Genomic DNA, 57045 nt, shown 5'->3' with positions numbered 1-57045 from the left:
GCTAAAGCCGGTTGCGCAGCCGCCACTGACGCCTTCGCCATAGCTCATAGGGTTAGATAGGGTAGGGGTGGAGTAGAGGAGAGCAGTTGGGCCGAACGAAGTGCTAAAAATAGGAGGGAAATGAAGTTTTTCGTACGAGGCCACGAATTTTTCGTAAGATGAGTCGTGCGTGCGCAGAGGAAGAAACACCATTCTGTTGGATGCGGGGTCGGAAGAAGTGTGGTTAGTGCCAGAGGTTCCGTCACCTCTCCTGCGCCTGCGACCCTCTCTGAACTCGGCGCTAGGCCTGAGGTCTGGCTTGGTGGGGGTGGAGCCTTCACCAGAGAAGGTATAGGATGAAGAAGAGGTCGCGGGGAACGAACCGGGAGGAGCGTCGATACTGAATGTAAACTGCATTCGCTTAATAGTACCGGGCCGGGCGTTTTGGGAAGCCTCTCGGGAACGTTCGCGTTCGACAGCTCGTTGACGATGAGGTCAGTTGAAGCGTTTCGTTTGAAGTCAGGTGCCTCGAGAGATTCAATAGCGCTACGAAAAGTGATGAGTGTAAAATGCTGCGGGGGAGTGAAAGGAAACATACCGGCCCTTCTCCTTGTCGAGTTTGTCACCCATGTTCTTTGACAACTTCTTGAATTCGCGTTTGGACTTTGCATTGTCGGTGTCGACCATTAAGTTCTGCAAGTGCCAAAGTCGCCAAGAAAGATTCTCGAGGCGTTGGCCCTGCTCGAGATATGATGCCACTTTGGTGCTACCTATGAAAGGGGTTAGTGTCAAGATTAATGAGATTAGATACGGTGAAGATAAGTACCTTCCAAGTTTTTGTGAGTGACTCGGTGTCGCTCAAGTTGCTAAAAGCAACAAAAGACTTGTTACCCTATACACAGGAATGAAGTTAATGTTAGCGCTTTGAGGAAACAAAAAATGAATAAGAGGGTGATGACCTTGAACTTGAGGTTGACTATGGACGGCATGGACTGATGAAGGTCCAGAGGAACAACGAGGCAAGTAAACGTTAAGTTTGAGTGTGCTTGATCAGAGTATAAGAAGACTTTGATTGGAACGGGGAACCCAGGCGTAAAAGTCTGATGGGCCGCTTTGCTTACGAGATCGTTTCGCTTACTTAGTAGCACGAGGCCCATCAAATATTTCATTTCGTAAAAAATTTATGATTGTTGTTATTTTTTTTTGACCCCCCTGCGATCGTACCGGGTATCCGTGCCTCAACAACGTGTCCCAAGTGAACGCAAATTTGCATTATAAACTGTTCGAAACATTGTAATTGCATACGACCGCCTTTACCCCGACCATCTCACACCGCGTTAAATTTCGACGAGCAGACTTCGTCTTCTTTCAAGTCAAAATGGATACCTAGTTTTAGCATACCTGCCTCATGTTTTTTCACGATGTATTTCATCTCCTCCTCCACAACAAACCCAATCTCAACGCCCTATACCCTGCAATCCCGGTCCCCGGACGACTTGATCCTTAATTAAACGAATACTGCACAGCATCAGGTATACGTTTCATTTTAGGTAATACCCCTGTCGTTCAACCAAACCGACCTAAAAAGGACACAAGTCGTTTTGCCTCGAGGCCATCCCGCGGTCATTTCGCTCAATGTCCCCAAAAAATCACCTTCACACATGAGCCCCACCGTGCCGCACAGCGCCCGGTCCTTCTCTTCTCCACTCCCACTCTTTGCCGCCGGCCGATTTTACCCGCGTCCACACTCACTCATTCATCCTCCGTTCTTCTTTCGGCCGTCAATTTCATCCATGATGTACCGAGTCCATCTATATGATGGTTGTTCAGTACTCTGTCACTGATCACCGTCGTCCCACTAGCATTTTATTCTCGCCCCGTGACCTTCTCACGTAGTTTCTGCATTTGCACTTTTCGCTAGAAGTCATCCCACCCTCCAAGTATGGAGATCGAACGACAGAGGGGAAGCTACGTCGTACCCTTCCGCTCTCACACGTTTGTCTTCCGCCACTCGTGAGCAATTGTCTATCTTCATCGCCACTCTGATATTTTTCGGACGGAACAAGCAGTCTCTGGAATGTTCAACCATTTCCACCGCACCAATGCCAGTGCACTTTCCCCTCATACGTACGACGATCTCGGCCCTCCTGTTTTTATGAACCGCGATCACAATACCTGTGGGGGAACGCCCATCCTCCTTTCATAAACAGTACTGCCACTGTCAGGGCATCCCAATATCTCATATGGGACTCCGATCCTACATAACGTCCATCACTCGCCACGGGACCTGAACCATGCGACCCTTCAAGCTCCACCATTCGTAACTCCTCCTACGCAAGAATCGTCACTTGGGAACCTCACTACCAAATCAGTCATCGACTGACACGTACATATGTGGAGTAGTACGACCAGCTGAGTTCATGTACCATCAATATACGGCATAGGCTCTTCGCTCGGCCGCTGGTAAGTTGCCATTCTTTTGAGTTTGCTTATCGTTGTTCCAAAGACGTACGTTCAGGTAGTCTTACGAGTTAACGCCAAGTCGCTTAATTACAGGCTTTAATCACTTAACTCGAAACTTGTTTGCTCTCCCTCTCATATTATTCACCTGGCATATCCCATATTTTTTTTCGTATGAAATATAATAAAACATGTAGATTCAAGTCTCAATTCCTTTTCATCTCGAACCGAAAGGGAATTGAAACTTGAATCTAATGCCGACACCAAAGTGAACAGTATAACGCGCTCACCATTACTGCCCGCCCAATTATGTATTCGATGTCACCACCACTGTACGCCCGGGCCGACTTGTCATTAAACTCCACTATCACGAGCTTACGACTATCAAGGTCCAGTCTAGTCCCAACGAGCTAGGCTTCCCCAACGCAAGCATTACGATCAAGTACTCCACAACTACAAAGTGAGTTACATCGATCTCTCATAAAGCCTCGATCGGGATCGATGTACTGCGGAATTTACACGCTTCATTAACGTACATACCTTATGTTCATCTCAGCGGTCATTAAATAGGGGGACACCATGAATATAAGTAGACGTTGTTGTATCTTTTTCTCGTAGATCATGAATGAGTGTTCGCCGCTGGTGCTTCCAAGGTCTAGAACCAAGAGCATCAACAACGTCGTCTATACTTGGTTAAATCGTCGCGCCACTGTACCTGCAGACGCGGATAAAGAACGCATATGCTAGACTAGTGAATGCCTCACCACTGTGTATATATGGGGCACAAGGAGACAGACTATCTGTGTCGTTCATTAACATAGACGCTCATTTTCGGGTACGCAATTGTTCCACCCGTCGTTGACGGTGCTTAGCTACTTCATGGTCTCGGATATGGGTTCAAGATCCTACCTCGAGCTAAGCCCTTGGAGCTCGAAGAATCACCAGCGCGTGGTTCAACGCCTAGAATTTCACCTTCATGCGTCTTGGAACGCCATTCATCACACGCGAGTCAACGCTCATAACCTCATGTCCGGATACGAAGAACCCAAGAAGTCAGTCAGTCAAGGACTCCGCATGTACAGCACAAATCATTCGAAGAACGGTGTTTTGTAAACAGTAGCTATTCTCACCAGAAGAATCAGGGATTAGAGTTAGAGCCATTGCGGTAACGTTGAAGTTGAACAAGTGCGCATAAACGCCAGCTGTTAAATGTAATATGCACGCCTGCGTACCTCCGCTATGACTCGGATGTTAGACGAATATCATAATGAAAAGACCCATCAGTAAATCTGTCAAGGATAACAGCCCTTAGCGTGCGTGTGATCTGTCCATTCGAAAGACGTTACTCGCGTACGATTGACTGTTCGTGCGAGTGAGCCACTTGCAGATGAAGAATCATAAGTACGAAAAACACGTGAAGGGATCATTCACATGATTCGTAGTTCCTCATACGGACACGTCTATTGGTCGTAAGTCATGAGCCGTAATCAGGGGCATGAGCAAACGAGAATTTGTGCGTACGTGATTGGACCCTGTGTCCGCAAATGAGGGACATCGTACGTTATGGCGGGCAGCTGCGTTGCCGACGGATTTTAGCACGGGTCACCGGTGAGGGGATGCAAGTAACCCCCCCACACGCCCAAATAGTAAAAAGGCCAGCAGCAGCACGCCAACGCTCGGACCCAAATACTGACAATGGAACACGCCTCAGCATGGCGCAATTTGAGTTCAGCCTATAATATGTAAGTACATAATCAAATCTTGACCGTTTGAAGGTTGTCGAAACAAGACTCCAACGAAGGTGTGAATGGCGGGATGAAAGGTAGTATGCTGTGTCCGTTGTAGTTACGCCATGGTTACACCGATATTATGATCATGAGAAGGTTTAACAAAAGGAATAGTGACGGAGTTAGGAGCCGAAGGTTGTACCATGTTGTGCTGTGCTGGTGCGGGCGGCGGGTAATATATTCTTTGCTCGGACATTGAACCTTGTAAGGACCTGTGGTGTAGTCCCATGTGAGACTGTACGTGGTCCTGGGTCCGGGGCACGTCTCCCGTGCTGGTCGGGCAATGTAACTTTCACAAGAATCGGAACTTGTCCCCTTATATATGCGTCAAGGGCCAAGGGACAGAACGTGGCATGACACGCTCTGCGTTCAGCGCTTTGCGGCATTTCGAACATTGCCGGATGGTCCGTCCGAGGATGAGCCGCTATAGCAGATACTGGAAAGGCAACCACGACGTAGTAGACACATAAATAGACACGTACTTTGAAGAACCGTGACGCCAAATGTACAATAATGTTAAGCTTAATCAAATGTATTGCTGTGAGTTGCAATTGGTTGTGAGCATGAACTGCAGCAACTGGACGACGAATCAAAAGACGAGCAGATCATTCTGGAAAGCAAGTTGGAGGTTTTCGGATTAGTCACGTGGTATTACATCATCCAACTTCAAGTTTGTTGAGCGCTTGTCCCGTACCCTCAGCTGTGAACTGAAATTCATTCTCGACATACTCGACCTCAATTATTTTTTTCGAGGGGAATGACAATCGGCGTGCATTTCCTATCCACATAAAGACTGACGGCGCTTCGACTCGGAAGAACCCTATCATGACCAAGAAGGCGGGGCCCTTTATGGATTGTTGAATAGAAGGATATTGACGCCGACACTGTCAACCTATGGAGAGTGAGTTATCCACCGTGACCTGGCACATTGATGCTGATATGAAATGAAAATTGAGCTGGCAAACCTGATGGTCAAGGTGCCAGTTCATTTCAAGCTCGATAAATCATCGACCCAACCGTCCCAGGTGTTCGAGGGTTAGAAATATTCATATTATAGTGTAAGGTTTTCTGTGAGGTGAGTATATCCGTTACCAGTAATAGCTAATATAGTTGTCATTTCTAGTATCTTCTCACCACCAGCCGCCCCTCCTAATATCGAACACATCGAAGTCAACCTCAACTGCTTGGTCTTCAGCAATGGCCCTAGCCATATTTTCTTGGTCGATTGCAATCATTGAGATCATCGATACACTCAGAAGATTGATCAAGGATGAGGTAAGGGCATGCACCTTTTTCTAAACAAAACGCTCACTACCCTTTGAAGACATAGCACTATTTGAGGCGTACTCCCAGCTTTCTATGCTAGTTCTTTCGTTAGTGGGTGAGAATGCGTACTCTGTTGATATAATGTCCGGCAAAGGCCGACACCGACATTTAGGATGTGAGAAACGTATGTAGGAGCAATTGGGGCCAGGCGAATTATGAGTTATTGGTTGCACCCTGCGTTGGCATTTTCGGTGCGTTTGATGACGAGCTCCCTCTTGGATTCTAAGTGATGCACACACTTTTGATGATCTAGATGACGGCAGTATGGTATTCTGGAATGCTTCCCTGGTTTGCGGCGAAACATCAATAATCTTGTCCTCCACAACTTGCGATGGTTGTTACTCGCGACTATTTTACTCAATGCTTTCTCTATCTTCACCAACAATGAGCACCTGCATATTTTTGTCTTACCGCGACTTACCAACATTGAATCGTCCGTCAATATAGCCCCTGTCTCCTCCATTCTGATCACTATCTTATTTGGTTTAGTCCTACTAGCGTCAAACATTCCGACTGCGAATCAACATCACGCGTACTTCAAGAATGTTACAAACACTCCGTCTTCTGGTAGAATGCCACCCACATTTTCTACGGAGTAGGGTGAGATTGAGCGCCTTTGCAGTTGTCCTTACCCTTTTCCGGTTACACTTCTCGAGCCTATCTTTGCTTATTTCCTGGATATTTGCCAGAAACATGGATCGACGAAGATAGCTGGCTTATTCGGGAGGTCTAGGATCATCATAAAGTGCTTAGCCATGCACCATTAAGGGCGTGTGACCGGTACGCATATTCATGGATGTGCTTGACTTCTATGGTTCGACCCTCTATCCTCGTCATTTGATGGTCGGAAAGTTCGTGACGGTGATAATGGCGGGGAGGAATGAGACGGGAGACCGCGGTGCCGATCCGTTTCTGGAGGCAATTTGCCATTACCTCGAATTTCTTGAACAGTCTTCATTATGAGACTGTGCAACTCCGATCTGTCGTTCCCTGTCTCCATATCATCGGATTCAGTAAGTCGATCTGGCATTCTCAGAATACTTCATTGACCAGAACAGGCGTCTACATTAGTATCACTGGCTCCGTTTTACTGGAAAGGTCCAGTTTGATGTTTGTCTCAGTCATCTCACTGTTGTGATATTCAACAGACCCTCCTATCCCAAGTCCCTCGCATTACCTCCAGCCTCTTGATGCACAAACAAATTGTACCTCAGCTCCTCTAACGACCAAGTCTACCCACGGCACCAACAGTCCACATAAGCCTCCGCACCCACGGGAGGGTACAAGCTCTCACTACATCACCCTCTCAGCATCCACCCGCAGGATTTTATCACGAGCGGCCCACACCAACGCCCACGTACGAACGGTTAGCATACATCCAGTTCGTACCGCTCAGCCAACACCCGTTGCCATCAGCTCGACAACAGGCCTCTTTGTGTTTTTCTTCTTGATTAGATGTGTCAGTACCCGTAGCTGGGAATATAGGCACGCCAGGCGGATTGGGAGGGTTATACTTACCTGCTGCTTCTGCTATCATAGCATGGTACATCGAAGGGACAACAGAGGAAGAAAATGTAGAGTGGGTTGGCAGTATTATTTCGGATGGTACTAACAGTTGGTATGTTTCCCTGCAATTCATCTTCTGCTATCTTGTAAGGTTGACTTGACTGTGCTTCCACGTGCGGCTTATGAAGGCAGTCACAGGATATTTCAGCGTGACGCGACTGCAAATTGATGCGCTGACTGCCGACAGCTCCTCAACCCCTTGTGCCCGCATGACTCAATGCCGTTTGAAAGATCGAGAATTTGTTCGTGTTTTAAATCGCACACCGTGATCTTAACACTTAGCGGTAAATGACACGGCAAGCTCTCACGTAGGATTCAGTCATTAGACTGATTAAAGAGGCAAGTATTTCTTACGGCCCTCTTTAGATGCTCTCGTTTGTTTACAAGACACGCTGAAATGGCAACGGCGATAAGGTCCAACTGAAGACCTCAACATAAGTGACATCAAGCGTCGCAAATTTCTGCTTGAACCTGATGCAGACATCTTGCAAGTCGACTTCTCCTTTGTTCCACGACAGCATCATCTCTCAGTCCCTTCATTTAGACTCCAGAGCATGATGTGGCGATCGATAAACTTATTGTTTATTGAAACTGTGAATAATAGCGTTCCAACTGTAGGCCCTGGGATGCACAGAGTGCATATCCTCAACGTATGAGAAAAAGGATATCTACCATTGTAAGGCTAAGTGTGAGTTCGGTAGGGAATTGCAATTAAAACGATTCTGAAGAGAGACGAGTTGGATAGTTTTGAGACGAGTTGGGAATTGGCCGTGACAGAGACTTTCTGAAGGATTTTTCGGTCGTTCTTGGAGCGGGAATCTGACTCTAAGATTCGCTGTAGGTAGGAGAATACTTGAGCAGTATATATACGTTTTCGAATACTTGACTAGGCCGGAACGAGAACATGAAGCGTAAGGCGAGGTGAAAATACTTTGGTGAGACAAGGAGATGGTGAGGTCTGAGCACAAGATAAGGTAACGAAAGAAAATGGACAAGGGAGATGAAGGAATGTATCCACGTAACTCGGATGCGAAGAGTTGCGCTCTTCGCATCAATGAGTCACGTGGACGATTGCGACCGCGTGGTTCGTTGGTGTTCATTTTAGAGCTTGGTCGGGGTGTAGAGAATATGGAATCCTTACACCATTGACTTAAAGCTGAGCTTCAGGAACACCAAATCGAAAGGACTCGGATCATGACGGCCATGGGCAGTTTCAACCTAGGGAGCATGGCAGCAGGAGTGAAGACATTTAACGTAAGACCTAGGAGAGAACGGCTTGCATGAATGGGATGAAAAGCAGAACATTAGATAAGTGCTCACAATCTTCACTTGTCGGAATAATTCCTCTCTTAGTTGATGACCCCTGTTGGGGGCAGGCCGGACCATAGGCAACTGCACTGTGTTCACTTTCATAAGGAGCCAATAGTTGAGGGGCCTGAAAGTGAAGGCTCCCGATGCTGCATGCATTCAGTCCATTGCTTAAGTGTTGATTGCGTGGTCATACTCACGGGGGTCGAGCAAACGGAATACCTAAGAACTGTGCTGTATCGTCAAAGAATATGCCAGTGAATATCACATCATCCAACTTCATGAATGGTGCAAGATGTTGGAAGAGCTGTTGCGTCCGAGACGTGCAATAGATTGGGCGGGACAGCACCAGAAAAGCCAAAAACGTAGCTGACACCAGAAGAAATCGTAAAGAGGGTCTTATGTATATGATGCAGCTCGGTTCCAATTTCGCGCATCAACAAAAGGGGTGCTTTCCAGGGATTCTTCCTCTCGCATCACTTGAATGGCACCATCAATATTCCAGGACCTGAAAAGGGTACAGTCTGGTCTGGTGATCTAGCTTCGTCTATCGTGGGTACCGTGAAGTCAGTCATCGGGAAACTTGCCATTTCCCTGATATAGATGAGAGATCCGAAGCGAATGATAAGATACCAACTTAATTTAATGGAGTACGAGGAAGGCGTACACAAGACTGTTCAGTTTGTGCCTTCGTCGCGGTCGGCGGCTGAGTACTGAGTACGAAGCAATGCAATATCACAATGAAGTTGTCCGTCGTACCCCTACTTTGCATCGCGCCTCGAGAGCCGTGAAGAAAGGTATGGTAGCTCATGGGTGTCTTTGTGGGGGATGAGATGGTGATCATATCTAAATGTGAATGCGAATCGAAGTGTTTCAATCAGTACATTTTGGGCTTCACAAACTGTGCATATGATGTCTAGCGCAAAACTTTCTTGTCAAGTGACGCTTCCACGTCAACAGCTTTACTCACTCGTGTAAACTCGACGAGCGGGTTCAAGTTTTAGAAACACCCAAAAAAGTTCTAGTAGTTTCATCCATTTGCTGAGTGATCAAACAGACGAAACTATCAGATTTGAATCTACAAAGCGGCTGAAATTTCTCCGAGGATATTGCTGAATCTTGTCGTTACTATTTTCCACTGGCAGATTTTGACTGGGAGTACTCAGCTCTTTGATGTCATGCTTCAGCCCAGCATTTTCCCGCCTCGCTCTTTGACCGCGGGCTTCAGCCCAGCGAGCTCTTCGACATTGTGCTTCAGCCCAGCAATTTCCCGCATCAGCTCAGCTATGTCACGCCCAATTTTTTCCTCCATCTACGAAGGACATCATTGTCAGCTGAGAGTATATTAGTCCGACAGTGATGAAGTTAAAGGCCACGAAAAACACACCTGGTTTGATATTACACTTGGCGCTCTCCTCTTTAATCAATGACATGGTATTTTGCTGAGCCCTGACGTTGCGTACTTCACGAATAGCAGATTGATGGGCATCGACAAAAGGTGAGGGTGTACAACGACTCCTGAAAGAGGTACCAAATGCCAAGAGTCATCTCGCTCTCCTCACAAAATGCCTAACAGATCCGAATCGCTCCAATGAACCAAGTACCGACAGGTCTTTAGCAGAACATCCGTTTGAGCAACATAACGCCTGTCTTCAAGTCCCACAGACAGAGCATCCTGTCGTACGAGCCGGTGACCATTCGTTGTCTTTCGGGGGACAAATTCCTCGCATGTATTTCGACGACGACCAGGCCCTAGATCCATTCACGCACAGCAAACTTCAATCCTTACACATAACTTGTACGTACATGATGCACGCGCGACACCGTAATAACCCTGTAGTTCGGTATATTTCAAAAGGAGGTGCAAGAACTTCTGCACAAAGTAGACGCGCCGGCAGGGTGTTACAGGTATAGGTTTTAAGTTGGAGGCGAAATACATGATGGAGTGGTCTCCCAGGGCAACCAGTAGTTTACAAAGTGAATGAGATGCACCATCGATTGAACCGGCTGGGTATCGGATAACAAGTGAGCAATCATATCGAGTGAATATGTGCAACCACCGAGGCTCACCACGATCTCCATAACCATCAAGCCAAATAAGAAGAGGCTCTGTCAACGTGCCTGTACCCGCACCTCCAGCCAACGAAGACCTCGTCATGATCTCCTGTAAAACATCAGAAGCCGCCGAGAAGGTGGACTCGTCAAATCCGGAGTCTGGTGAGGGCATCATTGTCGTGATCAACAGTGGAATAATGGTGTGATGTCCCTTGTGTAGCGCGTTAAGTTGAAACTTGAGCAGAGTGTATAAAAGAACGTTACTTGGCCAATAATGTGTATATCCATGCTTGAAGGCATTTGAGTGCGGACTGTAGTTCAGGCGATACGAGAGTCGGTCGAATGATAGATGTTATTACAGCTTGAACGACCATCGGAGAAGCGTCCAGAAGAAACTGATGCATTTGCATTCTGGAACGAAATTGGTGATGATGCAGAATGATTCAGATCGTTGCACCCACTTACTGGACCCTAGAAGGTCGGCCGTTTCGACCTCTTCAGCGACTATGGTAAGGAAGGCAAGGAGTTGTTCTGGAGGCACGCCAGAGGAAAAGAGAGTATTGACTGCCAACACCATGCAGTCCGGCCACCTTGAGAGTGAACCCGGCCCAATGCGCAATGCGGAGTGCAAGTGATGTGATCTGCAAACGATCACTAGACGGACTTCAATCTAGAACATGCACTTACTGCAACAAACAGTTTGCGGTGTACTACTTTGCCCTTTCCAGTCAATATCGAGTGCGAGGTGAGCTTGAGCAGCAAGTCTCGTAGGTGTTCGGCGTTTTCTTCAGGAAATGAATCCCTGCAGTAATAGCAGCTGGTCAGCACCATCGTAAGGAGGAAAAGATAGACCACTTACCAATCACGCATGATCTTAACCTGCGCGGTATGTGTGCCAAAGAATTGTACATTTGGGTCTGGATGTTCGATGAAAGGTACAATCAACCCCCATGCCTCAGGTCGTCTCTGAATCTCGACCAGCTCTTGCTGGATCCGCCGTTGGTCCACCTGGGCATGTGCGCTCGAATATGCTTGTTGTATCAACTGTGGAAGTGTTGTTATAAGAAAACTCCCTAAAGAAGTTCAAGCTTGAAGTACGTACTTGAGCTGCTTTTTGCACGTCAGGAGGAGACAAATCTGGGAGGAAGTTTCCGGACGACATCGCATATGAAACGTGTATATTTCGAGTGAAGAAGCTGGTAACAGCCTATATGGCTGCGTATGTGATAGACTTCACTAGCAGATACTCTAGATTAATGGAGGAGAAGGGTGGCGGCGCGTCTATTCTCTTAAGGACTCGATCGGGTGTCTGAGTCAATGTCACCGAGCCATGAGTGAGGCATCAGTAAACTGGTGAGACTCAGATATTCCCAGATTTTGTAGTATTTTGTAAGCCCAATGCTTCTTTCCTGTATATTACGATACAAAGTAATATATAGCAATCCAAAGCAATGTAATCACCCCAATTCATGCTCGATTCGGACCTATATATTGCTTTACATCACTTTAGATTGCTTTATATTGTTTTATAACGTCATGTAGAGGAAACAGGTACCATACCTGGGAATATCTGAGTTTCACCGGTTTACTGATGCGCCATTATGTTCTTATCAATCAAACGTTCAACTTCCATCGGGCGTCTCTCAGCTTCCCCGTCGCTATATTCTAGAAATCTAGGATGCAACTTAATCACGCTACGTCGCGGTTTAAACCATGGTCAGATTTGTATGGCATGAATCTAAACCACATGCAGTCCGTTAATTCTCATGAATAAAAAGAATTGATCCTTCGTTTCAGAATCGTTTGCAAAGCACAAGTTGGATAGAAGTTCTCCAGATTTCAGGCCACAAGTAGATCACACCCTTTGACTATTAAGAATTCGACGCGGCGCAAGTGGCCCATCCAGAATTCAGATTCCATGTCAACCTGAGATTGTAATTTCATGGCTGACGTTCGGAGTCAGGGTTTTCACTGGACGCTTGTTCGTGTCCGTGCTGTGTACTGCACTGCAGTGCTCCGTGCTCCATCGACACCCAATCGATGCATCGGGCTCTACTCGTTTGCGAAATCCTCCTAGAGATATTCAAGCATGTCAATGATATCGACTGGCAAGACCCAATCATGATTCATGATGGCGTATCACGAGGTGTCATTGGTGCGGACATTCCTTGCAAGGACGTGTAAAACATTCTACGAACCTGCAATGAATCAGCTTTGGGCTGAAATCGATGGATTAAATCCACTGCTAGGCTGTGTAACAAGGCTGCGTCCAATAATATACATAATCACTGTGGAGGGGTGAGTGCACAATATTAAACTCTGTTCATCCCCTTTCGTTCATTAGTAGCGTCTCACCGAGCACCTAAACACAGCGCACCTGGTATAACCCTCCTTACTTTGGTGACATCGAACCATTATCGGCAAATGAAGCTCGTCAATTCTTGCGTCACGCTACCCGTGTACGATCAATGCATATTGAACTAGCAACTGACCGGGATTTTCGCCTTCTCTTAGTCCTCCCAAAGAGACATGCATGTTCCCGGGACCGTAGACGTTATTCACGGCTTCACTTCCATGTCCGACTAGATACCTGCATCTCTCTGTCTCCTACGCTGCGTCTCTGTGCCCTATGGGTCATTGATCTGAATCTAAAATTGATTGTGACTCGGCTGCTCTCGAACATTTATCCGTGAGGCACACCAATGGCACCATAGCAGATAAGCTATCCATACTATCTGACAGTGTCCGTTTGTGCAAGCGGCTTGTAACTCTGTCTTGCCCACCCCTCGACCGGGCAGCATGGGAGCGCCTCTCCAATTTCCCTACCCTTCTCACAGTCACGATTCGTATGAATAACATAGTCCCTTCCCCATCGGACCTCAATAATATCACTTTTGGACCCTTCCTCGACCTCCCAACTCTTTATTTCCTAGCGGACACGGCTGCATACACCACGACACTCGTGCAACACTCAGGATTTCCTTCGCTGAAAGAATTCGATCTTTTTTCCATCGATTGCCTTGTGCAGACGCTGAGCGGCTTCTTCATGCCCTGTCCCAGTGTAAAGCATGCCAGACCCTTGAACGCCTTAGGATAAAGTCCTACAGTTCAGAAGTTCAGGATCCGTACAGCTCTTGGACAGCAATCACACAATTCCGTTGTTGTTCACAGCTCCGAACCTTAGAACTTGAATTTCCTGGTTGCTGCACCCGCCTTGACAACGACCATTTTTTGGAAGCCATGTCATGTTGGCCATACATCCGCTTTCTGGAGTTAGAAGACAAAAATTATCCTCAAGCCACTGTGTAGACTACTCGCAGCGCTCCGTCAATGTCCCCATTTGGATGAGCTCAGAATGTTGATAGACGCTGTGAATATTGACGTCGGCTTTACAGCGGAGTCACTCCAGCATACATCCCTACAACTTTTGGACGTGCGCTCCTCTGAGGTAGTGGATACAGAAGCTGTCGCTCATATCTCTATCTTCTTTACGTAAGATACCACAGCCCCATGGATTCAAACCATGCGAACACGTGACGCGAGGTCCGGAACCATCTCAAGCATTTCAGATCTTCCGCAGTCCTTGATTGCCAAGATGCAGCTGCAGAAACCTGAATTCGTATTCAGAACTTTTTCTGACAGGTTTGCTATCAATCTTTGAATATGGGAAGTGGAAACGAGCAAGGGAGATTTGCGATGAATGTCTTTACTGTAGGTGTCTCCAAAGTTGTCCTCTATCAGAAAAACATGTCGTATGCCGCACTTTAATATAATAGATAGATAGACATTCGAAATTATTACATTCATAAATGTCTCGGGATATGTATTGCATCTTTCCGTAGAACTTTTCTAACCCAGTCTCAGGTAACAACTACCATAGCGTGATGGTGCCTAAAATCACATGAGCTTCTCCTTCGACACTACCACATACAGTTAATTAGGTATCACAAACTTCTTCCTCTCACCATGCTCCTCCAGCTGCACCTTCACATCCTCGTTGTTGATAATTCCCTCCTCGCCAAAATCTTTAAGTGCGAGACTCTCAGCAGCGCATGCCATAATGAGATGAAGAGTGTTTGACACGTCGAAGTGGTGGGTCCTGTGGTGACCACCCCATCCATGTTGCTCTTTCAAAGCCTCCAGAATACTGTACAACGCGCAGGTTAAAGTGAGAATGGTGACAATGGTGAGCGGGAGTGTAGCGAGCAGATATGTCGGCGACTTCTTAGCCCAGCGAGTCCAGCCGATCGTTGATATGAACATAGTCCCAGTGACTTGGGAAGAGAGGTTGTTCGGGATGTCATTATTGGGGAAACTACCTGTGGCCATAAACCCGGAGCGAAGGAACTGTGAAATAATGCTAGGTCAATTTGGACTATATTGAACGGACCGGGAACCTCACTGTGGCGGAAAATTCAACAACACCACGCCAGTAATCCTCCTGAGAGAGTCATAAGAAGTGGATAAAGATTGTATGACATGAAACTGACGAGCTCAAGGTAAACCTGTGTGTCATTGAGATTGTTATTGATGGATCCGATAGTGGTCGAGGAATAGATGGAGTACAAGGTATCCCCAATTGTGCTGCTCGTAAGCCCCTGCGAGTTGATCGACTGAAACCTGGCAACTGAAGCGATAAATGACAGTAGCTCGGCATTCTCTGGCTGGAAAGGAGTGGATGAGGTGACCCCGGGTGAAATTTGTTCATCGGAATAATCGACGCGGACAGTGGTCAGTAGGGGAACCACTTCGCATACGCTTGCTTTGAGGAAATTATACTTGTAAAACCCTTGTGTAAAAATGGCTACAGGAATGGATTCGGTCAATAACTCCAAACGTGCATGTTTCAAAGACTCACTGAAATTTGTATAAGTTTGGTTCATATTCGTGGGTCCTTGGCACACAACAGATGGAAGAAAGCCACTTCCTGATGAGCTCGTATTTCCATTTGCATCTACCATGGTCACATATTCGTACGTTGTCAGCGTATCTAGAAGCTGTCAGTGAACTTGAGAAAAGATATCCAAGATCCAAATTTACCGGTACCACAGTTGGCACTGATATTCCACAAGCGAAGACCGGTGATGGAATTGTTCGAAGCAGCTGCGTTGGCATAGATGAGGTAAGAGTTGTTCGTGCCCCAAAGGTAGTGAGTTTGACTTGAGTCAATGGCCCGGCAGCTGACATTGGCTGTCAACCCTTGTTGCGACATGGAATAGTTCCTGTCGAAGCCTTGAGGAATAGGCACGCTGGGGTGCGATCCGGATACAACTCTTGTGTTGACTGTGACATTTCCACCGGAAAACCCAAGACGAGTACCATCAGCATTTGGAACTCCATCCGAGCCGGAAAATGCTTCAATGGTAGGCACGACCCCCTCTAGTTGCACAGTATCGTAAAATAGTTCAGAGTGAACTGAGGGGCTGGACGTACGAGTGGATACGTTGTATTTGGCACCATTGAAATTGAATGTCCCGGGAAGACCAAAGGTAAACCCTGCAGCAGTAACTCCACTGAGCATTCCACCGATGTCGAGAATTTCAAAAGAATTGTCCTGGACTTATTTATCCCATTTTATAACCTACTCGTCAAATTGAGTAGAGATACACACTGTCAGTGAGACCATTTGCTAGGAATTCTTCGCGGAGTAAGGTGGCAAACGCGCTTCCAGTTATGTCAAGTTCGGATCCATTTAATTGTACTGGCCACATGAAGTAGGCCGGTGTCAAGAGAGTTATCCACCTGACTCAAATGAGAGAATCTCGACAATGCTTCCAGAGAAGACGTACCCAGCCGTTAAGAGCCTCAGCATCCCAATGATGAACAGCGTCAAGACGGTCAATCTTATATATCGAAGATTCAGCATATGAGAGCCCTGTGCTAAAGCAACACCAGTGCTAAGGTGAATTAGAGAAATGGGCTTCCACATTCGATGTCTTAGTGCCTGTTTCACCGAAAGCGTGAAAAGACTGGCAGAAAAATCACTGAATGATCAGTTGGAGGGAGCAAAAGGCAGACAGACGTAGCAGTGGTGACTGATAGCACAGTTGCTATCAATGTGACAATCATTGTTAACTCTCCAGGATAACTCCTCATTAATTCGCAAACTGGATCGGGTGGAGCAAGGTACTCGAGGTAGGCAACTGCACCAAGGAATCCGTATCCAAATACTAGGATAACAATCTGGATACTGATGATGGCAATCTGAATACCGATGATAATTGTGAAGCGCTCAAAGTTGGCGGGAACCTGCAACATCGCAGGAGGGGTAGATGCAAAATCTATGCTGTCGCTCGGAGAGAAATATTATATATTTGACGGAACACGAACCTTGCAGCATGCACGCCACTGACGCAGCCTGGACCATAGAAGTGTTCGAGCAGAATCCGTGATCCGGATTGAATGCGCGAGACGTACGCAATGAAGGTGGTGAACAACGCAGCAACTCTCTATATTAACATGGGGAATAGATACAGGCACATCGCGCGTCGTTTAACCTCTTGATTCGCCCTGGACAAGTCCTCGGGAACTTGAAGGCGAGCTTAGCGTCAAGGACATACTAAAAATGTATGACATCCAACGTTTCCCTTGTGACTCTGTTCAAGGTTCAGGTTCATAGATGGTAGCAATGTATGTATACCAAATGTATACGATGACTTGCCTGCCCAATTTGCTTTTGCTAAGAAATTAAATTTCAGCGCTATAGATATTTCGAACTTCGAAGAAGCTCACTGTGGCACCGGGAGAAATACGCTTAATTTCCAGTACCTGCAATAAATCGCACCCTCAGCGCGCAGTGACCCTAGAATATCCTTCGAGCTTCAAGAGGAAGGAGAGGGTACGTGAGTTGCAACGTTGAAGGGCCGCCGCCATGCTCTGATGACTGCGGTTTGATGCAAGTTAGGCTACTTTCCCACAGTGTTATACGAAGCTTCAGTGCTTAAGCTTTGAGCGCTAAATGGCTTGCAAGATAAACTCAACATTACCATTCAGGTTGGAACAGGAAGGTCGCACCAACTGAACCGACTAGGGCCCGATAGAAACCACCTTACGTGACTACCAGATTATAGATCTAAGTATAAATGGTATAACAGCTCAATGAATTGGCGCAGACACTATTGTCTCCGGTCACGTTCCAGGTGCTTGGAATCCATTATGCATCCTTGCTATATGAAGTTGCTGTGCCATCGACGCTTGCGCTAGTATCTCCAAGGTATTTGGGTGCGGTTCCGGTACTGGCATCTGCATAGTTCCGGCACCATGGTAGGTTGCAGTTCAGGACCGTCAGGATACCACCTCTAGCCGTTTCTCAGAACTCCCTCTTTCACATACCAAATCTCAATCTCTTCATTACCCTTCAAGCCATCGTGGTGCTCAAGGCCAAACAACTGCCCTACTAGCCTACCACAGGAAGGAGATCATCTTGTCGAATACGCTGCCATGAGCTTTCGACAATACATGGAAAAAAATCTCACATGCTCACTCGTCGACTCGTGTACTATGAGACTCCATTATAATTAAAGATACTTACTGCTTGTGCGCACCCCCACTGAAGAATCTAATGTTCCATATTTGCTGTGTAAAACAAGAATGGTGAGATCAAAAATGACAACACAAATCGTACGCACTATACTGAGCCGAACTACTTGACAGAAGTGCGCTCAATACATCGTTAACTAAGGCACTACTGCTAATGTTCAGTTCAGTTCCTGATAGAATGACTGACCACTCAATCAGCGCTGGCAAGAGCAGTGTGCTCCAACTGCAGGGAAAGTCAAATGAGTATTCGAAAGACTATGGATACCTATATTTACCAGGAATTCAGAAAAGTAATCACCCCGAAGATGGTGCCTCTTATCTTTGCACATAACCCGAGTTGGCATTGTCAGCGCAATGGCAGGACAGAGCCCAAACAAGGAGATGCTCTTGGCTAGGCTGTGCCGCAGAGCCTCCTTCATCGAGAATGTGAGCAGGCTGGAAAACATGAAGTAAAAACATATCGGTGTGGTCTTGCGCAATATTCAACTGACCTTGTCGTGATCACGGACAATACGGTGGAGATTAGAGAAACCACTAAAGTCAAGGTCTCTGAGTACTCGAGAATTAATCCAACTGCCCAATCTGGGAGAGTCAGTGTACTAAAATACCAGAGGGCACCCATAAAGCGCGATTCAGAACAAAGAATAATAGTCTGTGACCACGGCTGCCACTAATGGAAAAGTATTAGGGGTGCCGGTGAAAAGCGCCTGTCGATATTCTTAACCAAACGGATATAACTTAAATTTGAATGGCAACGAGGCGATCGTTGACAACATTGCGAGTGAGCACGCTACTCGGCCACTGAGACTGCGCGATCAGAGAAGAAGCTATATGGTTGGCACATTTCGGGGCACCAGACACACCTATTTTTGTTTTTTTCTCGAACTACGCTTGACGCCCATGGCTGGATAGTATGTGTAGGTTGTTTGCATTTACGAGACGTTCTGCCGCATTTATTTTGCAAACTTGGATGATCAGCGATCCAGAGTCCCCTATTTCTTATCACGTAACCGCTCAGGACCCGAAAGTCACCGAAGAAGTGTCGAATAGTTGAAAAATATTCAAAACGATATTCCATTGGAATGAGGAGCCGTGTTGAACATGTGTGCCCTTAACATATGACATGAAAGTTGCTTAGTCAGTGCGGCGAAACGTATCTGCAATGCAGAGTGTATATGAGCTACATGATGGAACGGAACTGTGATCCCCAAAAATGAGCGCCGACTCTGTAAATGTGCGAGAGCACTTATTTGAATTGAAGACCCACCACCCGAATAGAACTGTCCGACAGTTTTACGATACTTACATCCCTTTTCCCAAGTTCTGACCTACAACTGTACGGCCGGACAGGTTGAAAAACTTCGAGATCTAAACACGGATCCGGGTTGACCAACTTCCGCCCCCGAGTCCCACTGACCTGAGTAACGAGGCATTGTCATTATGACACCATCTACATATGGTGAATCATCACATGCAAGAGGCCAAATAGCAAATATTGTAGCAAGTAGCTGTGCATGGGGCACTGTGGAAGGGCAATCGTCTATCAGAGCAAAGCGTTGGCTGTGTGGATTGAGCGTTTTGTGGTATTATCACCAGTGATGGCCCAGGGGTCTTTAAGTTGAGGCATAAATTAATAATACGCCCAGGATCCAATATGTGACACCAACCCGTCCGAGTCAGCCGAGCTACAGCGTGCAAATGGCCTCAGTGGAGCAGAATGGAACGTTGCTGTAATAGTGCATATACATCACCCCGGAGCCGGACCTGGCTTGGTAAGTCCAACGAGTATGGACCGAGGATCAATTTGGAACGTTGAATGCTGATTGCGGCTAGATGAATTCCTTCTATGGTATAGCTGTGTTCCATGGTTCTGACCTATGTATACGCGAGGTCAACGTCCGAGACCACTGTGGTGCATATAAAAATAAATGGAGAAGGGAATTAGAGAAGAGGACAGGCCAGCCGCACCGGCGCTACAGCAGAGCAGAACATCAATTGCAATTCATGCCGGCAGTGCAGTGGGCAACACCTCATTTCCTTTTCACCCGTCTAGACCAAACCAACTGACGTGTAAAAATGGCGAAGCTCAAAGTCAAAACGTGAATGTGTGACTGCCAAAACCAATGGTCGTTCAAGCAACAAATAAATACTGGAATCTTCCTCGTCAATATTAAGTCGTTTGTAAGTTTGGTTGATGATCCGCAGATTCAAACAACGAAACTTGCATATGTTGGATGGCCTGCGCAATTTGAGACAGTGATATAGAAAACATTCTGTACAAGCACAGGTACAGGCCACAGGCTTAGATGTAACCTCCCTTGCTCGTCCCACCTATGCATGACGAGATTTGATAGGGACTTCGGGATAATCACCGAAGCATCGGTATATAAATCTGAGCACAGGGGCTGCTGTGATCTGGCGACCAATAATCGCAGAAGATCGCGGCACTAGGCCGCCAGGAGGCATCTTCCAGTGGCATTGTCATGCTCTTAGGTAACTATGTGGGAACAGAGAAGCATGGAGAAAATGATGCGAGCGGCAGCTTTAGCGCCCAGCATGTGTAGGCAGTTATGTTGAAATGAATCGCTTTTGGGAGTGATATCGATACATAACCTTAGCATCCACTACCATTGGCAGGATATGCAGGTCAGAGCATAGACAGAGTGCGGTAAATGACCCTTGGAATATAATAGTGGGGGAGCAAGGCAGGCCGACAATTAGAACGCGTGGATATGCGTCCAACTTGAAAAGGCTTCCACGGGAAGGTCGTTGGAAAGGTAAGTGGGGAAAGGGGAATTGCATGATCGCCGCCCAGCTGCCTGAGAGTTCCTGATATCGCTTATGATTGGAGTCCCTGTTACACAACCCTAGCTCTAGGCAGTGGTCATACTAATATCCTGGCCAGTCAACTGAACCAAAAGCAAACCCGTGGTGCCACAATATAATGATCTTTTGAGTTCTCAGATTTTGAGCTGAGCAGCGAGTACTCCTGGATGGGCGAATTTTCATAAAATAGACACAAACAAGTCATAACAGCCAGCGTTTAGACATGTCGACGGCCATGATCCGCATCCGCGACTCCGCGTCAAGGTCCACTTATATACGCTGTATCAGTGCATGTCCGAGTCAACACTTCAAAACTTCAAGCAGTGCTAGTTTCAACGTTTCAACTGCCACACGAATATCATACCTACATCTCGTCCTAGTGCCGTGTCAAAACCCATCCTGCGCGTCAGCACTTCAGCTGTCAGTGTAACTTGTGTATATTTTCAATCTGTCATAATAATTCATTTTCTAACAGTGTCTCTTTTCGTCCTAACAGAATTAGACGTCGTACACAGCAGGTAGTAATAAAATCATTTACCAAGCATTTTACGAGCACTCCGAGTCTCCGAGAAATCATTTTTCCAGCCTGAAATCCTTTTATTTTGTCTCCTATAGCCTAGAGAAGAACCGGTATCGTGCTTTTGGAAATCCATATATACCATGACTTTTGTGAGTGCTTTGAGATATGGAGTGCACTCGTTTCAACCATCCTCTAGGAATTAATCAAACATGTATTCAACTTTTTCTATCCCAACGGGAGAGGGAGTCAAATCATCCAGATCAACCGCTGGGTGTTGGGGACTTAATCCCCTTCTATGGCCGCTCAGGTGCGCTGTTCGACTAATGCTCTTCGCGAACTCAAATTTGATAAGCAGAACAGGATTGTATAAAAGCTTATCTTCCGGCCTCTGTACAGACCATTCGGCCGTCACATGTTTCAAGCCTCCATGAGTCTTTGCTTGCCTCTGACACCAAAACATCGATCTGACATGGTCACAAGACAGGGCAAGTACAGACAACTTTCAGAGCCGTGCCCTCGCCCTGTTGTCGGTCTCGGATATGGGCACTTTCAAGCAAAAGAACACATTCATTTTACGAGACTATCTCAAGATAAAGCCGTGGCTCGAATGGTGGCTTTGTGATTCCCATGCTCAGACGTCGTTTCCACCATTTCGGCAGATGAAGACGGGTCTACTTCGTGCGATAAGAAAATATAACCTGCTCTGTTCAATACTAGGTCTCTAGCTTGCATGATTCGCAGTGTGGCCCCTTATTTAGCGATAACTCTAATACCACATCTGCAGGCGAGCTATCCCAAGTTGTAGCTCCTTTGTTGCCTGTTGACACGCCTCATCTGTTTCACGCAACTCTGATACCTGCGCCTCAGTCTTCATCGCTCCATTGTCATCGACAATGGCCTTCTTTTCGAAGCCATGTCAAGGTGGCCGCACATCCGCTCGCTGGAATTAGTGGACTGGCAGATAACACCCATTACATTCCGCGGGCTATTTGCAGCGCTCCGTCAATGTCCCCATTTGTGTTGGCTGCAGATATCAATGGACGCCGTGAATATCGATATCAATCCGGACACTGAGCCATTTCAGCATACCACCCTACAACAATTGATTCTGACGCGATCTGATTTAGTGGATGGTGAAGCTGTTGCTCGCATCATCTTCTCCTTGCTCCCTTACGTCGATAGAGTTCTATACTCGTGGCACGAGGTCAGTCGGCATCTCCAATCTTTCCAATCTTCTCCAGTCACTGGTCCCTATATTACAGGAGTACCTTCAGAGATCTGAGTTGGATACTCATGTTCGGGCAATTATCTGCATTTCTTCTTCGTTCGTACGTGCCTGATTTTGCTGCCGTTGACTGGCTGCAATTGTTCATCTCGTCTGACCATGACTTGAAATTGCTGTACCACAGGACCAACAAGGACCAATCTCATTTTTTATCTGGGGCCTTCCAGCAAATCCCTCGTGATTCCAAACCTGCACACGATTCTCCACTTTCAGCCCTTTAATATTATGGCGACGGAAGGGCTCTCTATGACTGTAATTACGAGCACTACAGTCAGGCATCTGATCAGTCTCCGTCATAGCTCATCGACCAGCCTGAACGTGGCGCTCTGGTGCGGAAACCTGAGTGTGGCACTAAAACCAGCACTGAATTCCGTAAATCTGGAACTTCTGCGAAGGGTCCTCGGGTTCTTGCAAGTGAGTAATCAATACCTTGAAATGTCAATATAACAGTTTAAAAATAAGCAGTCTCCCAAACCACAAAGAGATCTGAATCAGCTGATCATGAACATTGAAACCCTCGGACAAACCGTTGTCTTATATGTGAGTGATTCCATCATTGTGTACTTGTAAGTAAATCGAACCTTTGCATAAACGACAATCCCATAGTCACAACAGCCAGCTTCCTGGCCACCAACAGAATTCCGAGTCGAACGAAGCCAAACACGATGGACGAGTCTCTTATATTCAACAATAAGATCCACTACGATGGGATCGTCCCTTAAACTATGCGAGCTACTTAAAGGCGAGTCCCTCGAGACACTGACCGACCATTCCTCCTCCCTCCTCTCATCCAACTTCGCTCTGAACGGTACATCCTGGCAGTTACAACTGCGTCATCGATGAGTAGCTCATCACCATCACCTCGAAAGCACCCGATGGATTTCATACGAAGTCCACCGCACCACCGGTGTTGGAGATTCCGTTAGGCAGGGGACAGATCCCGCATTCTACTGCTTCCTGACGGATGATCTGCACCTATTAGTATTTCACATCGACGAAAAACTCTTTTACTGTGCTGATCGTCATGGAATTCGAGACGCACCTCAGATGCAGGGAGGTGTTTGCTGGGTTCTGGATTGAGGCGCCGAGGTAGGGATGTCTACTCGTAGCATGCATGAATTCACGCACCATCGATACTAGTTTGAAGGACAATACGCACGCCATATGCATTCCATTTCCGGTCATTCGACACGTCATACATCGCGATAGCAGATCCCTCCCTTCGATCCGACCCCATTAGATATTATGCCAACTTGGCATTACGCGTACCTCGATGCCATTGCGAAAGTTCACCCATCATTTATTTAGCACCCAGTGTCTATCGCACCAAGCGCCAGCTCTGCGTCCTCGCTGGTAAATCTTCTTTTACATCACAGAGCTCGCTGATATCGGATTGCAGGCTATTAGTACTAGTACTAGTAACAGCGGGGACAGCGAGAAATTTTGTTTAGGCTGGTGGGCCCCTACTAGCTTTTCCATTTTTCGCGGTGTCCCCTGGCGAGTCCGAGTCTCCGAGTCCCCGCTTCAAGGTGCTCCTCGTGGAGGTCGAGCTTGAAGTTTTTTATTTATTTTAAATCCAATTTATTGTCCTTTAGGGTCGTAGACCCTATGTTGGACATAGCCCTATGCGCGGGGGGCTTACTCCCGCTTATCTATCGTATGTAGTGTAATAATCTATCTTGGTGTTGAGTGGGTGTACGCGTACTCCGTCGGCATGTTGTCGGGCAAAGGCCGACGCCGATTTTGTACAGAGGGAATGATGTAGTGGTATGTAGTAGTAGGTTGGGAGTATTGGTTGGCGTTGTACGCGTGTTGGTGTTGTCGCGGTTTTGATCCTGGGGTCCCTGGCCAACTTGGTTCTCCTTCTGCTTCTTCTCTTCTTCTACAGTGACTAAGCGTCCTGCGCTAGTCTTTCCCTCCTGTCTCGGAGTGTTGAGTGTTTTACATTTGTTCTTGTATGTTCTGTCTGTTATGTGTGTGCTTGAATCATTTACAGTTTTTATGAGTCCGAAATCTCACTGAATGTAGTCTTGAACCTTCCTGTGCTGTTGATATATTGCATTAGTGGACTGATTGCCTCTTCTGATGTGAGCAGATAGGTGAGGGAGTTCGCTTTGCAGCATAGAGTGTTGGATAGTATGTGGTGTTCTCTTGTGTACTGATGGCAGTCAAATAGGAAGTGAGGAATGGTTTCCGTTATCTCTGGACAGAATGGGCAATGAGGCGAGAAACTTTTTCCTATATGATGGAGGTGCTGGTTGAGAGGGGAGTGGTGGGTTCATAGTTGGGTGAAGATGCTGGTCTGGCGTCTTGGGAGGTTGGAAACTAGCTTGATGAACTTGTTGGATGGCATGCTGGGGTTGATGGCTGATGAGTGGGCGTATCAAGGCGATTTCTTCCATGTTTCTGCCCATCTTACATTTAGGTCTGATTGGTGCCATTGTTTCAGGGCTGAAATGCTGTCCGGTAGCTTGTCGACCTGGAGGAATGACGGTAGTCGTTTTCTCGGACTTGACTTTCTCATTCCTTCCACTGCCTTCTTTGCTGCTTCATCTGCTATTTTGTTTCCCTCTACTCCCTTGTGTCCTGGGATCCATCTTATCATGAGGTCAAAGTTGAGTCCTCTGTCATCTCTTTGCTTAGCTAGTTGTGCTGTGAGGTTGCGGAAATGCTCTACTAAGTATCCACCCAGTTTCATGTACTGACTCTCACCGGATTGAATAGCTGCTTGATTGTCAATGAATATCAATGCCAGATATGTCATGTTCCTTTCCGTGGCTATGAGCTTTGCTGCAAGTGTTAGGCCTATGACTTCTGCCTTGTATACTGTGTGTTTGCAATCTGAGCCTAGGTGATACCTCAGTATTCTTGGCGCTTGCCCTTCTTGCAGTAGGACTGCAGCTGCTCCTATCTTTCCATTATGACCTGAGCTGTCTGTGAAGACCTGGACTTTGTCCATCAGTTCTTTCTGCTCCTTTATAGCTTCCTTCTCCTTTCTTGTTATGTGAGTGCGATAGACATTTGGTCGTTGTTTGTCTGATCTGCTGATAGGGTCAAGTGTTTTGATGTCCTTGGGAAGAATTTGGTAGGTGGCTATGAGGTTGTGGAGTGATGATCGATGACAGGTTGTGTTTTGGTATCTGATGATGTGTTGCAAGGGTGTGTATATTGGGTGTCACTGCAGAAGGGTAGCAAGGTGAAGGGTGGCTTGGTGACATACTTTCTGAAGGAGGAGAGAGACCGGTAGGAGGTTGGCATGGTTGTGTAGGTGATCTGTGGCTGTAGTTCTCATTGCCCCAGTGATGCTTAGCACAGCTATTCTTTGGACTGTAGCTAGACGCTTTGCTATACCTATTGAACCTCGTTGTTCCTTTATTGTCTCATTGCGATAGATCAGTTTGAACCAGACGTTTGCTCTGTAGGTGAATTTCAGTATGGCCACAGTGAGGTATAATTGTCACATGAGTTTTGCCGATATCCCATTGGCAGGCCTCGATAGTCAATGTAGCTGAAGTACGTACTCTGTGCCTTTAGCTATAGCATGTCCTGTGTGATGTTTCCAGGTCAGTTCTTGATCAACTATTAGGCCAAGGAATTGATGATGCTCAGTTGGATGTATGGTGGTGTTTTGTGTGACGATTGAGGGGTGGGTGCGTGTCTTGCTGTGGGTGAAATTGATTAGTGCAAATTTATTTACTTCAAACCTTGAGTTATGATCTCTTGACCATTGGAGTGCTCCATCCAGTCTTTCCATCATGTCTTTGAGCATGTTGTGGGTATCTTCAAATGATGGTCCTACAGATATGTATGCCATGTCATCTACAAAGGCTAGTGCTGTTTCGTTGTTGTAGGGGTTGGCTATATCAATAAGGTCAGTGTTATATATTAAATAAGCAATCATAGATAGTGGGTCTCCCTGTCCTATTCCGTTGTGTACTTGTATCCATTCCAAGATTGAGTCATTGAATTTTAGTTGCATTCGACATCCTGATAGCATCCTTACCGTGAATTGAACTATTTCCGGGGGTAGGCATCATTTCTTCATGTTATGAGCCAGTTGGTCAGTTACTGCGTTAGGGAATGCTCCTTCGATGTCGAGGAACAGTACTGAAGCTACTTTTCTGCTGCACCAGGCATTCTTGACGGTTAGTTCCAGCAGGTGAAGTGAGTCCGTCGTTGTGCATCTGGGTCATCCTCTGAAGTGGGTGTTGGGGAGAAGATTGTGGTGTTCCATGAGATCTGAGACTCGTTCAGCTATGATTGCCGTTAGAAGCTTGCACATTGTATTGATCAGAGTGATAGGCTGGTATGCTTTGGGGGTCATATAGTCCACTTTCCCTGGTTTCTTAAGGACCGCTGTAGTGAATTCTCGCCATGGATCGAAGTAGGTCCCAAGAGTGAAGACGGCATTGAATAGGTGTTTGAGGTATGGAGTTAGTATAGCTGATGCCCGTTTGAAGACAATGTTGCATACTCCATCTGGACCTGGTGCTTTGTAAGAGCTGGTGTTAGTTATCGCTTTTGCAATTTGCTCTTCTGTGATCTCTGTGAAAGAAGCAACTGGGTCTAGATAGTTGTAGTTTGGGGGAACTGAGCTGTTGTCTGGGGGAGGAGGAAAGAACACATTAGCAAGGGCTTTGCTCTTTTCAGTGTTAGTGATAGCTTCGATCAGGTTGCCGTTCTCGTTCTTGACTTTGAGGACTGGGATGCTAGATCTTCCTCCGTCACTGTAGGGAGTTGTGATGTATCAGTTTGCTGTGTATACTGATTGTTGGTCCAAGTCCTTTAGGTACTCTATCCAATGTTCCTGCTTCATCTTGCAGATCGCTTCCATTACTTGATTTCGATATTGCCGGTGTTCTGCGTGGCTAGGGTGCTCAGGTAGTCCTCTCATTCTGTAAGAGATATCACTTAGCTTGTTTTTCCTTTTCATCATCAGCATTAGTTCTTTCATCCACCATCTCTTTGCATGTGGGCTTGGCTTTGTTTTTGGAACTTTCTGCTTGATAGTTAGACTGATAGCAGTTTTGAGGTTAGTGGTGGCAGCCTGGAACTGTTCTTCTGTTGTGATGACTTCTGGGTCTGGAAATTCAGCTAGGTTTCTATTGAGGGTGCTGCAGAATTCGTCCCAGTTGACATCTCAATAGTTGAACATGACTGATGTGGATGCTTGAGGGATGGGGAGGTCTAAGGTGCTGTATATGGGTACATGGTCAGTACATGGAGGACATTGCCTAGGTGCCATGTCACAAAGGGTGAGTGAGTCGAGTGTGTGGGAGGTGCAGAGAACGTTGTCCGGTCTAGTCCAGTTGCTGCTGCTAGTCGATTGGAGTGTGGGTTTGTCTCTTGGTAGTGCCATTTGCAGATCATGGTCAGCCATTAACTCAATTATGTGTTGTGCTGCTTCTTGGGCCTCTGGAGGGGTGCAAAGGTGAGCGTTCCTGGCCTCTTCCCATAGGTGGTGGTGTGCATTGAAGTCACCTAGGATAACTAGGTGGTCCGTGGATGAGGGTTTGATGAGTCAGCTCTCCTTGTCTAGGAATGCAGTTAGTGCAGGTAGGACTTCCCGTTTCTTACTGTTGTCGTAGATGTTGACGATGGTGAGCTTTCCGAAGGTGCCCTGCATTTGGATAACAACCACATCCAAAGATGGGAACAGAATTTGCCTCCAGTTGTTGGTGTCTAGCTGTTTGTGTATTAATGTGACTGTGCATGATCGTTTGTTGTGGGTGAACCTATGCATAGGATATATGATGTTCCAGTCTGGGGTTGCCTTTGTGTTACCTAGAGTGTTGATGAAGGGTTCCTGGAGTGTGACTATATCAAAAGCTTTCACAGTGAATGGACCGCTTAGTATACAGTGTTGTGCTGTATCTGATTTGTTTAGATTTTCTTGCCATATTCACAGTCTTACTGATTGATCGTCGGGTGTGTTAGACATTAGTGAATGAGTGGAAGAGTTCTGGCAAGGGGGAGCAGGAGGTTAAGGCCATTGGGGGGCGCCTTGATGAGAATCCTGTGTTCCGTGGTAGGTGGGAGGTGCCTCTTAGTGGTCTCAATCCTCTTTGATCGAGGTGTCTGTCCAGTGTATCCTGGTTGTGGTATTGATCTGCTTGTCATTGTTGCTGTTGAGTTATGACGGGAGTGTTGGTTGGTTTTGGGGGAGCTAGTACTTGAGTCCACAGTTCGTCTGTTGGGAAGTAGGGCATGGTGTTCTCTGGATATCTTTTGTCTAGGTCCATGCATTGTCTCTTGAATTCTGGGCAACTTCGTTCCCAGCTGGCATGGCCCTCTTTTTCGCATGATATGCAGCATTGTCATTGCTTATTGTTGCATTCACTGGTTCTGTGGTCTTCAGAGCAGTTAGTGCAGGTATCCTGGTGAGATGTACATTCCTGAGCTATGTGACCATAATGTTGACACTTAGCACATTGAATGGGTTCTCTTCTATTCTTCTTTGCTTGTAGTCGGTTTTTGTTTAGGGTGACTCCATTGCGTATCGCTTTGTTTGCATTGTTGGGATTCTTGAGGGTAACTAGGAGATGGGTGACTCATTGTTGGTCTGCTCTCTTGTTGGGAGGTTTGATCCAACATGCCATTGATATGGCTCCTTCTTCCCAGTCGTTCTCTTGCTCGAGTTTGCAGATTTCATTTTCACTGTTAGGATTGAAAGTTAGTGGGACAAATTGTATAACTACCAGATATGCTCTGTCTTTGAAGACCACCTTCAGGTCTAGGTTCTTGATGAGTTCTTCTTTTACATCATTCTTTTTGAGGTAGTCAGCTGCCTCTGCTGTGGTCATTTCAATGATTGTTCCTCCATTGTGGTATTGGGTGACATTCTTGATGATTAGGTCCAGTGTGTTGAAGTTGATGATAGCTAAGAACGTTTCTTGAATTTTCTTGACTAGTTGTGCATGTGACACTTTATTTGGGGCTACTGGACCATCAGGGGCGACATTGATGAGGATCTGGTGGGCTTTGATTGCATCTCTGGCTGCTATATGGATGGTATGGTCGTTAGTGTTGTTGTCTAGTCCAGAAAGTAAAGCTGCCTTGTATCCGTTCTTTTGGGTTGTTTCCTTGACTAGAGTGTTACAGTTATGCTTGCCCCCTATTCATTTCTCTCATCTCTTACTGTATTACATCATGACCGCTGTCGCTGTCACTAGATGACTCATTTCTTCTATCTGTATTACATCATGATCGCTATCGCTGTCACTAGATAACTTATCTCTGACTCGTCCTTATCTCTGACTCGTCCTTATCTATGACTCATCATGCTTGCCCTAAAGCACTTACTTACTATATATACTTGGTCATGTACTCAGTAGAACTTCACTTTAATCTACTAGGTTCTCACCTGAAACATCCTTCACTTAGGACCTCCAATCCTAAGTCATCTGATCATCAATATTCAAGCCAAGGACACTCTCCTTAACTTGTCTTAATGACCCTTACATTTGTAAGGTCTTGATTCAACCCCAGGCATTGCTCTTATCGAGTAGCTGTCATTGCGACTATCCTAGTTCGTAACAAAAGATTAAAGTCTCCTATCGACCCTCTCTATCAATGAGGTCCCAGAACCAGAAACAGAACAAAGCAGAGAGAGACCAAGACGTCCCCTGCAGTAGAAACATCACTAGACCAGAATGATCAGGATGTCCACTAGCACCCCAGAACTTAAAGCCAGAGCACCCTCTACCTACGATGGGAGCCCTCAGCAGGCTTTACAATGGTTGTATGCAATTAAGGCATACTTTGCGCTTAACGCTACAATCTATAACACTGATGAGAAGAAAGTCATCACCACCCTTGTGTACATGACTGAATATAGTGCCATGGGTTGGGCACTTACCTTTTACACTGAAGTCGACAATTCCACCTCCAAGTCTTATGGAACTTTTGCGAACTTTGAAACCAAGTTCAAGGAAGCCTTCGTACCGGCTGATGCCATTGGCACTGCCATGAACAAACTCCGAACCCTGAAACAAATGGGCAACCTCACTTCCTATGTCACTAGCTTTAAGACCCTTGCTGCGCAGGCCTCCATAAAGCAAGATGCAGTCTTAATCACGTTCTTCAACGATGGATTAAAGAAGGGGATCGTTAATTCCATTTTCCAGATGGAAACCATTCCTACAGACTTCGACAAGTACGTTGCCACAACCATTAGGCTTGACAGTAACTATCAGAGAGGTGCCGCATTTTGACAGAACCATCATACCACCACTAGACCAACTGGACAACGTTATGTGCCTAGACCATCCATTGATCGGCACAACCCAAACACCATGGAGGTAGATCGACTCACGGAAGCCGAAAGAAGTGACCATATGAAGAAAGGATTATGCTTGACGTGTCACCAGAAGGGACATATGACTAGAGCGTGCCCACAGAAGAAGAAGATTTTGGTTTGTTGTGAAGAGATAGAGGACAGCAATAAAGAGGATGAAGATACAACGATCCGTCGCCTTGCCGAGGATTTTTGACATGGAAGACTGGATCGACGTCAGTATCTTCCGATGTACCTATCAGACTTGTACGAAGTATTGGAATCAGAAAGGAACTTCAAGTTCCTATTTCTCTCATCTCCAAAACCCGTCTGAAAACCATCGAAACAACCACTGTTATTGACTCCGGCGCTGCTGGAACATTTATTTCCCAAGAATTCGTTAAAACCCACGGAATTTGGACACACAAACTTTCGAAACCATTCCGAGTCACCACTGCGGATGGAAGCTATACAAAGGGGGGCGCTATCACCTGATATTGCATCCTCATTGTAAAAATTGACAAACAATCCATGATTGGGAAGTTCAATATCACACAGCTCAGCCATCGTGATCAGATATTACTTGGGATCCCCTGGCTACGTGCTATGGACCCAGTAATCAGATGGAAGGCGGAAGAGCTGAAGCTCCCCAGAACTGAGAAAAGTGATCAGATTGAGGAAGAAGTTGATATCGAATGAGAAAAGAACGGACTTCCACCCTTCTTCCGAAAACTCCAGGAGAATGATCCGAGACCAGAACTGATTCCAGTTGTAGTGCTGCCAAAGGCACCTCCTGTAGAGTCGGTCATGGCTGCATCACCCAAGGAATCGGCACCCCGAGCCACCATTGAAGAAATCCCAGATGAAGAAGCATCCCCAATACTCCCTAACCTTGATCCCATCCCTGACGATGATGACGACTCCTTTGACACCAAAGACGATGTATGGACCACAGATAATGCGCCACCTATATGCGAGATTGCTACGTACCACCTCAAGGATGACGAATTTTTGGTTGAGTATCCCAGCAACGCTTCCAAGCTCCGGGTTATTACCAACATCTCTATGGATACCCCCCTAACCAAAGACGGTACTAGCATCGCAGAACAACAAACTACAGTTACACCACTGTCATGGCCAACGGAATCTGAATATGTTAAAACCAGTAACAAGGCACAGCAATTTGCATTGGCAGCCGGGCTTGAACAAAAGAAGAAGTCATTCAAGGAGCTCGTCCCTTCCTACCTTCATGATTTCACTGATATCTTTGCAAAGGACGGCCTTAACCAGCTACCGCCTGAATGACCCAGTATAGATCATCATATTGAAACCAAACCTGGTTTTATTCCAAAGACGTCCAAGGTGTACCCGTTATCAGAAGCAGAGCATATGGCAGTTAAAGCCTTCATTGATGAAAACGTAAAGAAAGGCTTTATCTCCGAGTCAAAATCACCACAAGCAAGCGGTTTTTTCTTTGTGGGGAAGAAAAGCGGCAATCTTTGCCCCTGTCAAGACTATTGGTACATCAATGATTGGATGGTTAAGAATGCTTACCCTCTCCTGCTACCACTTTCGCTAGTCGCAAGGTTGCATGGTGCTAAATACTTCACAAAGATGGATGTTTGCTCTGGATACAACAATATCCGTATTCATCCTGATGATAGATGGAAAGCTGCCTTTACCACGGAATATGGTCTCTTTGAGCCAAATGTCATGTTCTTCGGTCTCTGCAACTCCCCCACCACCTTCCAAGTGTATATGAATCGGACATTCCAACAGGAGATCAATGAAGGACGGCTCGTCATATACATGGACGATATCTTGATTTTCTCCAATGATCTCGATTCTCACCACAAACGAACCCGGTGTGTCTTAGAAAAGATCTGCCAAGAGAAACTCTTCCTGAAACCAGAAAAATGCACATTTGATGCACAAGAGGTAGAATATCTAGGAATGATCATCTGCCCCGGATGTGTAGCAATGGACATTGCCAAGACCGACGGTATTCACAACTGGCCTATCCCTACAACAGTAAAAGAAGTTCAGTCATTTTTAGGATTCTGCAACTTCTATCGAAATTTCATCTCTCATTATTCTGACATTGCCAGACCGCTGATCGACCTCACCAAGAAGGACATGAAGTTTCTATGGTCAGAGCAATGCGCATCAGCTTTCTCCACTCTGAAAGAATGCTTCCTCAAGCAACCGGTCCTTCAAAACCCCAATCCAAGCAGACAGTTCGCAGTAGCAACTGATGCGTCGCTTGTCGCTACCAGCACAGTCTTACTACAGACTGATGAGAATGGTGTTTATCACCCATGCGGATACCTGTCACAAACGTTGAATCCCGCAGAACATAATTATCAGATTTTTGATCACAAACTCCTTGCTGTCATTCGCGCTCTAACTGAATGGTGTCATTATTTGGAGGGTAACCCTCACCCCGTCATCATCTTCACAGACCATAAAAATCTGTTGTATTTTAGAACTGCCCAGAAATTGACCCAACAACAGGCCCGATGGCAATTGATTTTGTCCTGCTATGATATCGAACTCCATCATATTGCTGGAACTAAACTCGTCACTCCTGATGCACTCTCCCATTGTCCTGATCACGGAGTGGATTCTTTGGAGGATAACACCGATGAAACCCTTCTTCCTGACTCCATGTTCGTCCGCCTTCTTGATGTCGAACTCATGACCTCCCTCGCAAACCCCAACCCCTCCAACCCCAATCCCATCTTCCAAGCCGCCTCTGATGCTTTGGATGGCCTTTCTCTTCCTCCCATGAAATCCACCCTTGCGGATTGGTCTATTAAGGATGATATCCTTTACTATAAGGATCATGCCTACGTCCACCCTGCAGGTTGGCACCTTATTTTAGAATGATGTCATGATCATCCCACCGCTGGTCACCCTGGGCGTTTTAAAACTGAAGAATTAATCAAACAGGATTTTTGGTGGCCCTCTATGGGTACCTATATCTGTAAATACGTTGAGGGTTGCGCCCTCTGTCAGCAGATGAAATCTGATACTCATCCGACTACACCTCCCCTCATCCCAATCCCATCCGCCACCACCACTCCCTTCACCCAAGTCTCGGTTGATCTGATCACCGACCTTCCTCCCTGTGCTGGCTTTGATTCTGTCATGGTCATGGTAGACCATGGGCTTACGAAGGGGGTAATTCTTATCCCATGCACTAAAACCATCACCTCAGAAGGGGTTGCCAAGAAATTTTTCAAATGTGTCTACCGTCAATTCAGCCTGCATGAAAAAGTCATTTCTGATCATGGGCCACAATTCGTGTCAAAATTCTCAAAAGCCCTTGCCAAGCTTTTGAAATACGACATATCCGCATCCACCGCTTATCATCCACAAACTGATGGTCAAACTGAACAACTTAATCAGGAACTCGAAACATATCTTCAAATCTATTGCAGGAATCACCCTGAAGATTGGGTGGAACACCTTCCTATGGCAGAATTTGTGCATAACCACCAAAAGCACGACTCTCGCAATGCCTCGCCATTCTTCCTAATGATGGGATACGAACCCCAAGCCCTTCCCCATACACTTCCTGACTCCACCGTCCCCATGGCAGAAGACAGACTCTGCTCACTTCAGAAATCTAGAGAAGAAGCACTCTCCTGTCATAACCTCGCTATGCAACGAATGGCGGAACGAACCCATGGACAGAAATACCATCCATGGAAAGTAGGAGATAAGGTTTGGCTGTCTGGAAAGAACCTAATCACGCAGTTACCATCACGGAAACTTGCACTGAAGCAATATGGCCCTTTCCCAATCACCGCCGTCCTCTCCCCCATCATGTTCACACTCCAACTACTGTCACAATGGAAAGTTCACCCCACATTCCATGCTTCCGAACTATCATCCTATCATGAGACAGAGATTCATGGTCTGAACTTCCACGATCCGCCCCCAGACGTCATCGATAATGAAGAAGAATATGAAATTGATGCGATCTTATCGCACAAAGGAATGGGTAAACAAAGATGCTATCTAGTATCCTGGAAAGGATACTCTTCTGCCAGTAACAAGTGGATCCCAGAAGAAAACCTTAGCAATGCTGCCGACGCTCTTGTTGCATATAAAAGAGCTCATTGATTGTAAATCCAGAAACCATGTCTCTCGAACGCCTATGCCTCTGCATACAATGCATCGAAGAACTCACTGCTGCTATGAACACCATAGCCGAAGGAAATGCCCACCCATTGTCCCTCCTTGATTATCAGACTGCCACCGCCATTGACCTCACTAATAACGCACCCTCACCAGTGGTTTCCCCACCATCATCCAACTCTACCCTTACCAATGACTCCACCCTTACCAATTACTTTTCAATTATTGATCAAGTCAAAACCAGTGCCCTTTTTGAATCCGCTCTCACCTCCCAGCAATACACTATAGAAATAGATCATCTTTTAGGAGAAAGAGGAGCAATATCTAGTGGACTCATCATCAGAATCATTAGGGATGCCAGTCTCATCGAGCGCACCGCCAATCTTCTTGATGACGAATGTCACAAGACCATATTCCGTCACCTTCATATACGCATTCATAATACTGCAATCCATCTGTTGCCTGATGATACTAGAGACGCTATCAGAGAGGCTATTCACATTGTCATGGAACGAATCACTATTGACCCAGTTGCATGCCCTCCTTCCCCGCATATTGCCATTCCAGTCCCACTGCTGGTCCCTGCAACAACTACCATGGAGCATCAGAATGATAATATCCCTCCTATTGCTGTACTTGACGTACCAGCTTCTCCATCTCCTACCCCCATCTCGCCCACCATGCGCAGATACCCTATCCAATGTAGATCCTCCTGTATTGCTGCCAAATGAGCCACGTCTGTTTCCCCACACAAAACGCTCAAGCGATCCAGATCCCCTTCTCCACCAGACCAATCATCCTCCATCACCATTGTAAAAACTGCACCAGTTGATAATGTCATATGTCGTAACTGCCGCACTGCCGGACATCACCACAAGAACTGCCCAGCATACTATTGTCGTGTTTGCAAGGTGTATGCGCCTGGACACCTGTCAGTCTTTTGTAAGGAGTTGAAAGGAGAAGCAGTCATTCCGCTGGTATGGACTGACCCTGGCTTTTATGATGCCCTTGCCCATTGGGAAATTGAGCAGGACACCATTTACCACACCACTGAACTAGCTGATAGGTCACTCCCTATCACTGAGGAACAGAACAACTTGCTCGATTCAAACTACGACGCCAACCCCATTTACTGGGCTAATCAGGATAACTGAAGTCGGTGACTTCATTCCTAAACAAGGGGTAATGTTACAGTTATGCTTGCCCCCTATTTATTTCTCTCATCTCTTACTGTATTACATCATGACCGCTGTCGCCGTCACTAGATGACTCATTTCTTCTATCTGTATTACATCATGATCGCTATTGCCATCACTAGATGACTTATCTCTGACTCGTCCTTATCTCTGACTCGTCCTTATCTATGACTCATTGTGCTTGCCCTAAAGCGCTTACTTACTATATATACTTGGTCATGTACTCAGTAGAACTTCACTTTAATCTACTAGGTTCTCACCTGAAACATCCTTCACTTAGGACCTCCAATCCTAAGTCATCTGATCATCAATATTCAAGCCAAGGACACTCTCCTTGACTTGTCTTAACAACCCTTACATTTGTAAGGTCTTGATTCAACCCCAGCCATTGCTCTTATCAAGTAGCTGTCATTGCAACTATCCTAGTTCATAACATAGAGTGGTCATCTCTTGTTGTAGTTTCTCAAGGCTGGATTCTATATTAACGGTGTTAGCGTTGTTTCCTTGCGTTGAGTTAATAGATGGAGCGAGCTTATCAACTGAGTCCTTCATTTCTTTCATTGCATTTGTTATTTTGTCCACTGATGCTTCCATTTTCTTTATTGCTTCATTCAAGGTTTCGAGGTTGACACCGTCTGTGGGAGTGTTGTCTATCATCTTGTTTAGCCGAGTAAGAGGTTTTTCTAAGCGTGTGCATACTGCATCTGAAATTATGTTAGCTTTTTGTTCATGGTCAGTTTTGAAAAGGAGGATAGCTATGGCACGGATTATGTCTATGTGCATTGGGGTGAGGGATGGTGCTTGAACTGAGAATTCCAGGAGCGCTGTGGTTAGTGTATCTATGGTTATTTCTGCTGCTGGGGTGATGAACAACCTAGTCTCTAAAGCTATTCTCGCTGTACGTTCATCGATTATGTCTGAGGCAGTTGCAGGGTCATTAAGGAGTTCTGGAATGGATCTTTTGGAGGACCTGAATGTGGCCGCATGTCATTTGGGTCTTGACTGTTTGGAGTTTTGGGAGTTCTCCAGAGGATCTGTTGACATTATGTGGGTTAGACTTAATAACTATTGTGCTTATGAGCAGGTTGGGTAGTGCTCTGGCGCCGTATGGCAGTTTGGTGCTGTTGCGCCTTATGCTGGTTGAGTAGTTACAGGGTCCTACTCAGGGTGCCACTTGGTACAGGTCCAAGAAGCAATGAGCTTGAAGTTGGCACTGGTAGCTCCCATGATTTCATCAAGCATTGACCAGTCAGCTACTAGCCCAAATGTTGTTGTGTCTGTGCTGTACAATGTTCTACTGCACTACTTCGATTATGCGTGTAGTATTTAATGTCCAACTGATGCTCTATACTTGTTTCTGATGGCCGGGTCATGTACTATTTGCCTATCTGAACAGGCAATGCTGATGAGTATTTAGGGTCCAGTCCCATCACGAATCTTGCAGCACCACGTAAAATGCATCCATCTGAATTCAAGTCACTACAGTGATGGTATTAGCCATGAGTATGGAGCTCGAGGTCACTACTAGCAGATCAGTAGCTGAATAATGGAGGCAGCACAGATTTGGTCATGAACAAGTGTCCAGTACAAATGAGTCGTACAGTGGTGCACTGGCTACGTTAGTGCTCTCCCCAAGGTAATGACAACATGTCTTGCAATTGTAGACGTTCTAGCCCAGTCCCATAATAACTTGAGTTTCGAGGACCACGATAACATACTTCCATATATGGAATCTGTAATTGTTCGGAAGTTCAGAAGCAGACGTTCGGAAAACAAGCTTCAAACGTTCATTCCTTCGTGACGCAGACTTCCTTCTTGAAAGTCCTTTTCTGTGAGCTTTGTACATGCATATCACAGGACGCTTTGATAGTATTCGGTCTCTTACCTGGCTTGGTGTCGATGGTCCAGTTATGAAGGAAATATTGTCTTCTGCATAATTGCCTCAATTGATGTTGAGTTGGCAATATGTCGAATCATCGAGTTTTTCATTCGCCGATCGACTCTCAAATAATGATTTTGTGCTCGTTAGAGAGATCTCCATTCGCGGATTCTTCATTCTATCATGATATACTCGAAACAAGTCCAGAGTTTAGATGGCCTTCTTTACTAGTACAGGTGCGTGGGGGTGACCCAGGACCTCGATCTCCGAATCAACGAGCTTCTTGGCCGCATCCAAGCCAACGCCCATCTGTCTGTCAGACCTCGCCTTGGTGTCAGATTTGATTTTCGATCTATTGAAATCATTTGTGTACAAATGAAACGGCTGTCTTATAGCCGTGCCGACAACACTGGTTTTGTATAATTCCAGAACCGGCTGCATTCGCTGTCTAACCTGGTGCGTGCTACTTCCGCATGTCATTCCCACCTTCGAGCTAGTGCGTATAAAATAGATGTGGTGTGTTATGCTACCAGGTTATATACCCTTCCTCTTGATCCACGCATAAGACTCGACGTATTCATCATTCATCAACAAGATGCATCTTATGAATGCTTTACTTGGTTTTGTGATGCCATATCTACAATTCATTCCAGTATCATCACCTTGGATGGACAAGTGGGGTGGTATCGCTTATTATAACCCGACTCCCGGAGGCGGATCGATGCTCATCAATGCTGGCGATGGATATGGTGAACCTATGAATGTATTTATCTTTCATCACCGTGACACCCTCGCTTAATGTGTAGCTTGACTGACCCCAAACATTTAGGTCATCATCTCTGGACTTAGCTCTCGTGGTGTCCTCACATTTGACGGAGCTATCAATTTTGCTCGTGCTATTGGATTGTAAGCATGGCAATATCTGTGGGCTGCGTCTTACTTATTTGCTCGCGATAGCTCTGAAGAATGCTTCGGCCTTCACTTAGGTGGTTATATGTCTGCCGACTTGGGAGATGGAAACGGATGGGTCAATCAAACCATTGAACTTCGCCAGGACTATGGAAACGCGGGAGGCGGAACGTGTTTTGAGAGCCTCGTCGGAGGAAATCATTTTCGGTAAATTTGTTGACTACTGATCTAGGGTGGTGATAATATTCGTCCAGTATTTATGTACAGAATGGCACTACGGCGGACAGTGGCGCTCTCTTCCTAGCGTAAGCATCCCTAGATTGTCTATTGCTCTACTAGTATCTTACTTGATGTGCCAGCGTGTCTCGAGAGGAGGTGCGTAATTCGACAAGGTTTTGTTGCACAACCGAACGCCACCTTTAGCCAGCATCAGAAAATCATAATATCGTGCCAGATGGATATGATATTGGCCGGTAAGTAGCTCCGTGACCGTAACGAACGGATCACCAATCCAGTTTCAGCGACCAGCTGGTGTCAGCAGCAGTTGGTGAAACATGGTTTAACGGGGTCAAATACAGTACCACTGCTCAAAACATCACTGGTCTCCTCGCAGCTGGCTCTGATGGTATTAACCATGGTGAGCTTGATCGGTTAAGTAGTTGCTTATCTGACATCAGGGTCAACTGTCAGGCATCGCTCAAGATGGTATTGTTACGTTGTTGACCGTTACGATCGATTGAGAAACGACTTTTCCTCTGGGGTTTCCTGATTCTTTGCGCGTCCTATAGACAAGTGAAAATAGGCTGGAATAATGCTACAAGTGCTGTATGGTGTGACAAATCAATGAAGTAAAGCCAAATGCAAAGAATTCAAGAAAATCTTGAACATGAGCAAAGACTATCGATCAACTGATCACAAATCCAGACTCACTTCTCACTCTGCATCTTCCTCGTCCCACATAGATTCGTCATCATCTTGAGCTGGCTGTGAAGACTAACGTCTCAGGCACCTTGGAACTTCGCGACACGCCGTCATAACCGCATTCGGACCACATGCGCTCTTCTTCCTCGGGCTCTGGACGGGTCCGGCGTCGGACGCGATTGAGAACCGAATCAAATTGGTCATAGTTTGCGCCGTCCATGGCAAACTTACGATGCCCTGTGTGTGCTGAAGGACCGAGTATCAGAATACTCGTACAGGATTAAACGGGATCCATGTTAATAGGGCAGGAACCAATAATCATGCCACTTGTGTCAGTGAATAGTTGATTGAACTTCTGAAGATAGTGGTGTACGAAACGTGTCAATAAATGGGAGTAGTGCTGTGTCGTCTCGACTTGGGCAATGGATCTTGTAGCCCGATATACTTGTCCAAAGAATAACAGTTCAAGTGATTTCAGAAGCCGAAGAACTATATTAAGAAATTCTCGTTCTCCTAAAACTGACGAGTGACTTGGAAACCGACGACCATCATCTTAAAAGCAGGGACTCACTTCGTCAGGGCAGGAATATGAACGGGACGCATGACTGATAGGACACCTCCGACTGCAACAAAGATGTCTATCGTCATGGTCCAAACCTCACGGGTGTCTCGAGCGGTTCAGAATTGTCCAAACTTTGATTGTAATCTTCTGAAATGCGCAAAAAGATAGCAATCGAGTATCGCGAGAGGAGCAACATCACGAGCGAGAAGAGGGGTGTGAACTCATCAGTGAAATCAGACCAGGGATTATTAATCATCGTCATTTGAGGTGGGCGAGATTCATGAAAACAACTTTGAGCCACTCCGCAGCGCCTGCAATGAATGAGCTTTGGGCTGACGTGGGGGACTTGCCATAAGCTGTGTAACGAGGCTGCATCCAATAGTATATCAAAAGGTCAGCGTGAAGTTATCCATAGGTTCACAGAACATGTAATCTTACTTTCCATGCTGGTCATCTCGAGGCCTCGAACCATTATACGAAGGGTACAAGTATGCCCAGAGGGGGCCATTGTGAATTAATCATTCGCCATTTGAGGCGAGCGAGAGAGAAATTTGTTCGGATTTTTCCGTTGTTTGTTCATGTAGATAACCTTCATGTATGACCCTGCAAGCAAGCTTGTGAAAGTCTGCAGTGATGATGCATCGAGCTCTACTTGTACCCGATGTTCTTCCAGAGATATTTGGATTCCTCCGATCTGAATTCTCCCGATTTCCTGATCGCAGAGCATCTTCGAGATGCTTTGCAGCACTTGCAACGACATGCAAAGCCTTTCACGAGTCTGCAATGAATGAGCTTTGGGCCGACATAGTGGACCTGGATCAACTACTAGGTTGTGTGACGAGGCTGCATCCAATAGTATATCAAAAGGTCAGTGTATCGTGCCCTTCTCATCCATAGGTTCACAGAGCATTTAAACACAGTATACTTACTACCGCTGCTGGTCCTCTCAAGGCCTCGAACCATTATCTGAGCTTGAGACCCATCAATTCTTGCGTCACGCCACCCGTGTGCGCTCTATTCGTATAGAATCCGACACCCATTTTCACCTGCTCTCAGTCTTCCCCAACGAGACATGCTTGTTCCCTAGACTGACATCAATATCCTTCATGCTTCTACCTCCAACTAGCTACTCGCATCTCTTTTTGTCCCCCATGCTGCGTAGTTGCTACCAAGAGTACATCCAACCAGATTTCATATTAATGGTGACTCGTTGCACTACTTTGGAGCACTTAGTCGTAGAATCCTTTGATGGGGACATAACGGATAAGCTGTCCATACTGTCTGACAGCGTCCGTTCGTGCAAGCGACTTGTAACTCTGACTTGTCTACCCCTCAACTTGGCTGCATGGGAGCACCTGTCCAACCTCCATACCCTTCTCGAAGTCGTAATTGGCAGGAGGAGGAGAAAAATTCCGTCCCCCAAGTTAGATCTCGTTAATAATCATAATCTCAATTTCACACCTTTCCTCAACCTCACGTCTCTCTTTTTCCGCTCAGACACAGCCACATACATCACAACACTCATGCGACACTCAGAATTCCCCTCATTGAAAGAATTCCGCATGGATGTCGATGTATTGCCGCGGATGGAGGCTGAGCAGCTTTTTCGTGCACTATCCCAGTGCAAAGCATGCCACACCCTCGAAACCATTATCATGGTTTGTTCGGGCCCAGAGGTTCACGAACCTCCAGGCAACTCTTTGGCAGCAGTTACACACCTCCTTTGTTTCACGCAGCTCCGATACCTGCAGCTCAGTCTTCATTACTCCATTATCATTAACAACGACCTTCTTTTCGAAGCCATGTCAGCGTGGCCGCACATAGTCTGGCTGGAATTAGTGGACCAGCAGATAACACCCGTTACATTCCGCGGGTTATTTGCAGCGCTCCGTCATTGTCCCCACTTGCATTGGCTGCAGATATCAACGGACACCGTGAACATCGATATCGATCCTGACACAGAGTCATTTCAACATACCGCTCTACAGCAACTGATTTTGAGACCATCTGATTTAGCAGATGGCGAAGCTGTTGCTCGCATCATCTTCTCCATGCTCCCTTGCGTCGACAGGGTTCTATACTCGGTATACCCCGAATTATACTCGTGGCATGAGGTCAATCGGCATCTTGAATCTTTCAGATCTTCTCCGGTCACTGGTCACTATATCACAGGAGTACCGTCAGAGATCTGATTTTGGGATATACTCATGTTCGAGCAACTATCTACATGCCTTCGTTTGTAGCCTGATTTTGCTGCCGTTGACCATGGCTCCAATTATTTCTCTCGTCTCGCCGTGACTTGAAGTTGCTGTACCACAAGACTAATAAGGACCAATACCATTTTTTAATATGGGGCCTTCCAGCAAATCTCTCATGTTTCAGAATTACATGTAACGATCTGCAAACCGCATCGTAACTGATTCTCCACTTGCAGCCCCGTAATATTACAGTGACGGAAAAGCTTTCTACAACTGTAACTACGAGCACTGCAGTCAGGCAAGGTCAGGCACCTGATCAGTCTCTTCCGTCATAGCTCGTTGACCAGCAGTTCCAGCCCGAACGTCGCATTCCGGTGCAGGGACCCGACGGTGGCACATCTAATTCCACAAACAATCTGCGCCGCTGGGAGGGTAAATTGAACATCCCTCCAGGACTCCCGCACCCTTGTGAGTAATTTGAACCTTGAAATGACCATTCAATAGCTGAAAAATAAACGGTCTCCCAAACTGTCAAAGAATTCTGAATCAGCTGGTCATGAATCCTCGGAGAAATCATTGCCCTATACGTGAGTGATTCCATCGTTGTATACTTGTAAGTAAATCGAACCTTTAAACGTGACGATTCCATAGTCACAACAGTCAGCTTCCTGACTATCAACAGGATTCTGAGTCCCAAATACGACGACTCTTCCTAGATATATTCAACAATAAGATCTACTACGATAGGATTGTCTCTTAAACCATGCGAACTACTTAAAGGTGAGTCCCTCGAGATATTATCCTCCCATTCCTCCCCCCTCTCTCACCCGACTTCGCTCTGAGCAGCACACATCCTGTCAGGTTGATATTGCCCATAAGCTGGCAGTTACACCTGCGCCATGCTACTCCATTTCTCATCGCCATCACCTTGGAAGCACTCATTGGATTTCAGATGAAGCCCACCGCACCACCAGTATTAGAGATTCCACCAGGCAGTAGACACCGAGAGAGATCCCGCGGTCTACTGTTTCCTCACAGAATACTAATCTTTATTTTACGTTGACGAAAAATTCTTTTACTGTGCTGATCATTGCGGAATTTGAGATGCCCCTCATATGCAGGTGTTTGCCGTGTTCTGGGTCAAGACACCGAGGTATGGATGTTTACTCGTAGCATGCATGAGCTCACGCACCTTGCATAGATCGATACAAAGGACAATACGTAGGCGTGTGCATTCAATTTCCGGATATTCGACACGCCATACATCGCGATAGCAGGTCCCTATTTTCTATATCATCACTATGCGTACCTCGATGCCGTTGCGAAAGTTCACCCATCATTTATTTAGTACCCAGTATCTATTGCACCAAGCGCCAGTTCTACTTCCTCGCTGGTAAATCTTCTCTTCATATCAGAGCTAGTGATATCAGATTACAGGATATTGGCACTAGTAGTAGTAACGGCACAGACAGCGAGAAGGCTGGTGAACCTCTACCAGCTTTCCCATTTTTCACAGCGAGTTCAAGTCTTGCTGCTTCAAGGTGCTTTACGTGGAGGTCGAGCTTGAAGTTGGCACTGGCAGCTTTCATGATCTCATTGATAGAACATACAACTTGTTTGTTGGTGTTCATCGATGAGATCAGGAGAGCTTCATGATAGGGTCCGGGTCGATTCTGAGGGTGAGTACCAGGATTCTGGATTCGCGGCCAGAGATCAGTACTTAGAATTGTTGATCTCTAGACTTTTTCTGATTGGTTTTTGTTCGTGGCGTCTCCTCCATAGCCAATCCTCCCGGTGTTCGAGGTGGGGGAGCGTTACAATGGCAAGTTATTAACTCCCATGATCTCATGTATGAATTATGCTACTGCTCATGCATGAGATCAAGGGAGCTAACAAGATGTCCAATATAGAACGACACCATAACACAGCGCAACGCTTGATCGAACCAGTATCACATCCATTGATATTCCAAATATCCAGTTGAAACGAGAGGAATGACCTTTCGAACTTACACTATGTTCAAATTTCGATGGTCGACGTCAAGGATATATCTCAGCCTACATGATTTCCCATATGTACACACCACTGCATGACTAACGGCCCTCTGCAAACGCCTTGAACCAATCCCTCGTAGCCTCGAACGAAATCCCAGTAGCTTCAACTCCATCGATCGCATGCGATTCTCCGGAGAAGGATAACATCTCTACTATCCCTTTCTTTTTTTCCTTCTCGGTCCCTGTCTCATCGCCAGTCCCGGTTGCATTCCCAGTTCCATCTTCAGTCCCAGCCGCGGTCCCATCCTCGCCCCCTCCCCTTAGTCGCATGATAAAACCCAAACCCCTGCCCTGGAGCGACCGTCATGACATCTTCGTCTATCAACATCAGTACTGGCGCTGTTATATTATCGACGTACGCGATTGGGGATGCAGTGAATAGGGTGTTGTATGTTTTGGGTGTCATTAGTGGAGGTGGAGGTGTGGCCAGGGGCATCGTTTGGGAAGGTGCGGACGTGAGAGGCGTTGGTGTGGGTGATGTGAGGGAGTTGGAGTTGGATGGGGGTGACGTATAGGAGTCATAATCAGAGTCGGTGGATAGAACCCCGAATTCAGAATAAACCCAATCAGGGATATCAGTCCCTGGTGCGAGTTCACCTGCTGAGATGTCGGGGTTGCGGAGTGATACTGCATTAAATAAGGTTGGGTATTGGCACATCACTGTATAGATGAACGTCAGCGTCATCGTCATCGAACATGTATATCGAGTGTGAATGAAAAAGGTCATTTCGGACGAAAGAGGACGTACGATGGGCAGCGATAAACCCGCTATGACTCCCCCCATCACGACTTGTCTTCCTTCCTCCGAAATGCCCTTTCTAAGAGGTTCCCTGACACTCTCTGCGATATCTTCGACGTCAATGCTCCCACAGTGCCTGAGGAGCTTTTGAATATATGTTTGGCCGAATCCCATGGAGCCTGTGTAGTTGAAGAGGTTGAGGGTGTCTGTGATGTGAGTGGGTGAGCAAGTGATTAGGGTTGTAGTTTGGGGGTCGCGGTTTGGTAGGAGAAAGAGGGATGCAAATCCTTCAAGTGTTAATATGACGACAACCGGAAACAAACGCAGTAGTCGAGGTTATATGGGGTCCTCTGTACGGGATAGTAACGCACACTAGTTTTGGGCCACTACTCGTAGAAGCTTTCTTGGATTGGATGAGGAATATTTGTGTTGGTGTGCGGGTGGTGATGAGTATGATGGATAGTGTTAAGTCATCCAGGGCTTCTTTGACTGGAAGCGAGTTAGTGAATGGGACGGGGGGGAGGATTTGGATTTGGATGGGACGTACTCGTAGAAGACAAGTCAGCTTATCAAGGACTCTCCATTCAAGGGTATCATTTTGATTAAAAGATCCTAATAAGACCTTCTAAGGGGTAGTAGGCATACTTCTCGAGCAAATAGTAAACCGACCCTCGTTATCGGCAGCGTGTACAGTCCAGCTAGCATCTATGATCGCTCCTGATTGGGTATCGGTGAAGAAAACAGTCGTGCGTGAGTCCCACATGGACTGGACAAGTGTCTCTTTGATGAGCTACTCGGAATTGATGTTGAGACCCAGATGGATAAACAAAATTCAACAGGCAAAGGAAGACGTGTAAGATAGGGCTCTTGGATAACCAAGTGACTAACGTCACATGACCACGAGTGACTTCTGCATGACTTTGGAACAGTTAGCACCTTTTATCGTACGCTCCAGCAGATTTTGCGGTGAATATAGGAGCGAAAAGGACGAGGAGTCTATAAGGACAAGTACGATCTCAGTCTCTTGAAAAGAACTCTGTTAATGGTAGGTGTACCTATAAGGACAAGTACATTACTAGGGCGTTAGAACATTGTGAATACAGGTAACTATCAGGACTTACATCTCAGTCTCTTGAAAAGAACTGAGATGTCTGGGCGCTACTGCTGGCCCTTTTAAGCTGGGTGGCTTGACTACTGTAGGATATAAATGCGAAACATAAAATAAAGGAAGGACGCGAGCCGACGTCAATACGTCGCTCGCCTTAGTCCGTTTTTGGTTTGCACTCGTACCTCACTCACTCACTCTCCGTACCTAGGTTGGAACCTTCGGTCTTCCTCGTCTCGGATCTCTCTGAGTCCAACAGATTTATATGACGAACAAATATTTAATCAAGTTGGTCAAGTTCACAACCTCATGATACAGTATGAGGCGGCGAGACACTTGGCCGGATATGGTGATGGGGTCTAAAGAAATCAACCGCGGGCGAGGCTACTCCATATCCGATATCTTCAGGTTCCTGTCCAAATGTTGCTTACGCTATAGGCTAGCGCTGATCCCTCTCATTCTCCGAACGAAACACAATATATAAGGTGGTTTTCGGTCTGTGCTTACTAGACGACATATATTCGACAAATTCTATCTTCAATCCCAGCTGCGAGCTTATCATGGTTTTCCAAGGAGATGTGTTCAGTTACTGGGGTCGAAACATTATCGAAGATTATGATGATGTTCTCCTCAAAAACATTCCCTCACTCACCGCGATTCCTCTCGAAGAGACCTCGCAGCTACCTGTGCTCCCTAAACATGGTTATGGTCCGCCGGGTGCAGTAGGAATCCTAGGCGCAGGAGTTGGTGGTCTATACACTGCCCTCATCCTAAATTCGCTGAACATCGAGTATGAGATCCTGGAGGCGTCTGGCCGCACCGGCGGACGTCTCCTCACCTACAACTTTCCGAATGGTGGCAAATACGACTACTACGTATGTCGTTCATTTGATGCTGCGCCAAAGATGCTGACCATGTAAACTCTTGGCTTTCCCGCTAACTAGGATGTTGGCGCCATGAGGTTTCCCCTGCCAAAGAAGGATGCTCAAGGCAATTACAAGCCTGGCATCATGAGGCGCTTGGGCGAGTTAATCAACTACTCGAAGCTCAACGAGGGTTTATCCAAGGCACCTCTAAGCTCCAAACTGATCGATTATTATTTACGTCACAGAGACAAGGGCATTTCCTCTACTTCAACAATCAACGTTATCAAGTCTCTCAGACATCGCGCCCTCCTGACTTCCGTGCCCAAGAAATGGGTGTGAATTCTCAGTACGTCGTCGCGGGAGTTGAGAATATTGTCGAGGATGTCATCCAGCCATTCGCTAAGGACCTCATGAAAGACTTAGAGCAAAATGTCCATTCGGGCTGGCACAACATGATGAAGCACGATGCATACTCGCTTCGTTCATTCATGTCATTCAAGTACATTCCCAGCGCCAGCCTTCAAATTCCGCGCACGCATCTTTCCACCAACGTTATCAATTGGTGCGAGACATTCTACGACAGCACAGGCCCATTTAACCGTGCTTTAACCGAGTCGGTTCTTGATGCACTGGCATTCGTCAGTGTCGAGTCGCAGACCTTTGGAGAAGTAGAATGGAAGTGTTTCGAGTAAGTGCACCTCTGTCTTGGACCTCATGCGGAGTCTCACACGTACCATTACTGTACCCCAGAGGCGGTTCTCAAGTGCTTACCGACTACATGGCGGCATACATTACTAGTACTACTATCGGCACCAAGCCTGTCATCCAGTTCAATAAGAAGGTCACGAGTATCATTCAGAGTGGGGACATAGCGATGAATGTTTATGTGAGGGGTGAATCTAGCCCGCGCACATATTCACACGTTATATCGACCATCCCTCTGCCGGGCCTGCGGATGATTGAACTCGGAGGTGCTGGTTTAAATGTGATGCAGAAAAATGCATTGCGTAAACTGCAGTACGGTCCTTCAGTCAAGGTTGGCATGCGCTTTCAATCAGCGTGGTGGACCGAACTTTTCGATATAATAGGAGGCCAATCATCCACAGACCTTCCCATTCGAACTATCATCTACCCGTCTTATGGGGTTGAATCTAGCACACCGTCCACAGTGCTGATTGCAAGCTACTGTTTGACAAATGATGCAGAACGCTTGGGAGCGCTCATCAACACCAGTAAGATAGAGTATGAGGAGCAATTGAAGGAACTCGTGCTGCGCAATCTCGCGGAAGTACACAATGTGGATTATAGTTTCTTGTTGGGTCAGTACGTAGATATGCATGCATGGGACTGGAGCGACGAACCACTCGTCATGGGTGAGTCTTTGAATATTGGTGTGAGCTAATCCATTTTCACTCTCTGCTACAGGTGCCTTCGCGTTCTTTGGCCCCGGAGATTTTCAAGATTTATACACATCTCTCACCGTACCCAATGCCAACAAGAGGCTTCATTTCGCTGGAGAGGCCATCAGCACCCGTCACGCGTAAGTGAAAAGCGGTCGGATCATTTTGATGACTACAACTTAAAGGTAATGTAACCTGCAGGTGGGTTGTCGGTGCATTGGACAGTGCATGGCGCGCAGTGTATGAATACCTGCTTGCATCTGGACAGCATGATAAGATTCAAAAATTCTTCGAGCTGTGGGGCCAGAATGAAGAGTGGACGGGCCAATCCAAACATGGAAAGCACGATCCAGCTGATCCGAACACCATGTTACGAGTTCACATGGGATTCACATATGCTAGTGAACTCACTGGGGAGCAAGCTGTCCTTTCTATCTGACAGTGTCCGTTCGTGCAAGCAACTTGTAACTTTGGCTTGTCCACCCCTCGACCTGGCTGCATGGGAGCACCTATCCAATCTCCGTGCCCTTCTCGAAGTTGCAATTAGCAAGAGTGGGAGAATATTTCCGTCCCTCCAGTTGGATCTCAATAACCATCATTTCGATTTTACTCCTTTCCTCAACCTCGCGATTCTTTATTTCCCTCAGACACAGCTGCATACATCAAAACACTCATGCAATACTCGGAATTCTCCTCACTGAAAGAGTTTCACATCGATGTCGTTGCATTTCCGTGGATGGAGATTGAGCAGCTTTTTCGTGCACTATCCCAGTGCAAGGCATGCCACACCCTCGAAAGCACGATTATCATGGTCTCTTCGGGTCTAGAAGTTCACGCACGAGCCCTCAGGAAACTCTTTGACAGCAGTTTCACACCTCCTTTGTTTCACGTAGCTCCGATACCTGCAGCTCAGTCTTCATCACTCCATCATCATCATCATCATCATCATCATCATCACCGACCTTCTTTTCGAAGCCATGTCAGCGTAGTCGCACATAGGCTGGCTGGAATTAGTGGACCAGCGGATAACACCCGTTACATTCCGCGAGTTATTTGCAGCGCTCCATCAATGGACACTGTAGATACCAATATCGATCCTGACACAGTCATTAGGGTTACTCATGTTCGGGTGATTATCTACATTCCTTCTTCCTTTGTACGTGCCTAATTTTGCTGCCGTTGATCATCGCTCCAATCATTTCTCCCGTCTTGCTGTATCTTAAGATTGTTGTACTGGAAGATCAATGAGGACCAATACCATTTTTTTAAGTGGGGCCTTCCAGCAAATCCCTCATGATTCAGAATTACACGTAACGATCCGCAAACCGCACCGTGACTGATTCTCCATTTTCAGCCCTGTAATACTATGGCGACGGAAGAGCTCTCTACAACTGTAACGGCGAGCACTGTAGTCAGGCATCTAATCAGTCTCTTTCGTCATAGCATGTTGACCAGCAGCTTCAGCCTGAACGTCGCATTCCGGTGCGGGGACCCGACGGTGGCACATCTAATTCCATAAACAATATTAGTCTGCGCAGGAAGTCTAAATTCGACTTTCCTCTTGGATCCTCGTGTTCTTGTGAGTAATTTGAACCTTGAAATGACATTTCAATAACTGAAAAAAACCGTCTCCCAAACCGTCAGAGAATCCTGAATCAGCTGGTCATGAATCCTCGGAGAAATCGATGTCCTATACGTGAGTGATTCCATCGTTGTATACTTCGAACTTCTAAACATGACATCTCCATAGTCGCAGCAGTCAGCTTCCTGACCATCAACAAAATTCCGAGTCCCAAATACGACGACTCTTTCCAGTTATATTCAACAATAAGATCTACTATGATTGGATCGTCCCTTAAACCATGCAAACTACTTAAGGTGAGTCCCTCGAGACACTAACCGGCCATTCCTCCTCCTTCTCTCACCCGACTTCGCTCTGAGCAACACACATCCTGTCGGATTGATGTCGCCTATGACTTGGCAGTCACCTGTGCCATCGATGAGCAGCTCGTGATGCATCACTGTCACCTTGGAAGCACCCGTTCCGAAGCCCATCACACTACCAGTGTTGGAGATTCCGTTCGGCGATGACGACTAAGTAGTCTACCATCTCCTAACGGATGATCTGCACCCATTAGTAGTAAGTACTTCACGTCGACGAAAAACTCTTACTGTGCTGATCGTTGCGGAATTTGAGACGCCCCTCACGTCTGCCGGGCTCTGGATCAAGACGCCGAGGTATGAATGTTTACTCGTAGCGTGTATGAGTTCATATACCTCATATAGGTCGATACTAAGGATAAGATGCACACAATGTACATTCCGTTCGATCCGATCCCAGTGGATATCATGCCAACTTGGCATTGCGCGTACCTCGACGCCATTGCGAAAGTTCACCCATCATTTACCTAGCACTCAGTGTCTATCGCACCAAGCGCCAGTTCTGCACCCTCGCTGGTAAATCTTTTATCCATATCACGCAGAGCTCGCTGATATCTGATTGTAGGATATGTACTAGTACTGGTAGCTGCGCGGACAGTGAGGAGGCTGGTAAACCTCTGCCAGCTTTCTCATTTTCCACGGCGAGTCCGAGTCTCCCCGCTTCAAGGTCCTCCACGTGGAGGTGGAGCTTGAAGTTGGCACTGGCAGCTACCATGATCTCGTTGATAGGGTCCGGGTCAGTTCTGAGGGTGTGGGTTCCAGGGTTCTGGATTCGTGGTCAGAGATGAGTACTTCGAATCGTTGATCTCTAGATTTTTTCTAATTGGTTTTTTTTGTGGTGTCCTCTATGTAGCCAGTTCTCCCGGTGCTCGAGGTGGGGAGTGTTACACCGGCAGGTTGTTAGCTCCCATGATTCCATGCACAATGATATCAATTTAAATCTTTACGCATGAGATCAAGGTAGCTAACAGGATATCCAGATAGAACGACACCATGATGCAGCGCAATGCTTGATCGAGCCATACATCCATTGATATTCCGAACACCTAGTTGACACGAGAAGATCTTTCGAATTTACACCATGTTCAAATTTTGACGGTCGACGTCAAGGGTATATCCCAACCTACATGATTTCCCGTATGTATACACCACCGCATGAACTAACGGCCCTCTGCAAACGCCTTGAACCAATCCCTCATAGCTTCGAAAAAAACCCCAGCAACTTCAACTCCATCGATTGCATGCGATTCTCCGAGAAAGGGTAATATCCAGTCGGGCATCTGATCAGTCTCTCCGTTGTACAGTGAAATGAAGAAACGAGTGCAAAGGTACGAAATCTCAAGTTATAGAGACCTCCGAGAGCCATCGTTTCTAGACCACTGCCTTGGGACCCCTGGTCCAACGATTCAGAGCGATCGAGATGCGGCGTGAGCATGCAGTATGCTGATAGGGTATGATATTACTTACCGCAAATGCACCTCAAATATGGCGAACGAGTCTCACGAAGCTAGGCACCGATATGAATGAACACGGTCTGCTGTTCCAAGGGAATCTTATTGCGCAACGTCTTCATAGCCGTGTGCAATGATACCGCAGCACGTGTATTGGGCGTATAGTACAGAACAAGTTGGAAGCTGGCGCGCTACAGACTCCCACAAGATCACGGATTCCCAGGTACAAAGGTGTGCGCTGTAAACAAGCGCTTAGCATATGTATCAACTAGTACTATTTACATACTTATAAGCATCACTGAATTTGCAAGTTCGCAGATAGACCCCCTTCACTCCCCGGATGCGCACAGTTCCCTGATCAGATTCTCATCGATTCTCGTCTCCAAACATATCTGAAACGGAGCAGCATGTATACTCGGAGTATCCGAGAAGGCAAGTGTGTCAATCTTTGCTGCAGGATTTTCGGACAGGTGGAAAGCCCAAAGAATAAGAGCCGTGTTGATGAAGATAGACCGATTTGCGACATGTTGACCAGGACATACTCTGACGTTTTCAAGCAAGTCATGAGAACGGGTCAAGAAATGAGCGATGCCACTCACCGGCGGCCAAACCCAAAAGTGAAAAACCGGAGATCATCGCGCACACGACCCGCATTGTCAATCCAACGCTGAGGATTGAACTTGTGCGGTTCTGGGAAGACCTCAGGATCGTTTGCAATAGCCCTGAAAGACCAGTGTCAGAGATAAAGGTGAGACAACGAAAATGATTGCCTACTGACCAATGGTTGCCAATAACAGTCGCACCCGCAGGAATGAGGTAGCTATTCCAAATTATGTCCTTGGTCGCGCGATGCGCGAAGCCTGTAGTGCAACACCGTCGTTCACGATCGCGTCATCACGTCTCAAATAAGACCTACCTCCAAAGCTGACAGGTCTCCACCTCAGAATCTCGAGCATGAATGCAGTAACCTGTGGCAGCATTTCCTGATCATCAAATTTCGGCACTAATCAGGAGCTATCTCAGCCAGTAGATGAACAAGGAAAGGCGTAACCTACGTCGCTTATGCCCCACGACGTTATCAAGTTCCTCTTGCACGCGAGCTTGTGCGTCCGTGTGAATGGTAGCAGCCATTATCATAATTGTGATTGCAGATGCAGTCTACAACAATCGTCAAGTTAAGACGTGATGCAATGTAAGAGCTTACCGTATCAGAACCAGCCTCAAACATTCCTCCTGCGATGTATCCTAGTTCCTTGTCTTTGAGCTGGTACTGTTTCTGATGCTCCAAAATGAACTTCGTAAATGATGGCTTTGCAGTTCCCTCACACTTCACAGTGGTGAACGAAGACATCTATCAGAACAACAAAATCACGAACCATCTGTCTTTGCACCGCATTCAACTGCCCATTAAAGAGAGCAAGTTCATCTTGGTGCCATGCCTTCAGCTCGCTCAGGTACCCTGGGACGAAACGCAGGATTGGATATGTATCCACAAGGTATGCTCCCGGCCTCACGGCTCGACCAAAACGCGCAAGAGATTTGTTGACGGCAACAACTTCAGGGTCTGTGTATGAAGTCGGAGTAGTTTTTCCATAGGTAAAAGACATGACCACAGAAGCGGCATAACTAAAATGCACGCGTTATAACCTGTACTGCGTGAGCAATAGCTAGTGTTCGTACCGCATAGCATGACTTTGGTGGTTCTTTGGATCATTTAAAATATCCAGAACCAGATTCTTCGAATTCCTCGTCTGAATGGGCTCGTATGTCTCTGCAGCGCTGGGTTGCAAGCCTGCATGCAAGACCCTGTGTTACATTCAGTACCACTGATTGCACCTGGTAGACAAAGTGTATACCTGCGCACCCGGCGCAATTTCTCACCACTGCGCTCAAGGAGTATTCTCATCCCGCCAGATAATGTCTCTTGAACTGCAATAGAACGTGGGCGGTCTGCGAGATTTGCTCCCTCTTTTTCCATGATATCCACCGCAGCCTATGACGAGACCCACTTCGTGCCTGGCTAGACAATGGTCTGCTTGATACTTACCTGATGACGTCCTATAATGACAAAAATCCTATGGCCTTGTTTGAGCGAGAACACGGGTCCGTATTGTTCTGTCCACCTCGCGAATTGAAACGGTGCACTGCGTGAGGGATTAGAGATCATATTGATGTCCCTTGATAAAGACTCACTATGACTTTGGCATTGTATTTCCTAAAAGCCAGCGTCCAGGCGGTCCAGGCGGTAATGACAGTCGCCTTGTGGCCTGATATTGTTGTTTCATGATCCAGATGCTGGCCAAGACAATAAGAGTGCATGCAACAGTGATAAACGCCATTGCAACAGTCGGGCTTGCTGATAGTCACAGCACCCCATGCCATGGGCACAGGTTAAGTACTCCAGAAGCACCGCACTTTCAAATGGGACCTAGTATGATTACGAAAATCTCATGTGAATAGTCCCGGTGCAGGATGCGCAGCACCTCACGTTTTCGAGTGGATAACTCCCTTGTGTTTGTCCTCACCTAAGTTTTGGATTTGAAATGCCAAGTTCGTACTAGTCGACTGCGTGCTCGCAGTGTGTCATGGGCGTTCTTCATATTCTCTCACGATGATGGCGGACACAACCATCATCAGTGAACCGGTGAACTCTTCGAGGGATGGCCGCAACGCCTCCAACTGATTCTGAAAAGCGTGACATTATGTAATCAAAGCTATAGCCCTACTAATATGTGAACCTCTACTAGCATTTCTATTTTTCGCAGCGAGTTCAAGTCTCACCGCTTCAAGGTCCTCCGCGTGGAGGTCGAGCTTGAAGTTGGCACGGGTAGCTTTCATGATCTCGTTGATAGAACATACTGTTGACTTTCAGCAACGCATCTTCCTGCTTCTTGACCACACGAACTCCTCCGCTCGTCCATTCACCGGTACAATTACCTAAGCTCTTGGTCTCTCGTATTTAGTTCGCGTCGTCTCAACACATACCTCAGTTTGTTCTTGAACTTACTGAGGTATGTTCTATCTCTTACTCGCTGTTCTATCTCATACTGATGTAACCTAGCGTGCGCTCCCGCTAGGTAGATATCTTCAATGATAGTTTGTTCTTGAACTTACTGAGCGTGCGCTCCCGCTAGTTATTCTAGCGATTACATACAACTTATTTGTCGATGAGATCAGGGGAGTTTGATAGGGTCCGGGTCGATTCTGAGGGTGAGTACCAGGATTCTGGATTCACGGCCAGAGATGAGTACTTCGAATCGTTGATCCCTAGATTTTTTCTTATTTGGTTTTTTTCGTGGTGTCCTCTATTCAGCCAGTTCTCCCGGTGCTCGAGGTGGGGAGCGTTATACTGGCAGGTTGTTAGCTCCCATGATTCCATGCACAATGATATCAATTCAAATCTTTATGCGTGAGATCAAGGTAGCTAACAGGATGTCCAAATAGAACGACACCATGATACAGTGCAATGCTTGATTGAGCCATACATCCATTGATATTCCGAACACCTAGTTGACACGAGAAGAACGAATCGATCTGTCGAATTTACACCATGTTCAAATTTCAACGGTCGACGTCAAGGGTATATCCCAGCCTACATGATTTCCCGTATGTATACACCACCGCACAAACTAACGGCCCTCTGCAAACGCCTTGAACCAATCCCTCGTAGCCTCAAACGAAACCCTAGCAGCTTCAACTCCATCGATCGCATGCGATTCTCCGGGGAAGGATAACATTTCTACTATCCCTTTCTTTTTGTCCTTCTCGGTCCCTGTCTCATCCACAGCTCCAGTTCCATCTTCAGTCGCATTCCCAGTCCGCACCGCACCTCCACCTGCCCTGCCCTTAATCGCATGATAAAAACCAATCCCCTGCCCCGGAGCGACCCTCAAATCATCCTCGCCTATCAATATCAGCACTGGCGCTGTTACATTATCGACATGCGCGATTGGGGATGCGGCGTAGAGGGTGTGATATGTTGAGGGTGTCATTAGTGGAGTTGGGGGTGTTGGTGGGAGCAGGAGCGCCATTTGGGAAGGTGCGGACGTGAGAGGCGTCGGTGTGGGTGATGTGGATGGGGGTGGTATGAGGGAGTTGAAGATGGTCATGGATGACGTGTAGGAGCCAGGGTCGTTGGACGGAACACCGAATTCAGAATAAACCCAATCAGGGATATCAGTCCCCGATGCGAGTTCGCCTGCTGAGATGACGGGATTGCGGAGTGATGCTGCATTGAATAGGGTTGGGTGTTGACCTATCACTGTATGCGCGCAAAGGTGAACGTCAGTGTCATCGTCATCAAACGTGTATATCAAGTGTGAATGAAAAAGCCATTTGGGATGAAAGAGGACGTACGACGAGCAGCGATAAACCCGCTATGACTGCCACCCATCACGACCTGTCTTCCTTCCTCTGAAACGCCCCTTTTAATAAGCTCCCTAACGCTTTCTGCGACATCTTCGACGTCCATGCTCCGCAGTGCCCGAGGAGCTTTTGGATGTATGCTTGGCCGAATCCCATGGAGCCTGTGTAGTTGGGCAGGTTGAGGGTGTCTGTGGTGTGAGTGAGTGATCGAGGATTGCAGTTTGGAAGTTAGAGAGAGGGACGTACATCCTTCAAGTGCTAATGCGACAACACTTGGAACAAACGCAGTAGTCGATGTCGCATGGGGTCCTCCGTGCGGGATAGTGACGCACACTGGTTTAGGGCCACTACTCGTAGAAGCTTTCTTGGACTGGATGAGGAGCGTTT

The 57045-nt window shown here is 46.6% G+C and overlaps 7 protein-coding genes across 7 annotated transcripts; 3 read left to right on the top strand and 4 right to left on the bottom strand.

The window, feature by feature from the left end:
* Positions 1 to 10301: 10301 nt before the first annotated feature.
* Positions 10302 to 10891, bottom strand: BJ212DRAFT_1399803 (uncharacterized protein; the record flags this gene model as incomplete). Its single annotated transcript, XM_041337300.1, has 1 exon — positions 10302 to 10891. A coding segment is annotated over exon 1 (355 nt), but the record flags the coding sequence as incomplete, so codon positions are not given.
* A 6958-nt stretch (positions 10892 to 17849) lies between these two features.
* BJ212DRAFT_1399790 (uncharacterized protein) lies at positions 17850 to 18669 on the bottom strand. Its single transcript, XM_041337299.1, has 3 exons — positions 18512 to 18669; positions 18296 to 18455; positions 17850 to 18243 (listed from the first exon to the last, which is right to left on the bottom strand). The coding sequence occupies exons 1-3, from the start codon at positions 18640 to 18642 to the stop codon at positions 18211 to 18213; spliced, it is 324 nt and encodes a 107-aa protein (XP_041185997.1). The 5' UTR covers positions 18643 to 18669; the 3' UTR covers positions 17850 to 18210.
* Positions 18670 to 21607: 2938 nt separating this feature from the next.
* BJ212DRAFT_87699 (uncharacterized protein) lies at positions 21608 to 22162 on the top strand. Its single transcript, XM_041344257.1, has 3 exons — positions 21608 to 21673; positions 21722 to 21797; positions 21847 to 22162. Exons 2-3 carry the CDS (start codon positions 21779 to 21781, stop codon positions 22089 to 22091), a joined length of 264 nt encoding a protein of 87 aa, XP_041185996.1. The 5' UTR covers positions 21608 to 21673; positions 21722 to 21778; the 3' UTR covers positions 22092 to 22162.
* A 6010-nt stretch (positions 22163 to 28172) lies between these two features.
* BJ212DRAFT_1286859 (uncharacterized protein) lies at positions 28173 to 28478 on the bottom strand (the record flags this gene model as incomplete). Its single annotated transcript, XM_041331962.1, has 1 exon — positions 28173 to 28478. A coding segment is annotated over one exon (306 nt), but the record flags the coding sequence as incomplete, so codon positions are not given.
* Positions 28479 to 29202: 724 nt separating this feature from the next.
* Positions 29203 to 29475, bottom strand: BJ212DRAFT_1286864 (uncharacterized protein; the record flags this gene model as incomplete). The annotated part of the gene is made up of 1 exon (XM_041331963.1): positions 29203 to 29475. A coding segment is annotated over one exon (273 nt), but the record flags the coding sequence as incomplete, so codon positions are not given.
* An 11633-nt stretch (positions 29476 to 41108) lies between these two features.
* Positions 41109 to 41505, top strand: BJ212DRAFT_1399762 (uncharacterized protein). The gene is given in 3 exon segments (XM_041337298.1): positions 41109 to 41414; positions 41429 to 41453; positions 41464 to 41505. The coding sequence occupies 2 exon segments, from the start codon at positions 41173 to 41175 to the stop codon at positions 41451 to 41453; spliced, it is 267 nt and encodes an 88-aa protein (XP_041185993.1). The 5' UTR covers positions 41109 to 41172; the 3' UTR covers positions 41464 to 41505.
* A 715-nt stretch (positions 41506 to 42220) lies between these two features.
* Positions 42221 to 43020, top strand: BJ212DRAFT_1399758 (uncharacterized protein). The gene has a single exon (XM_041337297.1). It carries the CDS (start codon positions 42342 to 42344, stop codon positions 42729 to 42731), a length of 390 nt encoding a protein of 129 aa, XP_041185992.1. The 5' UTR covers positions 42221 to 42341; the 3' UTR covers positions 42732 to 43020.
* Positions 43021 to 57045: the final 14025 nt, after the last annotated feature.

Source organism: Suillus subaureus (assembly GCF_016647635.1).
Source record: "Suillus subaureus strain MN1 chromosome Unknown BJ212scaffold_102, whole genome shotgun sequence".
Lineage (NCBI taxonomy): Eukaryota > Fungi > Basidiomycota > Agaricomycetes > Boletales > Suillaceae > Suillus > Suillus subaureus.
The sequence above is the reverse complement of the archived record's forward strand: the minus strand, read 5'-3'. Positions and strand labels throughout refer to the sequence as shown.

Excerpts from the sequence above, each read along its gene's own strand:
- BJ212DRAFT_1399790 (XM_041337299.1), bottom strand. The coding sequence starts at position 18,642 with ATGGGTGCCCTCTGGTATTTTAGTACACTGACTCTCCCAGATTGGGCA. Across the intron at positions 18,456-18,511 it reads TTGTCCGTGATCACGACAAG|CCTGCTCACATTCTCGATGA; the intron begins GTCAGTTGAATA and ends CATGTTTTCCAG. Across the intron at positions 18,244-18,295 it reads ATTACTTTTCTGAATTCCTG|TTGGAGCACACTGCTCTTGC; the intron begins GTAAATATAGGT and ends CTTTCCCTGCAG.
- BJ212DRAFT_1399762 (XM_041337298.1), top strand. The coding sequence starts at position 41,173 with ATGATGCATCGAGCTCTACTTGTACCCGATGTTCTTCCAGAGATATTT.
- BJ212DRAFT_1399758 (XM_041337297.1), top strand. The coding sequence starts at position 42,342 with ATGTCAGCGTGGCCGCACATAGTCTGGCTGGAATTAGTGGACCAGCAG.